The following is a 72,089-nucleotide window of genomic DNA, read 5'->3' on the forward strand; positions in this document are numbered from 1 at the left end:
ACCACCCATGACCACTGCCCCTTGGTACAACACCTAATGTGTTGTTACATTTTTAATTATTCATTTAATTAAAAATCAGAAATTAAATTAAAATGGTTTTAATTTGGTAATTTCTTTAATTGAAATAATAGTGATTGTTTACCCTAATTAAAAATATTTTAATTATTATCTTCCATAACTAGAATTGTTTTAATTAAAATATCTAAAATTAAAATTATCTTGAATTTTAATTTATTAAAATTAAATTGTTTAATTTTATCTTTTGAATTAAATCACCCAAATTCAAATTGGGCCTTAGAAACTTTTGGGTGTTAAAACCCAAAGTTTAATTATTTTAAAAGTTTTTTTTTAAATAATTAAAAAGTTGTATAATTCAAAATGGATATGGAAAAAGGGGTGGCATTGGCTCAAAAGAGTACATCTCAAGGTGGAAGATCAAAGTGCTCTTCATCAAGCCTTAGTTAGTCTAGGTTATATTTTTTCATGTATATTTTTGCAAGCGTTGTAATTTTTTTCTAGAAATACTCAAAAGTTACCATACCCGCTTTTATTTTATTTATTTATCATAAATGTTTGAATGTGATTAAAATGTTTAATATTTTGTCATGCATTATAACATGCCATTCATATACACACACAGTATGCAGCTAGCATGCAATACATTCGAGTATAACACATGCTATTAGGAACGTCCTATATTATTTGTTATATGTTTATATGTGATAATTCATATAATAATAAATTTAGTCTTAATTAGTTAAAATAGTAAATCAAAATTAAAGATTTTTAATTTATTATTTTAATGAAATTTTTTTATTAAAATAAAAATGGAATTCTCTTAATTACAGTAAAATTAGAATTAGAATTAGAATTAAGGACACAATTTTAATTTTTTGCTTAATTGGACTAGTGATTAATAGAATATCATTTGGTAAAAAGAATTAAATTTATTTTTACAACTAAATTAAAAAATATTGATTTTGTGAAAAACACAATTTTCCAAAATAGTGAGTGAGAGAGGGAGTTATGACAATAAGTCTCATGGTCTCCATTATTTGTTGAACACCGAGAGGCATAGGAAGGGCCTCATGTCGCCTCCGTTTGCGGCCTCCCTAAGGAAATGCTTCCAAATATGTTTATTTTATCTCAAAATTGACTTCACTTATGAGAATATAATTAGTGATGTATTTCAAGTTTGATTGACTCTAAGGCACACTCTTGGGTTAAGTCATTGATTGAACATAATGGGTCACACTCCAAAGGTGTATCTAGGCTTTCGAGCACGACTAGTGCTTCTTGACCAAAGTAGCGGTAGTTCATATATAATAGAGATTATATATGACAAGATCAATATGAATTAACTATCTTTGTAAACTTAATATTTTCCATAAACATGTAATTCTTATCATAATAGATGATTATGGGTATATCAGTCTAAATCCTTAGTAGCATGAACTCCTGTTTGTGCTTATTGGATCTTTTGATTCACTGGTTATGGTCTCTTAATATAATGAGCTTGGTGACTTTTTTTTTGGAGATTAAATATCATGAATGGCTGGGAACATGATTTACAATAATTGAATCCATACTTTTCTAACAGATCGAATATTGGTTCCCTTAAGGGTTAATTCTAGAACTGAATAGTTATTGAGCTCAAATCTATAATTTGATTATAGATTAATTATTCGCTAGTGAATTAATGGTACTTAAGGATCAAGATATGATTGGCGATAGGCATCGAAGGTGCCGAAGCGGATGTTGGGATTACAGTCGACCAACAATCCCAAAAAACCCTCCTGCTGCTCTTGCTACTCAATAATTTTATGTATTTATTTTTATTTGTAACTGGGACACACAAACCACGGTTCATGATGTCAAGACAATTTTTGCTGCATAGGGCAGCTTTCTTTTAATTACTAATTACATCCGAGCTGTAACGACCAAGATTTTTAAGACTCGATAATGTGGAAATATAAATTTTTCATTTAACCAAATGTCTCAAAAACCCGTATAAAAAAAATTTAAAAGTCGTATGGACATACTTAACATTTAATACAAACATATTTTATAAAAAGTAGAGTGAGCCTAGTTTAGGAAAATAACACAACACTTCCAAAAATAAAACGGCTTCCCAAAAGGTCAGTCCACATGTACATTCGTAAGGTAGACTCCAGCGCTCAGTGCTCTGCCTTGCTCTTGTTCTTACCTACAACAAGAAACAACTAGGTAAGCGAAAAAGCTTAGTAAGTCCTACTTTAAAACAAAAGCATGCAGAGAATTAGGGTTCCAAATCCATCCAGACCCTACACAATAAATTTCAAGAACGCAAAAGCATCCTGGCAAACTTATGGTCATGCCTGATAACCAATGACAAATTATTTCATATAAACAGATAAATTCCTACACTCATAATATCCCAGAACAAGCAAATATATATTATATCACAACTATTTCTTATCAACAAATAAATCCCCGCACTCAGAAAATCCCAGAGCAAGCATATATAATATATCATAATATAATTCGAGACCAACACTCGACAACTCCCAAAAATTCGGGCATAACACGCCCTCCAGCATAAATTCTAATCTGTAAGAGAGAACTGAGTCTCAACACTAAGATCTAGCCAATAAATATCTCCATCAAGGGTAACTATCGTGTTACCTAGGGAATCGCTACTTATCCAAGAGTAAATCCCTGACAAGGGTAACCATCAAGTTACCTAGGGCATCACTACTTATCCAAGAGTGTAATCGAAGTTACACAGTTTTACAGAGACTTATATGTTAATCAGTGGTGCTGGTGAGCAGTTGTCCCTAGGGTGTTCAGCCTCACTCAAACTTGGAAACCCCTAGTTTCTCTAGGCACTCTCACTGAATGGCCAATATTCACAGCTACTATCCGGGAATAACTTATCAGAGCACTTGCTCGGGTTCTAACCATTCACTGATTAAGTGAGCATGAGGGCCCCTAGGTCCCATTCATTTTGGCGCCCCTAGGTTTAAACCAGCAATCCTCACCTCTTGGCCACTTATCGCGGTAATGAATCAGACATAATAAAAACAAGCAGTATGACAGGGATCAGCTGTCTAGGATATGACGGATATCTACAGTTCATATTTTCTAAATCAGCACTCACTAGACTAACGTCTCTAAGCAACTTTCTACGACAGTGTATATATGTGCATGTGTCCCTATACTAACATACATTACAATAGTCGTGTCATGTTGCAGCCACACAATATAAGTTGACTTACTTGGAGTCCTTTGCCGTCAGCAAGAATTCACCCTCCAATGTATAATCCAGTTATGCTTAGCCAATACTGTAATTATCTATATAGTACACTAGGATTAATTATGGCACTTAATAATTCATTATTAATATTTTGGGTAGTTTGGTCATTTTCAAAATTATTAGTAAGGATTAAATATCCTTACTTGCTTTTAAACCCATTAAGGAAATTCATACAAAAATATTTGAGACTAAACCCTAAGTCTCGGGGAGACCTACGCTATGGTCTCGATACCTAGGCTCGGGTATCACAATAGTATTTTCCTACAATCCGCTAAAAAAAATTTCTTTAAAAGTTCCGCTATTAACCCGTACTTTCAACAGTTGGTAAAATATATAAAAGATTTTAGCCGGTATTATATCCCAAAAATATTAATTAAATTCCTTAATTATTTTTCAAAAAAATAAACTCTTAATTTTCCTTTTATTTTTCTTAAGATTTTAATATCTAAAAACTGTTTTAAGAAAATTGCCTAATTTATCTTAATTAGGAAAACGACTAAAAAATTCCCATCTTGACTAGTTAATTTTTTCAAAGTCAATTTATCAAGTTTACTTACTAGAAAAATAATTCACTTAATTATTTTATCAAAATATATGGTTTTAAACCCTTTTTTAATTTATTAACTTATTAATAAATTAATTCTTTTATTTTTAGAAAGAATAAAAATTCTTTCATAAAAATAATTCTTACTAAACTCAACGTGGTATTTTAGGTCAAAATATGTTTTCAAGACTTACAAAGTTTTTATCTTGCAATAAGCAAAATTTTACTTTTTTACCTTAAGTTCCAAAATCTCATTTTTACACTAAGTATGAAAACCCTATTTTTCACATTTTTAACTACATACTTTGTTAGGTCATAACTTGAAATTTACTTACCCAATTGTTACCAAAATTTCCCAATTCCATATTTGGTATGCCATTTAGGTCAAAATGAGCATTTTTTATTGGTGAAATTATTTTCCAATAATGAGGTAAAAATGACCTTATTCTCAAGTCCTTAATTTTTCCAAACTTTGGCACTTAATAACTTTCAAATCGTTCAGTATTTTGTTACCAAATTTTACAGTGGAATACTAGGTTATGCCAAGAATATGTCCACCAAATTTTAGAAAAAAATGGTTTCATTTTCCCTATACAGTGGCTGTCCAAACTTGGTCCCGAAATTAAGAATACAAAAAAACAGTTTTTTACCTATACTTTGAAATAGCATAACTCACTCATTTTTAAAAAAATTTGAGTGTTTCAAAAGCTCAATTTTATGTACTCAATCTCTAAAACATCACCGTATAATTTAATTTTACAAAATAAATATATAGTGGATGCTTGACCCCTTGGAAGTAATAACTCAAAACTTGTATTTTGTTTTAGGGTTCTCACCAAAACCCTTAGGGATTTTGGTCCCTATTTTCAAAAATCAACACACAAGCATCATAAAAATTATAGAGCAACTACCATAGCCTTATTACATCACCAATAAAAAACTTTAAGCATTAAATATAAAAAATAATGCTTAAAAAATAAAAAGCATACAATAACAACCATAAAAAGTAAACGTTTTACCTCTTGTTGTTCTTGCTTAAGGTTTGGATGTTCCTACTAGCTTTGAGTCATTAAAAACTATTTCAATACCTTAACCAACTCCCCCAACAACATAGATGGTTAGCTATTTAAAAACCTATGGTTAAGAACTTTACAAAGTCAAGTTTTTTGAAACTTTACCTTAGGGAAACCCTTTCTAGACCAAAGCTTAGCTTCCAAGCCTTCTTAGTGGTCTTGAGGTTGATGATGGAGAGAAAACTTTAGAGAGTTTTAAAAAAAATGAGAGTGAAAGTGAGATAGAGTGGGGTCGAATGGGAAGTTGGAAGAGCTTATACAACTCTAATAATATCTTATAACCACTTGAGTGTTTTACTACCCACTTGTCTATTTACCCTAATACTTAAATAAATGGGATTAAACTTAATTAAAATTTTGTCATCCCATTTAATTCCTTCACATGGCCGGCCACCATTTAGTTTATATATGTGTTTATATTTTTCTTTTTTATAAAGGTTAATAAATATTTCCTAAGAAGAAAAAATCCAATTTGACTGCCTATAACCTTTTTTCACTCCTATTAAGTTTTAAAAATAAAACTTAACACATAATAATTAAATAAAATGTATCTCACATTTAATTTAATTAATCACACAATAAATTTTAACAGATTCTATTCATGGAATAAAATTCCCCAATTTGGTAAAATTAAGAATTTAACACAAAATGCCCTAAAATTTCCATTTTCCCTTAGGTTTATTATTTTTTGACCAAACTATAATTTTTATGAATGTATTTTATGCCAAAAATATATTTGCCATAGTTTTTTCATTTTATTTTCTGAGATTTTTACCCGATCAGGGTTTGTGTGTCTGTCCAAGACCGAAAGTCTTATCTTGACTTTTAAACACAAAATTCATAATTTGGCTAGCAATAACTCATGGAAATAAATTCCAAACAAACTATTATATTATTTAAAATAATATTCTTAACTCGTGGAAAAAAATCCCGACCCGAGCATTTCAAGGTACCCGAAACACAGGACGTTACACGAGCAGCAACTGCTCGTGGTGTAAAACATTTCACTCTAATATTATAATATTTGCTATTTATTATAACATCTGCTTGTATGAACGAACTTAGCATAGCACTTCGTTTTCATCTTACAAAATCCAATTTTTTTTAAAATTACTATAAGCGTCGTAGTATGATTTCCCTTATTTTGCTCATGTGTTTACATATGCTTGTTGATATTCTTTGCTTGCTTAGTACCTTATATGCTCCCCAAGTGATTGAGGTCCTCAAAGTCCTTGGTCACTTGCCATGACCAAGACCTGTTTGAACATTACTGCTCGTGCCCTAGTAATTAAAATGATAATATAGCAAAACAACACACGTAATGAGAAAATACATGTAATAAATACAATAATTGGCAAGAATAATTGGTTGCGCACAGTTCCTTTTATGTCTTGTAAAAAATGGACAAAATCGTGTCTGTACGAGTGATCAAAAATTGATCTTACACTTGATGGGACCAGTCATTTAATGAACTAGCCCTTATTCATAAACTTGTAAAAGGTGAAATTAATATAAGCTAGTTCTTTAAAAAGAACTGTTTATTGATAATACTTGTGCAGGTGTTCTCCTGTAGCGTCCCAAATTTGCTAATAAGGCTTAGGGCCTAGATTAGTGTGGTTGGAGGGCAATAAGTGAATTAATATGCTAATGTGTGAATTTAATGAATATGTGATTAGAAATGCATGTTTAGGTGAATTAAATATGCATTTGGGCCCCGTTTGGTTATTAGGGGCATGTTTGTAATTTTAGCCCGTTGAGGGCATTAATGTAATATTTGTGATATATTTAAGATATATCTGTGTTGCATGATCCGAGACGGTCCTAGGGAGACAGTTAGCTAGAAAGTCACAACGGGGTCAAATACCCGGCTCGAGAGGGGCTTAGGGGTATTTTGGGGATATTGTAATGCGTTCGGGAATTATTGAGTAGCGGGTAGTAATTTAGTAATGCTTGGGTTATGTTGGGATTAAACTGAGATTTATAGGAGCACTCGGGGATTTAACGGGATTCGGTAAATGACTAAATTGCCATTGGGGTAACTTAAGAGTTAAGGAAAGGTTTAAGGGGCAAAAGGGTAATTTGTCTTTAAGGATGGATAGACTTGGCTGAGGAAAAGGGATGCACGTTCTCTTCACTTAGGCATATCTTTGTTTTTCTGTTGGAAGGCTAGAGAAAACCAGAAGCTAGGAGAAGGAAGCTGATTTTTTCTTTGGGAGCAAAGGAGGAATTCAAAGCTTGGAACTTAGAGGAGTAATTCACGGATTTAATAAAGCTCAAGGTAAGCTTTTAAACTTGATGAACAGGTTGAAATTATGCTGGTTTGAATGTTAGAACTTAGGCATGCATGAATTCATTTCCATGAATGGATTGAATGTTTGATGGGTGTAGAAATTGGTTTATGAGCTTGTTAGGATGTTTAGGCCATATGGTTATGAATTCTAGACTTAATTCTAATATTGGCTGAAGTTTGGGATGTTAGAAATGGGATTAAACTTAGGGAAAATTTGAAAGAAAGGTTAATATTCTGGGTTTGTAGGTCGAGTCACGACCCTTGATGGAGCATGTCGTGGCCTGTCTGTGGGAGAGGCCTGGGAAGGCCTCAGCTCTTGAGGTACGTCGTGGCCCGTGTCTCCTTCTAGGGAGGCGTTTTGCCTCTGTTTTGAGGCATTTCGTGGCCCTTAAGGGGTTGGTCCACGACCTTGGTTCAAAGTATTGGCTGTTTTGTTGGTTTTTGGCTTATGAACCCAATTATTAAGGCTTGGGATGGATTTTATCACCCAGATTGATAAAATCCAAGGTTTAGGAACTAGAGTTGTGACGGGAGCAGCGTTAAGAACGCAGAGTGCGAGTTGCCAGGGTGAGACCCTATAGGATACCTGGGATGTCCTTACGATGTAGACTGTGAACCCAGGGCCTGGTAAAGCGCCTGGGACGACATGGTCGTATGTGTTTAGCCTGTTGGTGGTTTGTCTATATGTTAATTGATAAATATGCATATGTTATTTGCTTGTGTGGGTTTTCTTGCTGGGCTTCGGCTCATGGGTGCTCTATGGTGCAGGTAAGGGCAAGGGAAAAGTGGATCAGCCACGAGTAAGGAGAGCGTGAAGCGACGCGTACATGTTTGGCCTGCCTGGCTCCCACGGTCAGGGGTATTTTTGGGAGATGCTTGTACTAAACCTAATTTTGTCATTTAATCGACTTTGATTATAATTTTGAGTTGTAAATATTTGTATGAGAGGTTCAGGAAGCAACATCCTCCCACCTTCGAGGGTGGACCGGACCCACTGCGGGCAGAGCAGTGGATGAATATGGTTTCCTCCATCCTGGATTTTATGAGGGTGGTAAGGAACGAGATGGTAGTTTTATGCCAGCTACATGTTCAGAGAAGACGCCCGCATCTGGTAGGATTAAGTGATTCAGAGGAGGAATGTGGCAGTTATGACTTGGGAAGAATTCAGAAACATCTTCAAAGAGAAACATTATAGTGTTGCAGTCCGAGCTGTGAACATTGACGAGCTCATCAATCTGACTCAGAACCGGTTGACAGTTACGGAGTACGCCTTGAGATTTGATCGGTTGGTGAAGCTTGCGCCGGATTTAGTGTCGACTGATGCGGCAAGAAGAGATAGATTCATACAGGGGTTGAATGTTATGATTGCCTGTGATGTGAAGATTACTTTGGATCCAGATACTACTACATACGCTCAGGTGGTGGACAAGGCCCTTATAGCTGAGGGGACTGAGGATTAGATATGGAGAGAGAGCGCTGTCAGGCGCGATACCAGGAGGGCGGTGCCTCCTTTTTCTGGATCCAATCGGGGTAGTGGTCCCATTGAGTAGAAGAGAAAGGCCCCAGATTCTTTTGTTCCTCCTAGCTTGGATAGGAGGGCACGGGGTGCTTTTGGTGGCCGTTAGGGCGGGGCTGACAAGTAGAGGAGCTTTCCAGTGTGTCCTCGGTGCAGGTGACGACATCAAGGAGAGTGCAGGATCAGGGCCTGCTTTATCTGTGGAAGTGCCAATCATCTGAAGAAGGACTGCCCACAAGCAAGGAAAGAGGAGCCGAAGCAGGGCGACAGTCTCGCTACTGCCAGGGTATTCACTTTGACTCAGACTGAGGCGGAGGCTAGCCCCTCAATTGTGACAGGTCAGATTTCTAGTGCTGGTTCTTTGTATACTATATTGATTGATTCGGGAGGTACCCATTCATTTGTGTCTGCTAGAGTGATAGATCAGTTGTGTAGACCTAGTGGAGTGTATGTTAGGGGTTTTCAGACTTTATTTCCAACAGGGGAACTGGTAGTCTCTAGGAGATGGATTAGAGCATTGCCAGTAGAGAAAGATGGTAGGGAGATGTTTGTTGATCTGATTGAGTTATAGATGGATGGCTTCGATATGATTCTAGGCATGGATTGGCTATCGAAGTATGGGGCGATGATTGACTGCAAGCGCAGGATGGTGACTTTTGAACCAAAAGTAGAGGTACCCTTTGTTTTTGTGGGGACAGTTAGTGGACCGCGTGTACCTATGATTTCAACATTGAAGGCTAGAGATCTGATGCAGAAGGGTTGTATAGGATTCCTAGCAAACGTTGTGGATACCTCTAGGGTTGTGACGGTTGGACCGAGTGAGACCAAATTAGTGTGTGAGTTTCCAGACTTATTTCTAGCAGACCTGCCAGGGTTGCAGCCACAGTGTGAGATTGAGTTCATTATAGAGTTGGCGCCAGGGGCGGAGCCAGTATCTAGGACACCTTATAGAATGGCTCCGGTAGAGTTAAAGGAGTTGAAGATTCAGTTGCAGGAGTTATTGGATTTGGGTTTCATCAGACTGAGTTTCTCCCCGTGTGGTGCTCCAGTGTTGTTTGTCAAGAAGAAGGACAGATCTCTTAGGATGTGTATTGACTACAGGGAGCTGAATAAATTGACCATGAAGAACAATTACCCACTACCTGGAATCGATGATCTATTTGAGCAGCTACAGGGAAAGACAGTGTTTTCCAAGATTGATCTTCGGTCATGTTACCATCATTTAAGGATCAAAGAAGAGGACATACCAAAGACAACTTTCCACACAAGATATGGACACTATGAATTCCTGGTTATGTCCTTTGGATTAACCAATGCCTCAGCAAATTTTGTGGACATGATGAATAGGGTTTTCAAGGACTACTTGGACAAGTTTGTGATTGTGTTCATCGATGACATTCTACTGTACTCTCAGTTAGAGACAGAGAATGAGCAACATCTATGTTTGGTATTGCAGCACTTGAGAGAGCATAGGCTATATGCTAAGTTTAGTAAGTACGAATTTTGTCTACCGCAAGTCACATTTTTGGGTCATATCGTTAGTAAGGAGGGGATTCTAGTTGACCCAAGTAAGATTGAGGCGGTGAGAGATTGGCCTAGACCGAGCAGTGTTCCTGAAGTTAGGAGTTTTCTGGGGTTGGCAGGGTATTATCGGCGGTTTGTTGAGGGGTTCTCCAGGATAGTTACGTCGTTGACTGAATTGACAAAGAAGAAGACTAAGTATGTATGGACAGACAGGTCTGAGAACAGTTTCAAGGAACTGAAGTGGCGACTGATCACCGCTCCAGTATTGAGCCTGCCGACAGAGAATGAAAATTTTGTGGTCTACTGTGATGCTTCCAAACAGGGTTTAGGGTGTGTGCTGATGGAAGCTGGAAAGGTGATAGCCAATGCATCGAGACAGTTAAAGGAGTACAAGCAGAGATATCCCATGCATGATCTGGAGTTTGCAGCGGTGGTATTTGCACTTAAGGTTTGGAGGCATTATCTGTATGGTGAGAAGTGCGAGATATACACCGACCATATAAGCTTGAAGTACTTCTTTACTCAGAAGGATCTGAATATGCGCCAGAGACGGTGGCTGGAACTGGTAAAGGATTACGATTGTGATATTCTATACAATCCTGGGAAGGCTAATGTAGTAGCTGATGCATTGAGACGGAAGAGCCCAGGACAGTTGTTCAGTTCGAGGCAGATATCTGATAAGCTATCTAAGGAGATGACAAGAGCAGATATACAGTTGGTGGTTGGTCGGTTAGCCAACATCACTCTTTAGGCTACACTCCTTGAGAGGATCAAGGAGGCTCAGGGGAAGGATTCCTAGTTGAAAGGGCACAGAGAGAACGTCTTAGTTGGAGCGGCTAAGGATTTTTCCATCTCGGAGATGGGATTATTGAAGTACAAGGGTCGGATCTGTGTTCCAATGGATTCTAATATCTGGCAAGAGATTTTGGATGAATTTCATACCCCTGCCTATTCTTTACATCTAGGAACGACGAAGATGTACCAAGATTTGAGAGCCTTGTATTGGTGGTCAGGAATGAAGAGGGATGTGGTGGATTATGTGGCCAAGTGCTTAACTTGTCACCAGGGTTTTTACAGCCTCTAGGGATTCCAGAGAGGAAGTGGGAAGATATCACCATAGACTTCATGGTTAGTTTGTCGAAGACCGTTGGGCGGCATGATTTGGTGTAGGTAATTGTTGATAGGTATACCAAGTCCGCCCACTTTTTACCTATCAGGACAACTTATACTATAACGAACCAAATTTACTAATAAGGCTTAAGGGCCCTGATTAGTGTGACGGGAGGGAATAATTGGATAATATGTGAATTAAGTGATTAAAAGCATGTTATATGATTATTTGAATATCTGGGATGCATGACTATGTGTACTAGTATGCATGTAGGCTCTGATTAGTTTAGAAAGGCATATTCGTAATTTTGGCCCGTTGAGGGCATAACTGTATATATTTGTGATAAATTGTCGAGACCACATTATTATGTGGATATATTTGTAATCTGTGACTCGAGGCGATCTTAGTGAGCGGTTTGGCGAAAAAGTCACAGCGGGGATTTATACCCGGCTCGGGGCGAGCCTGGGGGTATTTCTGGGAATTTAGGGAATATATTGGGGTCTATTTTGATATTGAGGAATATAACTGGTGATTAGTTAGGTTTCGGGAAGTAAGCGGTAAATATTAGAGACATTCAAGGAATTAGCGGGAATTGGGTGTAATGACCAAAATGCCCCTAGGGGGTTTAAAAGCTTAGTTATAAAGGGGAGGGAAAATTGGTCATTTGGCTTATAAGGGATAAGTATTACTAAACTTTATACCTTAGTGTAGTGTGTAGAAGGCAGTAGAGGTCTGAAGAAAAGAAAAGAAAGAAAAGAAAGAGAAAAGAAGGAAGGGAAAAAACAGGGGTTTTCTCTTAATGGTTTAGGCTTCTCATCACCAATTCTTGTGGTTTCTTGGAGATAAAACTCAGAGGGATTTTGGGCAGGAGCTTGAGGCTAGGATCCTTGATTTGTCTTGTGGAATTGGCAGAGGATACTCATCATTTGAGGTAAGGTCTTGAGGTTGTAACTCAGTTTCTAGTTCTTAGTATTGATATGGATTTTGAGCTGAGCTTTGATGGGGAACTCTAGGGAGTTAAGGCTGAAGATTTGAGGAGATGAAGGCTAAGCTACTGTGGAGGATAGCCTAGGTTGAGCTCATCCATCAAAGGTAAGAAACTCTGGTTTAAGTTATGTGATTTTAGTTGGTTTCTGTTGAGTTTTGAGCTCTTGGTTCAGCCATGGTGAATTTTGTGTGTTTAGGGTGCATGTGATTGAATTTGTTGAGGTTGGATCATTTGGGGTGAGTTGGAGATGTTGGTAGGCCTGTTTTTATGTTTAGTTGAAGTTTGGAAGAGTTTTGGTAAGGTTTGGCTTGGGGAAAATCGAAGGAAGAAAATGTAGGGTTTGCTATGCTGTGACTAGCGCTGTAGCGCTAGCCTTTGGGAGCTACAGCGCTAGCCTTTGTGGTTTGGGGAATTTTTGGCTCTGGTTGTAGCGCTGTAGCGCCCACTTTAGGGCGCTGTAGCGCTACCCTATTCCGAGAAAGGGGTTTTTGGGTTATTTCTTAGGGTTTTTTGCCCGGGGGCTCGGGATTTGATTCCACCACCCCGTTTGGTGGGATTAGGGCTTCCCGAGGGCTCGGGATTAGTCCTGAGGGCTCGGGATTAGTCCCGAGGCTAGGTTTTGGATTCGAGGTTTGGTGATGATTTTGATCTATGGTTGTGACTAGGTGTACGCTAGGGCTCGGACGGGATCATGCTTGAGGATGAAAATGAACAAAGCTAGCAAAATCCAAAGGTAAGAAAACTGCACCCAGTTATGTGTTTGTGATGGGACTAAGAGCTCACTATATCTGTATAATGTCATAGATGGTATTATGCCATGGGACATGTGATAAATGGCCTAAGGGTGCCGGAAATAATACTTGCGTATAGGGCGCGGCTTGGCCACTGGTAGCTGAGGACAGCTTAACATTCACTGAGCACAGTTTAAGCGGGCCTGAGTCAGTGGGATAAATAGAGTGTGCGGCCTAAGGGCGTTAACTCTGGTTGTCATATGCGAAATGATTATTGATATGAGATGATATACTTGGTATGCTGAATACTTGAATAACATGAACAATTGGATTGTTGAGTGCATGTTTATATTGTATGAGTTATCCAATTGTTTGCTTGATAGTTATGCTCTGTTATTGTGTTTTCTTGCTGGGCCTTGGCTCACGGGTGCTACATGGTGCAGGTAAAAGCAAAGGCAAGTTGGACAAATCCTGAGATGGAGAGCTGCGGGGCTGAATGTACATAGTCAGTTGATCGGTCGCCACGGCCGAGGAGTGACACAGGACGAGAAAAGATTAATTGTTTGTTTTTTCCTTAGAGTGGCTAATAACTGTATTTTAGTCAAAATTTTTGTATACTGTCTTTTAAAATCTTTTAACCCTAGTTCAACTATAGTTTCAGTGACACACTTCAAATTAAACGACCTGATTAGCAAGTCTTGCACCTTTATAAACAAACAGTGTAATGGTCTTGGCTCTTGAGGGCGTTACAACTTGGTATCAGAGCGTCCTAGGTTTAAGGGTTCCTGAAGACTGGCTGAACATGTACATTCGCCGCGAAAGACAAGCTCGTCTCAGGGTTTGGTAATTTGTGTATTCATGACTATATGTTTAAATGATTTGAATGAAATATGATTGTTGATATCTTCTTGATTAATAGGGAGCATGAGATACTGATAGGGCCTGGCCCTTGACTATTGCATGATGATATTGAGGTGTGCTTATCAACATTACTGTGCATGTGAATGAATATATGGATGAATATTTGGATAAACTGTTATATTTTGATTGTTTGTGAATGTTTGGGGTTTTAATGGTGGATCATGGAAGGATTATTACCCTGTCATCATAGTCTGACTGCTGAATCATTGATTGCAGATTGACTTGGATAATTATGCGTCCAAGAAAATCTATACGACTAGCCGGCAACAGGTTTGAGACTAGAGATGATGACCAATGCAAGACCCCTCCGCCAGTCCCTGAGAACTGGCAGCAACTTATGGCAGACATGCAAGCTCGGCTACAGAGCCAGGATGAACATATCTGAATTCTGTGATAGCAGGCTCCATCAGGGAGTGTTGCCCCCATTGTGCCACCTGCAGTGGTACAAGTTGTACAGCCAGTAGAGGTTGGGAACAAATGGAAGCCGTTGTACGAGGGGTTCAGGAAACAGCAGCCACTGATCTTTGAGGGAGGACCTAATCCACTGAAGGCTGAACAGTGGATGACCATGATTACTACCATTCTGGACTTTATGAGGGTAGAGGGACATGACAGAGTGGCCTATGCCACATATATGCTGAGAGAGGATGTCCGAATCTAGTGGGAAGTAGCATCACAGACTAGAGATGTTACTGCTTTGACATGGGAAGGATTCAAGGACCTATTCAGTCAGAAGTACTATAATCTTGCCATCAAGGCAGTGAAAGGAAATGTGTTTGTGGGGCTGGTTCAGGGCAGCATGACAGTTACAGAATATGTCCTAAAGTTTGACAGACTTGCAAAGTTTGCACTCGACCTTGTGCATACTGATGCAACTAGGTAGGACAGATTCATTAGAGGGCTTAATGCTATGATAGCCCGAGATGTGAGGATTACAACAGTTCCTGGAGGGACAACTTATGCCCAGGTTGTAGAGAAGGCTCTTACCGCTGGGGAAGCGGAAAATAAGATATGGAGGGAGAGTGTAGCAAGGCAGGAGGGTCGCAGGGCGGTGCCTCCATATTTTGGTTCTGGTAGGGGCGGAGGCCCCAGTGATTTGAATAGGAAGACCCCTGACGCTTTGACCACTCCTGGTCTTGATAGGAGAGGTCGGGGTACTCAGGGTGGCCGTCAGGGAGGCAGTGATTCATGGAGGACCTATCCTGAGTGCACGAGGTGCAAAAGACACCATCCGGGCGAGTGTCGGGCTAAGGCCTGTTATGTGTGTGGGGTGGTGGGACACCTCAAGAAAGACTGGCCGACAGTGAAGAAAGGTGATGCGGGGAAGGTGGACAGCTTGACTCTAGCTTGAGTGTTCACCCTGATGTAGGCAGAGGTCGAGGCTAGCCCCTCGGTAGTGACAGGTCAGCTTTCTAGCGCTGGCATTCCTTTTACTGTATTGATTGACTCTGGTGCTACACATTCGTTTATTTCTAGTAAGTTGATTGATAGAATGTGTAGACCTAGTGAGTATTGTACTTCAGGGTTTGGGACTATTTTGCCTACGGGGGAACTGGTAGTATCTAGGAGGTGGATTAGAGCACTGCCAGTGATAGTTGATGGTAGAGAGTTGTCACTATATTTTATTGAGTTGAGTATGGAGGACTTTGATATGATTCTAGGTATGGATTGGTTGGCTTGATATGGAGCTACTATTGACTGCAGGAAGAAGATGGTGACCTTTGAGTCGGAGGGCGAGGATCCCTTTGTTTTTGTGGGAGCGATGCATGGAGCCCGCGTACCCAGGATATCAGCGCTGAGAGCTAGAGATCTGTTACAAGGAGGGGGTATAGGTTTTCTGGCTAGTGTGGTGGATACCACCAGGGTTTCGCCAGCAGGACCCGAAGAGACCAGATTGGTTTGCGAGTTCTTGGATGTGTTTCCTGAGGACTTGCCGGGGTTGCCGCCACGTAGAGAGATTCAGTTTGTTATTGAGTTGGCGCCAGGGACAGAGCCGGTGTCGAGGTCACCATATAGGATGGCACCGGAAGAACTGAAAGAATTGAATATAAAACTACAGGAGCTTCTGGATTTGGGGTTCATCAGGCCTAGTTACTCGCCATGGGGTGCACCAGTTTTGTTTGTGAAGAAGAAGGATGGGACTTTGAGAATGTGTATAGACTACAGGGAATTGAACAAGTTGACTATCAAGAATAAGTACCCCTACCAAGGATTGACGATTTGTTCGATCAGCTGCAGGGTAAGACGGTGTTCTCGAAAATTGATCTTCGATCTGGTTATCACAAGCTGAGGATCAAGGACGAGGACATACCGAAGACGGCCTTCTGAACGAGGTATGGGCACTATGAGTTTCTGGTCATGTCGTTTGGTTTGAACAATGCCCCAGCAGCCTTTATGGACCTAATGAATAGAGTGTTCAAGGATTTTCTAGATCAGTTTGTTATTGTCTTCATCGACGACATCTTAGTGTTCTCAGAGGTAGAGCATGAGTTTCATCTTCGACAGGTTCTGCAGAGATTGAGGGAGCATCAGTTGTACGCCAAGTTTAAGAAATGTGACTTTTGGTTACCAGAAGTTACATTCCTTGGACATATTGTGGGTGCAGATGGGATTAAGGTAGAGGCAGTTAGGGATTGGCCAAGGCCAAGGAATGCCTCGAAGGTGCGGAGTTTTCTTGTTTTAGTGGGATACTACAGACGGTTTGTGGAAGGCTTCTCGAAGATAGCGGCACCGATGAAAAAATTGACATGGAAGAATTTGAAGTTTATCTGGTCAGACAAGTGTGAGGATAGTTTCCAAGAGTTGAAGTGACGGCTTATTTCCGTGCCTGTGCTGAGTCATCCTTTGGGGGAAGGGAAGTTTGTTGTTTACTGCGATGCAACGAGGTTGGGATTAGGCTATGTGTTGATGCAGAATGAAAAGGTCATAGCTTATGCATCACGATAGCTAAAGGAGTATGAGCAACTGTATCCTACCCATGATTTGGAGTTAGCAGCGATGGTATTTGCACTGAAGGTTTGCCGACATTATCTGTATGGGGAGAAGTGCGAGATATACACTAACCACAAGAGTTTGAAGTATTTCTTTACACAGAAAGACCTGAACATGAGACAGAGGCGTTGGCTAGAGTTGGTGCAAGATTATGATTATGATATCCTTTACCATCCGGTAAAAGCCAACGTAGTGGCGGATGCATTGAGCAGGAGAGGCCCAGGTCAGTTATATAGTTCCACCCAGATCTCTCGAGAGTTAGCTGATGAGATGGTCAGAGCGGGGATGGAATTGGTGGTAGGCCGGTTGGCCAATATTACTCTGCAGTCGAACCTGCTAGAGCGGATTAGAGAAGGGAAATTGGTAGACGCTCAGTTACAGGAGGTTAGAGAGAATGTCTTAGCGGGAGTAGCTAAGGACTATTCTATCTCTGAGATTGGTTTGCTTCGGTATCAGGGACGGTTTTGTGTTCCGAATGATGAGGGGATCAAACGAGAGATACTGGATGAGTCTCATACGACATCGTACTCACTTCATCCGGGTACCACAAAGATGTACCAGGATCTATGGATGTTATATTGGTGGCCCGAGATGAAGAAGGATGTGGTGGAGTACGTAGCATGATGTTTAACCTGTCAGCAAGCGAAAGTTGAGCATCGGCGACCAGCAGGGTTGCTTCAGCCTTTGGGTATTCCCGAGTGGAAATGGGAGGTTTACCCAGAACTGTAGGGCTTCATGAGTCGGTGTGGGTGATAGTGGACAGATACACCAAGTCAGCCCATTTTCTTCTAGTGAAGTCAACATATACTGTGGATCAGTATGCTAAGTTGTACGTGAGGAAGATCGTACGTCTCCATGGGGTTCCTAAGTCTATAGTGTCAGACAGGGATCCTATCTTTACCTCCAAGTTTTGGGGTGGTTTGCAGAAGGCTATGGGGACTCAGTTGAAGTTCAGCACAGCCTTTCATCCTCAGACTGATGGACAGTCTGAGAGGATGATTTAGGTATTGGAAGATATGCTCAGAGCGTGTGTGGTTGACTTTGAGGGATCATGGACTAAGTGCTTCTGTTGATTGAATTTTTGTATAACAATAGTTACCAATCAACGATTGGAGTGGATCCCTACGAGATGTTATATGGAAGGAAGTGTAGATCACCCATTCATTGGGATGAGATGGGTTAAAGGAAGTATTTGGGGCCATATATGGTTCAGAAGACAAGTGAAGCTATAGAGAAGATCCGAGCTAGGATGCTCGCCTCTCAGAGCAGACAGAAAAGCTACGTTGATCCCAAGCCTAGGGATGTGAAGTTCCAGGTTGGGGATCACGTGTTTCTTCGGGTTTCACCATTGTGAGGGGTGAAGAGATTTGGAAAGAAGGGCAAGCTAAGCCCTAGGTTCATTGGAACTTTTGAGATCTTGGAAAGGATCGGTCAGGTGGCTTACAGGTTAGCCTTGCCACCATCATTGTCAGGAATTCATGACATGTTCCATGTTTCTATGCTCCAGAACTACGTCTCAGATGCGACTCATGTGTTGAGGTATGAAGACTTGGAGTTACAGACAGATTTGACTTATGAGGAGCAACTGGTTCAGATCTTGGATCGGAAAGATAAAGTACTACGGATTAAGACGATTCCTCTTGTTAAGGTGTTATGGAGGAATAGTAGGGTCGAGGAAGCGACCTGGGAGCTTGAGACAGTGATGCGGGATCAGTATCACGAGTTATTCGGGTAAATTTCAAGGACAAAATTCTCATTAGGAGGGGATAGTTGTAACGACCAAAATTTACTAATAAGGCTTAAGGGCATTGATTAGTGTGCCCTGAGGGCATAATTGGATAATATGTGAATTAAGTGATAAAAAGTATGTTATATGATTATTTCAATATCTGTGATGCATGACTATGTGTACTAGTATGCATGTAGGCCCTGATTAGTTTAGAAAGGCATATTCGTAATTTTGGCCTGTTGAGGGCATAACTGTATATATTTGTGATAAATTGTCGAGACCACATTATTATGTGGATATATTTGTAATCTGTGACTCGAGGCGATCTTAGTGAGCGGTTTGGCGAAAAAGTCACAGCGGGGATTTATACCCGGCTCGGGGCGAGCCTGGGGGTATTTCTGGGAATTTAGGGAATATATTGGGGTCTATTTTGATATTGAGGAATATAACTGGTGATTAGTTAGGTTTCGGGAAGTAAGCGGTAAATATTAGAGACATTCAAGGAATTAGCGGGAATTGGGTGTAATGACCAAAATGCCCCTAGGAGGTTTAAAAGCTTAGTTATAAAGGGGAGGGAAAATTGGTCATCTCGCTAATAAGGGATAAGTATTACTAGACTTTATACCTTAGTGGAGTGTGTAGAGGGCAGTAGAGGTTTGAAGAAAAGAAAAGGAAGAAAAGAAAAAGAAAAGAAGGAAGGGAAAAGCAGGGGTTTTCTCTCAACGGTTTAGGCTTCTCATCACCAATTCTTGTGGTTTCTTGGAGCTAAAACTCAGAGGGAGTTTAGGCAGGAGCTTGAGGCTAGGATCCTTGATTTTTCTTGAGGAATTGGCAGAGGATACTCATCATTTGAGGTAAGGTCTTGAGGTTGTAACTCAGTTTCTAGTTCTTAGTATTGATATGAATTTTGAGCTGAGCTTTGATGGGGAATTCTAGGGAGTTGAGCCTGAAGCATTGAGGAGGTGAAGGCTATGCTAGTGTGTAGGATAGCCTAGGTTGAGCTCATCCATCAAAGGTAAGAAACTCTGGTTTAAGTTTTGTGATTTCAGTTGTTTCTGTTGAGTTTTGAGTTCTAGGTTCAGCCATGGTGAATTTTGTGTGTTTGGGGTGCATTTGATTGAATTTCTTGTGGTTGGATCATTTGGGATGAGTTGGAGATGTTGGTAGGCTTGTTTTTATGTTTAGTTGAAGTTTGGAAGAGTTTTGGTAAGGTTTGGCTCAGGGAAAATCGAAAGGAAGAAAATGCAGGGTTTGCTGTGCGTGACTAGTGCTGTAGCGCTAACCTTTGGGCGCTACAGCGCTAGGCTTTGTGGTCTGGGGCATTTTTTACTCTGGTTGTAGCGCTATAGCGCTACCCTATTCCCATAAAGGGGTTTTTGGGTTATTTCTGAGGGTTTTTTGCCCGGGGTCTCGGGGTTTGATTCCACCACCCCGTTTGGTGGGATTAGGGCTTCCTGAGGGCTCAGGATTGGTCTCGAGGCTAGGTTTTGGATTCGAGGTTTGGTGATGATTTTGATCTATGGCTGTGACTAGGTGTATGCTAGGGCTCGGACAGGATCGTGCTTGAGGATCAAATTGAACAAAGCTAGCGAAATCTAAAGGTAAGAAAATTGCACCCGGTTATGTGTTTGTGATGAGACTAAGAGCTCCCTATATCTGTATAATGTCATAGATGGTATTATGCCATGGGACATTTTATAAATGGCCTAAGGGTGCCATAAATAATACTTGCGCACAGGGCGCGGCTCTGCCACTGGTAGCTGAGGACAGCTTAACATTCATTGAGCTCGGTTTAAGCAGGCCGGAGTCAGTGGGATAAATAGAGGGTGAGACCTAAGGGCGTTAACCCTGGTTGTCATATGTGAAATGATTATTCATATGAGATGATATACTTGGTATGCTGAATACTTGAATAACATTTATAATTGGACTGTTGAGTGCATGTTTATACTGTATGAGTTATCTAGTTGTTTGCTTGATAGTTATGCTCTGTTATTGTGTTTTCTTACTGGGCCTTGGCTCACGGGTGCTACGTGGTGCAGGTAAAAGCAAAGGCAAGTTGGAAAAATCCTGAGATGGAGAGCTGCGGGGCTGAATGTACATAGTCAGCTGATCAGTCGCCACGGCCGAGGAGTGACACAGGACGAGAAAAGCTTAATAGTTTGTTTTGCCTTAGAGTGGCTAATAACTATATTTTAGTCCAAAAATTTTGTAGACTGTCTTTTAAAGTTACTACTTTAGGGATCCCATGTAAAGAGAATATTTGTTTATAAGAAATGAAGCTTTTGAGGCCAAAATCTTTTAACCCTAGTTCAACTGTAGTTTCAGTGACACGTTTCAAATTAAATGACTTGATTAGCAAGTCTTGCACCTTTATAAACACACAGTGTAACGGTCTTGGCTATCCAGGGCGTTACATATACTGTGGAGCATTATGCCGAGTTATATGTGAAGGAAATTGTTCGACTTCATGGGGCTCAGAGGTCGATAGTATCCGACAGGGACCCCTCCTTCACCTCCTTGTTTTGGGAGAGTTTGTAGAAGGCTATAGGCACACAGTTACGGTTTACTACCGCTTATCATCCTCAGATAGATGGATAGTCTGAGAGGACGATTCAAATACTAGAAGACATGTTACGAGCTTGTGTGCTAGATTTTGGGGGATCTTGGAGTAAGTATCTCCCTTTGATTGAGTTCTCGTACAACAACAGTTATCAAGCGACTATCGAAGTTGCTCCGTATGAGATGTTGTATGGGAGGAAGTGTAGATCACCTATCCATTGGGATGAGACGGGTGAGAGGATATATTTGGGTCATGAGATGTTTCAAAGGACCAATGAGGCGATTGAAAAGATTAGTGCTCGAATGCTCACCTCCTAGAGTCACCAGAAGAGTTACTCGGACTTGAGACGCAGAAATGTAGAGTTTCAAGTCGGTGATCATGTGTTCCTTAGGGTTTCACCTTTGAGGGGAGTGAAACGGTTTGGTGTTTGGGGTAAGCTAAGCCCTAGGTTTGTTGGCCCCTTTGAGATTTTGGAACGAGTTGGAGAGGTAGCTTACAAATTGGCGATGCCTCGAGCTCTATCAGGAGTTCATGACGTCTTTCACGTGTCCATGCTTTGAAAGTATGTATCAGATTTGACACATGTATTGAGCTATGAAAACATGGAGCTAGACCAAGATTTATCATATGAGGAGAAGCGAGTTCAGATCCTCGATCGGAAGGATAAAGTTTGCGGAGCAAGACCATCGCCTTGGTGAAAGTGTTGTGGAGGAACAACAAGATTGAAGAGGCGACATGGGAACTTGAATCAAATATTCGGGAGTGGTATCACGAGTTTTTCAGGTAATTTCGAGGAAGAAATTTCTGTAAGGAGGGGATAGTTGTAGCATCCCAAATTTGCTAATAAGGCTTAGGGCCTAGATTAGCGTGACTGGAGGGCAATAAGTGAATTAATATGCTAATGTGTGAATTTAATGAATATGTGATTAGAAATGCATGTTTAGGTGAATTAAATATGCATGTGTGCCCCGTTTGGTTATTAGGGGCATGTTTGTAATTTTAGCCCGTTGTGGGCATTAATTTAATATATTTAAGATATATCTGTGTTGCATGATCTGAGACGGTCCTAGGGAGCTGATTAGCTAGAAAGTCACAACGGGGTCAAATACCCGGCTCGAGAGGGGCTTGCAGGTATTTTGGGGATATTATAATGTGTTCAGGAATTACTGAGTAGCGGGTAGTAATTTAGTAATGCTTGGGTTATGTTGGGATTAAACGGAGATCTATAGGAGCACTCTGGGATTTAACGGGATTTGGTAAATGACTAAATTTCCCTTGGGGTTACTTAAGAATTAAGGATAGGTTTAAGGGGCAAAATGGTAATTTTCCATTAAGGATGGATAGACTTGGTTGAGGAAAAGTGATGCACGTTCTCTTCATTTAGGCATGTCTCTGTTTTTCCGTTGGAAGGCTAGAGAAAACCAGAAGCTGGTAGAAGGAAGTTGGTTTTTTCTTTGGGAGCAAAGGAGGAATTCAAAGCTTAGAACTTAGAGGAGTAATTCACGGATTTAATCAAGCTAAAGGTAAGCTTTCAAACATGACGAACTGGTTGAAATTCTGCTGGTTTGATTGCTAGAACTTAGGCATGCATGAATTGATATCCAAGAATGGATTGAATGTTTGATGGGTGTAGAAATTGGTTTATGAGATTGTTAGGATGTTTAGACCATATGGTTATGAATTTTTGATTGAATTCTAGTATTGGCTGAAGTTTGGGGTGTGAGAACTGGGATTAAAGTCGGGGAAAATTTGAAAGAAAGGTTTGCAGGTCAAGCCACGGCCCTTGATTAAGCATGTCGCGGTCCGTGTGTGGGAGAGGCCTTGGAAGGCCTCAGCTCTTGAGGCGCGTCGTGGCCCGTGTCTCCTTCTAGGGAGGCATTTTGCCTCTGTTTTGACGCTTGTCGCGGCCCTTAAGGGGTTGGGCCACAACCTTGGTTCAAAGTATTGGCTGTTTTGTGGGTTTTTGGCCTAGGTACCCAATTATTAAAGCTCGGGATGGATTTTATCACCCGGATTGATAAAATCCAAGGTTTTCGGAACTATAGTTGTGACCCAAAGTTGTTTAATGGATTAGAACTTGATGGGTGGATGTTGTTGATGCGTTGTGACTAGGTTTTCGGTGAGGCTTGGACTAGTGAACTGTACTCGGGACATCGGTGCTTGGAAAGCTTGGGACACAGCTAAGAAAACTGTTGTACCCATAGAGCAGGACGAGGCCCTATAGCTTGTGTTGCAAGGCACGACCCTATATGATTGTGTTGTAGGGCAAGACCCCATTGATTATGTTTATGCGTGTTTAATTATTTGTTTAATTATGCTATGTCTGCATATATGTGAAAGAACGGCAAGAGCCGGGAACAGCGAAGGCCGAGATCGGTGAGGGCCGAGAACGGCAAGGCCGTGTACGGCATAGGGCCTGGAGCAGCATTAAGCACGCAGAGTGTGAGTTGCTAGTGTTAGATCCTATAGGATACCTGGGTGTCCTTATGGTGTAGACCGCGAACCCAGGGCCTGGTAAAGCGACTGGGACGACATGGTTGTATGTGTTTATCTTGTTGGTGGTTTGTCTCTATGTTAATTGATAAATATGCATATGTTATTTTCTTGTGTGGGTTTTTTTGCTGGGCTTCGGCTAATGGGTGCTCTATGGTGCAGGTAAGGGAAGGGAAAAGTCGACAAGCCATGAGTACGGAGAGCGTGAAGCGACACGTACATGTTTGGCCTGCCTGGCTGCCACGACCAGGGGTATTTTTGGGAGATGCTTGTATTAAACCTAATTTTGTCGTTTAATCGACTTTGATTATATTTTTGAGTTGTAAATATTTCTAAAACAGTATTTTTGGGACCCCAAATGTTAAACGCTTCATAATTTTCAATGAATGGAATTATTTTAAAATTACATGACTTATATTACCGTTTAGCTACACATTTAACCTAAAACCTCGATTAGCAGGTGATTAGCACGTTTTAAACTCACTTAGTAACGGCTCTAAGGTGGTAGGGTGTTACATCTCCATTCCAACAGCGAGAAATGAGATCTCCATTCAAGCGAGCAAGTTTATATGTGTCTGGTTGGAGGACTTCTTCAATCTGATACGGACCCTCCCAGTTAGGTCCAAGCAGGCTGGCAGCTTGATCTCATGTGTTAAGAAAAACTCTTCTAAGTTCTAAGTCTCCTACGTTAAATTTTCTTTCTCGTACTTTAGAGTTAAAATATCGAGCCACCTTTTGCTGATAAGCTGCCACTCGAAGTTGAGCTTGCTCGTGCCTTTCATCAACCAAATCCAAGGACTCCATCAATAACTGATCACTAGTACTCTGATCGTATGGCAAGCTTCTATGTGATGGTTGGTCTAACTCAACAAGCAACATGGCTTCATATCCATAGGCCAGAGAAGATGGAGTATGGCTTGTTGCTATTCGATGGGATGTTCTATACGACCAAAGGACTTTTGGTAGTAGTTCTGGCCATGCCCTCTTTGCTTCCTCAAGCCTTTTCTTCAGGGTGTCCTTAAGGGTCTTGTTGACAGCTTTAACCTGTCTGTTTTCTTGCAGATGAGCTATCGATGAAAAACTCTTGATAATCCCGTGCCTCTCACAAAAATCAGTGAAAAGATCACTGTCAAATCGTGTGCCATTATCAGATACAATTTTCCTTGTCAACCCACATCTACACATGATGTTCTTGACCACAAAGTCTAATACCTTCTTGGTCATTATTGTCGCAAGTGGCTCAGCTTCGGCCCACTTCTTAAAGTAGTCAACAACAACTACTGCATACCTGACATTTCCCTTTCCTATGGGTAAAGACTCGATCAAATCAATCCCCTATATTGCGAATGGCCATGGGCTTTGCATCTGTTTGAGCTCATTGGGGGCTGCCCAAGGTATTTTGGAGAATCTTTCACACCTGTCACATTTTCGAACAAAGTCCATAGAGTCCTCATTCATGGGAGGCCAGAAATACCCTTGCCTTAAGAAAATCTTTGACAAACTTTGCCCCCCAGCGTGATCTCCACAGAAACCTTCATGGACTTCTTGCATTAGTTCCTTGGCCTTTCCCTTAGAAACCCTCAACAGTGGCATCTAGTACACTCTTTTATATAAAATTCCGTCGACCAGAATGAATCGAGTTGACTACCTCTGGAGGGTCCTTGCTTTGTTTCTTTCCGCTGGCAACACTCCTTGCTCAAGGTATCTAATGAAGGGCGTCATCCATGTGTTTGCAGCTTGGATCACTAGTAAAGACTCTTCTGCTTGAATGCTTGTTGCTGACAAATGCTCAACTGGTACTATGTTTAAGGTGTCAGCATCCTTCACACTTGCTAACTTGGCCAATGCATCGGCATTTGAGTTCTGATCGCGAGGCACTTGCTGGAGGGTATACTTTTTGAACTGTGCCAATATGTCGTTTGCTTTGTTCAAATAAGCAACCATCTTGAGACCTTGGGCTTGATATTCTCCTATAATTTGATTAACCACTAGCTAGGGGTCACTATAGATCGCAAGCGACTTTATATCCATATCCTTGGCTAATCTTAGTCCTGCCAGCAGAGCTTCGTATTCGGCTTCGTTATCGGACGCTGTAAAGTCGAACCTGATTACACAATGAAATCAATGTCCTTCAGGCATGACTAAGATCAAACCTGCTCCAACATTGTACTCGTTGGAAGAGCAATCTACGAAAAATTTCCACAAAGGAGTTTGACTTTGGGGTCCAGGTTCCTCCCTTTGTTCAAGATTCTGAATTCCAGTGAATTCTGCTACAAAGTCTGCTAGAGCCTGTCCTTTCACAGCTGCTCGTGGAGAATAAGAAATATCGAACTGCCCAAGTTTGACTGCTGTTGCGAATTTTTACTACTGCGCAAGTATACGCAATCGAATAAACAAGTAATAGTAGTGGAAATATAGTATCGTTCCGTCAGGGAATTGATCTAATAATTACCAATAGCAAACTTTTATTTCTGTTTGACTAATGAAAATTTAGTGACAATTAACAATGAACAATAAACTAGCAAAGCAAGATTTAATTAACGAAATTTAATATAAGCGAAATATTAGAGTATTATAATTTCATCAACCTTCAATTCTATTCAATCAATAATACAACTAATATGTTTCTTTGATCTATGGTTATAGCAAGTTTACTATTGACAATTCTATTCTTTCTCAAGATATAAAATATTCAGTTTACCTGTGAATTCTCTACATGTCTGTGATAAATTCTACACATAAACCGCATTAAGAACAAAACCCTAATTGCTACACAAACCAATTTGATACTTTCGTTCTAAATTGAAATCTATGTCTATTGTCTAAAGCTATTCCAATTCTCACTTTTCAAATATTGAATTAAAACCAATAATCATGCAACAGATGGCCAATCAATTACAAGCATTAAACATAAGAACAATAGATAACCATAAATTCAAAGATTCATAAAAATTGCATTAAAGACGAATAGAATATCCAGTGACTACATTAAAATACTCTAAATAAAAATTTAGTTCATAATATTAAACTTCATCACACAATCTAAAATTCAAAAGCATAAATAAACACAAACAAAATAAACGTGGATTCTTTTCTGTTTCTTTCCCTCTGCCGTCAGAATGCTTCCCCCTTTTCTGTCCCTTTCGATCTTCCTTTTATTCTTTTTACAAAAATCCAAAAACCTACGAATTTCCATAATAATTTCCAAAAATGCCCTTGTGCCGATATATCGCCTAAAGCACTACAATATATCGCCTGTTGAATGTGCTCGATAAAAACGCAAGTTTCTGATGTCGTTTCTGCTAAGCCAAAAATTGAAACTGCTCCTTGTGCCGATATATCGCCCAAAGCAGGCGATATATCGCTTGTACCGAATTTCCCAAATGTTCACCAATTCTGACTACTCAAACAAATATTTATCAACATTCTCGAACAAATCAGAATTATTACTACACACTGCACAAGTTCACCAAACAGATTAAATAGAAACTTTCTCTTGAGAAAAACAACCAAATCAATCTGAAAATGTTATAAATAAGCGTATATTTTGTACGCTTATCACACCCCCAAACTTGACTGGTTGCTTGTCCTCAAGCAAACAAAAGAAAGAACAAAGAAACAATCCAAAACTAAAAAAAAAACTATTGGATGACTTAACTTTTCAGAAAAATTTAAACTTAGACTAGGGGCATAATTTTTCTCAAAAATTCCAATTCTTCTTCAATCACTCAACCAATGCTTCAAATCATGTGACTAGAATTTCAACATATCAATAATTTCTCCAAATACTGTCATTCATGCAAATACATACTTCATTTAACAACTGCCGTACAAAACATAATTTTACAAGTATCAACATTCATTCATACCACAAACCCATCAAAATTCACCATAAGCTTGCTCAATTAACTTGTCTCTACTAATATAAAATCTGTATCAAGTAGATCAAAAGGACTTTGATAGGCTCATAACATTAGGCTTAGGTAAAGGTAGATAAATAGTCATTTAGGCTCGGAATTACCATTAGCATATAAACCAAAAACCAGCCAAATTTCTCTTCACCACACAAAAAAAATCACCCTTTTATACAATTAGAGAGAGAGAGATTACATACTTTCATCATTTTCTTCTTTTCTTTTTATATCACTTTTTTTTCTAGACTTATCACTTTTTTTTTTCAAATCACACTCCCCCAAACTTAATATTTTCTATATATAAATAATCAAGGAGTGTGACAAAGTGATTTGTTTTTTTTTATAATCTCATAAACTTCTCTCTCTCTCTTCTTTTTGTACAATCATACTACATTCAAATCATACCAATACCTCACTATTTTCCATTCTTCTTTCCCACAAATTATATGCTTATGATAACCAAGGAAAAGGAAAAAATAATGAAGTTAGGAAATTTAGGCTCAAATAGTATAATCAAGAACAAAAACCTAAGTTTAAGGCTCAAAAAGGGTAACTAAGGATAAATTTTCATGGGTTAGCTGGAAAGGCTCAAATGTTTACCAAAGAAAATTGCCTAAATCATCTCTACTCAATACTTCATTTAGCATTTCGTCTCAACAAATTAACTGAGCAAGTTCTAGCTTATTTCAGCATCCACCAAACATACCAATTCCCACAATACTTATAAACTTATATAATGTAAAGCATAAATTAAATAAAACACATATAATACACAAATGACAATACTCAGATCAATTATCAACAGATTAAGCACACAGTCTACATATCCAAAGCATCAGTGTAACAACATCAAAGAATTAGCATAATTCATCATTGAAGCCCCACCTGTCTTAGTCAATAATAGTTCCGTACAGTCATCCAACATTAAAAATAGAAATAAAAAATAATCAAAAGAAAAGTAAATAGTCCCCCAAACTTAAAATAAACAGTGCCCTCACTGTTTCACAAAATCCACAGGAACTGAACTAAAAGAAAAAAATAAAAAATAAAAAATAAAAAAAACCTGACAACAGAACAGTTACTCTTCATCATCAGAATCTGGAGGCGGCTGATACGGCTAGCGCAATTCTGGAGGACATTGTGGAAAATCATTAAATCCTGTATAGCGCGCAAATGCCCCACAAAAATCAGCCATGTAATTCGTCATGTGAAACTGACGATCTCTAATATCCGCCTGACCATGCAACAACACCTGTTGTTGTCTCTTCAAATCTTCAATATCTTGTTGCATGGTGCTATACTGCCGAGAACTAGAGCCTTCAGTAGCTCTAGAAGTGGATGGTTTTCGCCCCTTTCTCTTCGGCCGAGTGGACTCAGGTTGTTCATCGGTCGGTGGCAAGGACAGCAGACTCGGGTCGACAGGCTCGTATCCCAAACCAGTGGGTCGAGGAACACCTCCATAATTCTCATCTTGATGCAACACTGACTGATGACTAATTACTGGAGACTGTTCACAGACTTCATTAATGTTCATTGGCACTCCCTGATCCTTACATAAACTGGTAATTAATGAAGCATGTCCATGACCACCAGATGTGGCCCCTCGCGCAATATAACTTATACTCTCTGCGATAAGCCTCCCAACATTGATTGACTTGCCCGAACAAATACAATATAGCAAATAGAGACGTTTAGTAGTCACTTCCATTTGTTGAGTGGAAGGCATAAGAGTACTAATGACGAACCTATTCCACAGCCTCCCATACGGACTCAAACAGGTGGCCCTAATAGATCGCAGAGTAACCATGTCACTCCCCATTTTGTAAGTAGAGCCAGGCTTCGTCATTTCCTTTAAGAGCAAATCATAATCCTTTTCAGCGGCTCCTGCACGATAATTGTCATCCCATGGATCATTGAGGCCGTAGAACCTGTTTATTACTTGCGGAGAATAGCAAACCTTTTTACCCCGAACTAACACTGTGTTGTCATCCCTCTCCACAAAAGCATTGGCATAAAACTCCCTTACCAAACTGATATTGGCTAAAAGTTTTGGCTCACACAATTGCTGGCAATTTCTATTTATAATCATCTGTGGGAGAATGCCATCCAATTCACTTGGTCGAAAGTGAGACTCCACAATCACTGTTTTATTTTTTTACTATCCATTCCTCGAATTTATTTTGAGCGGTGGGGTTAACAAAGGTATGGGGAATAGTTACATTGGCTCGTTGGACTGTGGACATGGTCTTCGCTTTCTTGGGAGCCATGGAGTAGTTGAATCACAAAAACACAATTAAGAATCGCTGAACACACTAACAACCCCAAATCAACTCAGAAACACACAAGAATGTCCAAAATATTCCAAAACCGTTCACTGAGTACTTTTATCGAACACTTAGTGTGCAATCATGAAAAAGTGGCCAACAATACTCAAACAACCCCACAATCTTTCCCAACTGTATAGAATATGCTCCCAAGATGATAAAAACAGTAAACACAAGCCAATCTTGCAATAGATTCCAAAAATTCGTCCAATGCCCAACACAAAATCTAAGTTCTCAAATTCCTCAATATATCTTTAAGCACATAAAAACTCAGCAAAGTACCTTGAAAACTTGAAAATGATGATGAAATTGGTGGTGAATCACAGCAATATTCAGCCCCTTGAGTGCTTGATGATGGTGATGCTTGAGAGAGAGGTTTTGTTGAGAGGAAAAATGGGAGAAAAATTGAATGTTTGATAGAGGGTTTCGGTTCTGTAAAAGGGATCGAATTTGGGGTTTATGTTGGGGAAAAAGAACTGATATGTAGCCAGCATGTGCTCCCCACGTGCTTTTTTTTATTTTCAAAAAGTTCGACCAGGCGATATATCGCCACATGCTGTATAGAAAACGACGTCTCTGACTTGTATGGCGATATTTCGCCACTTGCACCGCCGATATGTCGCCTCCCCTTTTGCTCTAGTCGATATATCGCCATTGGTAGGCGATATATCGCCTGGGACCTGAAAAAAATTCCAAATTTGCAAGAAAAATCCATCCGAATCTGTTGTCCAGGCGATATATCGCCTAAACGCTGTTCAAAATTATCAACTTTTTTTTTCAACAATTTTTTGTTTTTCACATTTTTCACGGTTCTACTATACTAAAAGAAAATAAAAAAATATAATGTCAAACGAAAACAAAAATGAATTGTAAACTAACAACAAATTGTTCATAAATTTTAAAATTGAAAAAAACTGAAAAGTAAAAATAATGAGGTGCCTCTCAAAAGCGTTGTCGTTAAAGTCATTTAGCCGGACGCTGCTTTTCTTGCCTTCAAGAATTCACCAGTGTAATATTGACCTTCGTCTCAATTTCGCCTCCATAGTAATGCTTCACCCGCTGTCCATTAACTTTAAACGGCGAAGAATCACCTTGTTGAATCTCCAAAGCCCCATATGGAAACACTTTTGTAACATTGAAAGGCCCCGACCATCGAGACTTTAATTCTCCCGGAAATAACTTAAGATGGGAATTGAATAGCAGCACCTTATCGCCCACTTGAAAAGTCCGATTGACAATATTATTGTCATCCCATTTCTTTGTCTTCTCTTTGTAGATTCTTGCATTCTCGTACGAATCATGACGCAATTCATCTAGCTCATTCAGTTGAGCTAGCCTTAATGCTTTCGAAGCGACCGGATTGAAATTCAACTTCTTTAACGCCCACTGTGCCCTATGCTCCAGTTCAAATGGCAAGTGACAAGCTTTACCATATACAAGACGGTAGGGAGAAGTACCAATTGGCATTTTAAAAGCTGTCCGATAAGCCCACAACGCATCATCAATCTTATTCGACCAATCCTTTCTATTAACTTGCACTGTCTTCTCTAAAATCAGCTTAATCTCACGATTTGACACTTCCGCTTGCCCATTTGACTGCGGATGATATCCCAATGCCATCTTGTGTTTAATTCCATACTTCTCCATTAAGGAATCAAAAATATTATTGGCAAAATGAGTCCCTTCATCACTTATAATCGCTCGAGGTGTGCCAAAACGAGAGAAAATATTCTTTTTCAGAAACTTGACTACCACCTGAGCATCATTAGTTGAAGTAGCAACTGCCTCAACCCACTTACTTACATAATCCACCGCCAATAAAATATACAAATTACCAAATGACGGTGGATAAGGTCCCATAAAGTCAATACCCCAAACATCAAATAATTCCACCTCTAATATATTAATGAGAGGCATTTCATGACGTCTTGAGATATTACCTACCCTTTGACAACGATCACACTGTTTAACATAGTCATAGCTGTCTTTATACAGAGTAGGCCAATAAAATCCACATTCAAGGACCTTTGCAGCAGTCCTTGCTCCCCCAAAATGTCCACCAGTAGGCGATGCATGGCAATGAAACAAGATGTCCTTCATTTCTCTTTCAGGCACACATCTTCTGATAATCAAATCCGGACATTGTTTAAATAAGAAAGGATCATCCCAGTAGTAGTTCTTCACATCATGATAAAACTTTTTCAATCTCTGCCCTACAAATTCTGATGGCACTACGTTGGCTGCCAAATAATTCACATAATCCGCAAACCATGGCACTAACTCATCTTCCACTGCAAATAATTGTTCATCTGGGAAACTCTCATTAATCTCTCCTGCAGCAAGTTCTGACTTATCCCCCAACTCAAGTCTTGATAAGTGATCCGCTACCAAATTCTCAGTACCCTTCTTATCCCGAACCTCCATATCCAACTCTTGTAAAAGAAGTACCCAACGAATAAGTCTGGGTTTAGCATCTTTCTTAGCAATAAGATGCCTGATTGCTGAGTGATCAGTATACACAATAACTTTGTTCCCCATCAAATACGGCCTAAATTTATCGAATGCATATACAATGGCAAGAAGCTCTTTCTCAGTGGTGGCATAATTCAACTGAGCGCCATTTAGTGTTCTGCTGGCATAATAAATAGTCTGAAATACTTTGTCAACACGCTTCCCCATAACCGCACCCACTGCAAAATCACTCGCATCGCACATCAACTCAAATGGCTGGTCCCAATCTGGTGAAATTACTATAGGTGCCGACACCAATTTCTGCTTTAGTATCGTGAAAGCTTCAAGACACTTCTCATCAAACTCAAATGGCCCCCCATTCATCAACAATGCCGAGAGTGGCTTAGAAATCCTAGATAATTCCTTTATAAATCTTCTGTAAAATCCCGCATGACCAAGGAAACTTCTCACCCCTTTCACTGAAACTGGAGGCGCCAAATTCTCAATAGTAGCAATCTTAGCCCTATCAACCTCAATACCATTCTTAGACACCTTGTGCCCAAGTACTATGCCTTCATTTTCCATGAAATGGCATTTTTCCCAATTCAAGACTAAGTTCGCCTCTTCACATCTTCTCAGCACAGCCTCCAAATTCATTAAACAATTGTCAAAAGAAGACCCCATGACAGAGAAATCATCCATAAAGATATCAATGCTCCGTTCCACCATATCAGAGAAAATAGCCATCATACACCGTTGAAAAGTGGCAGGGGCATTGCACAGACCAAACAACATACGATGGAATGCGAATGTACCATAAGGACAGGTGAAGGTCGTCTTTTCTTGATCCTCAGTCGCAATGGCTATTTGATGGTACCCTGAATAGCCATCCAGAAAACAGTAATACTGGTGTCCAGCCAATCTATCTAACATCTGATCAAGGAAAGGCAGTGGAAAGTGATCTTTTCTGGATGCTTTATTCAGTTTACGATAATCTATACAAATCCTCCAACCAGTTACGGTACGCGTTGGGATAAGTTCATTATTGTCATTCTTCACCACTGTAATCCCTCCTTTCTTAGGGACTACCTGAACTGGACTCACCCAACTACTGTCTGAAATAGGATAGATCACCCCAGCATCTAACCACTTCAAGATCTCCTTCCTTACCACCTCTTTCATTGCTGGATTCAATCGACGTTGTGCTTCAATGGAGGGCTTACTGTCATCTTCCATCAAGATCTTGTGCATTGATACCTCTACAAAATAGAGTTATTTTACCACTTCTTATGTGCTAATTGTTGCTTAATTCTTGAGTTTTTAAGTAATTTATTAAGTTTTTTAGTAATTTTGAATATATTAGTCTTATCATGATTTTATATACTTTTGTGTGTTTTTATAGTTATTTTGTTGTAAAATGTTATAGTTAATTATTTGAATTATTATTGTTAAGTTAGTGGTAAAAAAAATGTTGTATTATTGAACTTAAATGTAAAATATAAATTAAGTTATAATTAATATTTTCAAAGAATTAAATTGATTTATTTTATAGATTGAAAATATTGTATTATGATTTATTTTATATTTATTTTGTAGGGAATTTATGCTCTTGAAAAGCAAGAAAAATGAGAGAAAAGTGGTATTTTTAGAAGGAAATATAGAAAAGTTGGCATTTTTGAAAACTTTCAGCCACAAGGCCCAAGGCCCATCACGTGAAGCCCAAGCTTCCAACCCCACGCAAGCTGCCTCCAGGTCACACTTCACCATTTTCCTCCTGAAGCATCAATGCCCACAGCCATTCACGTGTAGCACACCTTCAGCATATATATCATCACCATGTTGCCTTCCTTCCTTCTAGCACACGGGCCCGAATCCTTCAGCAAAGAAGGCCCAACTCCAAGCAGCTCCAGCTATCTACCGAAACAGCTTCAAGACCTTGCTTCATGCCTGAAGCCCAGCTGACCATTTCCTTAATCTGCCAAGGCCCAAGTCAACCTTGCCAAACAGCCACAAAAAGACCAAAATGCCAAAAATCATATTTTTCCTTCCCAATATTTTTCACTCAAATATCAATTCACTCTTCCCTATTTTTCTTACCTAAATAAACATTCCTAATTTATTTTTACCCTAGCTTTTCACTAATCTTTTACCCAACCAAACATTTCATCTTTCCAATACTCTTACACTTACTCTATTTATCCTACCACTTCCCAACACAATTAAATTAATCAATTTATTTATTTTAATTTGATTAATTTAATCTCCACATTTTGCCTATAAATAGAGTCTTGTAAGACCATTTGGGGAGCTCTTCTTCTTCATCTTTTCAACATCTTCTACACATATTTTTCTCTTTTTTCTCTACCATTTTCATCTTTTGAAGAGCATGTCAAGTATGTTATTTTGTAATTTTTATTTCAATCTAGTTATGAGCTTCTAATCTTTTTCAAAGATTATTAAGATGATGATGAAGCAAAATATAACTAGATAGTATTTTTTTTATTGTATGTGGATTTCCCATTTGTGTAACATTGTTTATGGATTTTTCTATCAAAGATATGCATTTTTCATCTATTATTGAGTGTTAAAGCATATTACACTTAGTTCTTCATTATGAAAAAATATGATATTCTTTGATTAAATGTTTTTCATTAAATTGTTCACATCTAATTCTTAGAGCATAAGTATCATATTTTTCCTAAACATAATCTCTTTGATTTTTTGTAGTTTCATTAGATTGTAACACAACTAATGCTTAGAAATTATATCTTATATAAGTGAAGAAAAATCCTACAATTTTGAAAGAGTAACTTGTGCTTGAATAGAAAATATATTTTGAAAAAATAGTGTGATTTATTTCAACTATATCAAAACTTGGGAATCAATATACTTATAAATACTATTGAACTTGCATTTTGTGGATTCTAAAATCTTAATAATCTTATTTTACATATATCATTTGAAAACCATTTTTCTATTTAATCTTAAATCTTTTTATTACTTGTCTTTTATTTTTCTAAAACAAAATCTCATCAAATATTTGGAACTAGGTTAGAATATTATTGCTTTGTTTGAAATAGTTTCTTTTGATGTTAGTCAACTCCCATGGGTTTGACCTCGTACTTACATGAACATTATATTCTGAAATGATTCATGCACTTGCGAGTTTAATTATTAAAACACCCTCTTTTGGGATCAACATGCATAACTGTGGATGGACTTATTCCCTGAATATCTGCCAACGTCCATCCAATTGCCAACTTATGGGTTCTCAACACCCTTAATAATTTTTCCATCTCCTCATTAGAAAGAGAAGAAGACACAATAACTGGTAAAGTCTCCTTCTCACCCAGGAAAACATAGCGAAGATGTGCAGGCAATGATTTCAATTCCAACTCTGGAGGTTTCTGAACTGATGGTAATGGTCTTTCAGGTCCTTGGCCCAAATCTTCATATTTTCGATTATAAATTGGCCCTTTAGAATTCAACCACTGTACACACTCTTGGACCTCACTGTCTAACTCAGCATCTATATCCCCAATTGTCAAGCTCTTCTGAAGTGAATCCTCTGTGAGATTAATTTCTGCCACCGCTTTCTCTACCATGTCAACTTTGAAACAACTATCATTGACATTTACAAACTTTAAAGCCTTAAACACGTTGAATACCACTTCTTCACCCTGAACTCGAAGTGTCAGTTCACCTGTTTGCACATCAATTAAAGCCTGCCCAGTAGCTAAAAATGGCCTGCCCAGAATGATAGGTACATCCATATCCTCCTCCATATCCAGAACTATGAAATCTGCCTGATAAATGAACTTGTCCACTTTAACAAGGACATCCTCCATGATTCCTCTGGGGTGTTTCACTGAACGATCTGCTAACTGTAATGTGACTGTTGTAGGACTAGCCTCCCCCAAACCAAGTCTTCTAAATACAGACAAAGGCATCAGATTTATACTCACCCCCAAATCACACAAAGCATGCTTACATTCAAACTTCCTAATTGTACACGGTATAGTAAAGCTCCCCGGATCTCTCAACTTTTAGGGCAACTTCCTCTGCAATATTGCACTGCACTCTTCAGTGAGCGCCACCGTCTCATAATCTTCCATCTTCCTTTTCTTTGACAGAATCTCTTTCATAAATTTGACATAACTAGGCATCTGCTCTAATGCCTCAGCAAATGGAATATTGATGTGCAGCTTTTTGAATACCTCTAAAAACTTAGAAAATTGTTTATCCAGTGTAGTTTTTCTAAGCCTCTGAGGATATGGAACTTGAACTGGCTAACTATCAACTACGGGAGAACACTTGTTTGAACCCTGGTGGTCTTCAGTAACCCCATTCTCTTTTGTATCTGATTTCTCACCCAACTCTTCATTCTGAACCACTGACTTTTGTACACTGGGCTGCTCCACTTGCTTACCATTCCTCAACGAAATTGCTTGACAGTTCTCTTTAGGATTTACCACGGTATTGCTAGGCAAATTCCCTTGCGGTCTGTTATTAAGCATGTTGGCCAACTGACCCACTTGTGTCTCAAGGTTTCGAATAGAGGATCTGGTCTCAGTCATGAATTGAGTCTGAGTATTAGTGAGGGTCAACAAGGCTGCTTGCAATTCATTAGGCTTTTCTGGTTGATCTTGCGGTCTAGGCTGGTGTGATGAAGAGGCTTGATTCATAGGCTGTTGTGACATGTTTTGCTGGTATGGCCCTTGAAACTGTGACTGTTGGCCCTGATTGTTTCTCCAAGAGAAATTTGGGTGATTTCTCCACCCAGGATTGTAAGTATTGGAAAAAGGATTCTGATAAGGCCTCTGAAAATTACCAACTGCCTGTACCTGAGCCTGATTAACTGGCATATTACCATACATGTTGGTCGTTGTACACTGTTCATAAAAATGAGGCCCTCCACATAATTCACACCCTGATTGCATCTGTATAGCCTGGACTTGAGCTGAGATCTTGTTTTGTTGCAACTGCTTTGTCAATGAAGCAACCTGAGCAGTTAAAGCAGTGATAGCATCTAATTCATGTACCCCAGCTACTTTTCTCTGTGAAGTGTCTCGTTCGGCAGGCCACTGATAATTGTTCATAGCCATCTCCTCTAACAATTCATATGCCTCATCAGCCCCTTTACTCATGAAAGCACCACCTGCTGCTGCATCTATTATAGTGCGAGTAGTACCGCAAAGCCCATTATAAAAATTGTGGACTAACATCCACTTCTCTATACCGTGATGAGGGCATTTCCTGAGCAGGTCTTTGAATCTTTCCCATGCATCGTACAATGACTCTCCCTCATTCTGATAGAAGTTATTGATTTCTCCCCTCAACTTAGCAGCTTTTGCAGGAGGAAAGAACTTTGAGAGAAACTTCTGAGCTAGTTCCTCCCATGTATTGATTGAGTTGGCCTGTAGAGAAATAAGCCAACTTTTTGCCCTGTCCCTTAGTGAAAAAGGGAACAATCTCAACCTTATTGCATCATCGCTCACCCCATTAAACTTAAACGTTGCACATAGCTCAAGGAAGTTCACTATGTGCAAGTTACGATCCTCATTGGGGAGACCACCAAACTGGACAGAAGTCTGGACCATTTGTATCATCGCCGGCTTAATCTCAAAGTTATTGGCAGTAACAGTTGGCGGCCTAATGCACGAGTGCACTCCTGTGACAGCAGGGAGCACATAATCTCTTAATGCTCGCACATTTTGGTCCTGAGCGATGTGATTTGGACCATCATTATTGTTAACCCCGTCTCTTTGGTTGCCAGCCATTGATACTTCCAACCTCTTTTTCCTTCTGTTTTGTCTGCAGGATCTTTCGATTTCAGGATTAACAGGCACAAGATTTGCAGATCCTTCACGTCGCATACAAAAGATTCACCTATTAAAACAAAATGCGACAACTTGGATTAGTTCAAATAATAAAAACAGCCAAATTAGAATAAAAATTAACTATTTTGATATTAATAGAATATCAATTCCCCGGCAACGGCGCCAAAAACTTGTTGCAAATTTTTACTACTACGCAAGTATACGCAATCGAATAAACAAGTAATAGTAGTGGAAATATAGTATCGTCCCGTCAGGGAATTGATCTAATAATTACCAATAGCAAACTTTTATTTCTATTTCACTAATGAAAATTTAGTGACAATTAACAATGAACAATAAACTAGCAAAGCAAGATTTAATTAACGAAATTTAATATAAGCGAAATATTAGAGTATTCTAAATTCATCAACCTTCAATTCTATTCAATCAATAATACAACTAATATGTTTCTTTGATCTATGGTTATAGCAAGTTTACTATTGACAATTCTATTCTTTCTCAAGATATAAAATATTCAATTTACCTGTGAATTCTCTACATGTCTGTGATAAATTCTACACATAAACCGCATTAAGAACAAAAACCTAATTGCTACACAAACCAATTTGATACTTTCGTTTTAAATTGAAATCTATGTCTATTGTCTAAAGCTATTCCAATTCTCACTTTTCAGATATTGAATTAAAACCAATAATCATGCAACAGATGGCCAATCAATTACAAGCATTAAACATAAGAACAATAGATAACCATAAATTCAAAGATTCATAGAAATTGCATTAAAGACGAATAGAATATCCAGTGACTACATTAAAATACTCTAAATAAAAATTTAGTTCATGATATTAAACTTCATCACACAATCTAAAATTCAAAAGCATAAATAAACACAAACAAAATAAACGTGGATTCTTTTCTGTTTCTTTCCCTCTGCCGTCAGAATGCTTCCCCCTTTTCTGTCCCTTTCGATCTTCTTTTTATTCTTTTTACAAAAATCCAAAAACCTACGAATTTCCATAATAATTTCCAAAAATGCCCTTGTGCCGATATATCGCCTAAAGCACTGTGATATATCGCCTGTTGAATGTGCTCCATAAAAACGCAAGTTTCTGATGTCATTTATGCTAAGCCAAAAATTGAAACTGCTTCTTGTGCCAATATATCGCCCAAAGCAGGCGATATATCGCCTGTACCGAATTTCCAAAATGTTCACCAAATCTGACTACTCAAACAAATATTTATCAACATTCTTGAACAAATCAGAATTATTACGACACACTGCACAAGTTCACCAAACAGATTAAATAGAAACTTTCTCTTGAGAAAAACAACCAAATCAATCTGAAAATGTTATAAATAAGCGTATATTTTTTACGCTTATCAACTGCCTAGTTGTTTTCGCCATTTGATCTTTTTGGAGGTTTTGAATTCAGCTCTCAATGAAAGCTCCAAAATGTTGACCCTTGAATTGGTCAACGACACAGAGTCAAGTAAAATGATAAAAACAAGATGAACTCTAGATAAAAGGATAAATGACAACGAAGATTTATAGTGGTTCGGCCCCAAATAATGGTAATAACCTAAATCCACTTAGTGTTCTTATTAATGTAGAATCCCCAAAGCGGTGATCAATGAACAAGGGCTCACGAGTTTCACCAGCTTGAAGATGAATAAAATTTTGGCAGATAAAAACACTATAATTCTCTCAAAATTTCCTAAAAGAAAAGTCCCATCTCTTGAGCCCATTGAGTCTTATTTATAGGCTCAAGGAGTTCTTCATGGGACGTTGGGCCTTAATTACATTTAATACAAGCGCTTCTAAATGATAATGAAAATTACCCTCATTACATAAATGCGGAATTACATATCTGTAGAGAATATTTGAAATGCTGCGACCAGACTGGTCACCCATAAAATATGCAGTCTGCTGCGTGAATTTTCTTCTGGTCGATGATCGAACAGATCATACTCACTTAAACTGTCACATGCATCCCATGTGCACGTTAATTTTGCCACGTCATCAGATAAATCTTTTTTGGGTAAACATTTTATACATGTGGCATTATTGTACGAACCTTTGGGAAAAATGATTTTAATTTACATGCCATGCACGTTAAAATTGCATAGTTAAATTATTTCAATAATTAGGGTTTTGAAATGAAACCCTAATGTCTATTTTCATTTTTTCTTAATTGTCGTTATGTAATTGGACGTCTAGGAGCTAGCAGTCGTTGAGGTTACACAACAAGTTGTTTGGGACACGTAAACAGACAACAAAGAGTGGACATATGTACACAGGGTGTGCGTTATGTGTACAACCTTGTTTTCTTATTTGTTTAATTTTGTAATTATATTTGTGACCTGAATTGTTGCATTAGATTAGCTAGCATGTGGATAGTTCTAGGGATTTTAGTTAGTAGAAATGCTTAGATGATTAAGTAGGCATGCTACTAGATTCTTGCTGCTTGTGTGGGTATAGCACTTGCAGGAATTATCTTGGGTGTGTATAACTCAGGAAAATAAAATGCCACCACGGAACTGTCGAGTGTGAGTACAGCGTAGGTAGGACAACAATGTCTCGAGGAATGGTCGAGTGTGAGTACAACGCAAGCAAGGCAGATTACATTTCATGTCCGATCAACATGAGTTGTGTTGTACCCTAATTTTAGCCCGAGTTCATTCACTCGGTTCGGGTATAGCTGGCAAATAAATATACGGATAAATAACCAAGGGAGTGATATTTGCTTATTATCCACATGGGCAACTCTTGTTTCATGTGGTCACGCTAGGTGTTCGGCATCCTGGGTTTAACCCAAGCTACGAACACGAATGTTGTGAAGCACGAGCTCAAAATTTAAAACAACTGTTGAAGCACAAGCTTGGAGGGGATATCCAACTCGTGGTAGTTCTAGTATATTGCATATCAGCGGATCCCTAGAGACTCTGGATCTCTTTATACGTGTATTTATGACAAAACTGTCATATTTAATATCCCAGATATTAGGAGTACATTTACCTTGTGATCAGATCATATCCCATTATAAATGGGAATTATTTGTATTAAATGTAATAATTATGTAAATGCGTGATTGACTCACGCGGTTACCCAAATGTGTCCATGGAATTCCCTTAAAAATAAGGGGAATATTGGACAGGAAAGGGGACCATAATTCTGTAATACTGAAACTCTACCAAAATAAAGAGAGAAACAACAATAATATAGACTCGTGGACTATGTGGATTTTAACCACTGAACCACGTAAAAGTTCTGTGTTCTTGAGTGAAATTATTAATTTTTTCATTATGGTTTATTAAGCAATAATCTACCTTATTATTTCTTAATACACTGTTGGCAAAAAACTGCGTCAACAGTTTGGTGCTTTCCTTGAGAGGGAAATTAGTGCTTCATCAAGATCCCACTTGATTCTCGTCATGGTGCTCACTCGCTCAATGCACGATAATGAGACAGAACAGCCTGGTGGGTAGGAGGCCCATCATGCTGCTGTTTCGAACGAACATGGCCCTGAGATTCAGAAACGTTCGAGAAAACAACCGGCGGATCATGGCGACACTAGGAGTTTGGCGTCATTGCCACCAAATCCAAATCTAGACTACCTAACTATCGTTGAATTGGAAAACATGCAATTGAGAAGCCATCTTGCTAAGGAAAACAGGCAGATTGAAGAAGTTTTGGCTCAGTTACCCCTTCTTGCAACCAACGTTAATGTCGGAAAGAGGCAAAATGGGTCTCACAAGTCCCACAGGAATAACCGATCCAAACCAACTCAGTCAGTCAGAACTGCCACCCCAAGTTCTGTGCCAATAGGGCGAGATTGCCAGTGCTCAACCCAGCAGCCCCTATAGGGGTCATCAGCATGTCAGTAGATCGGTTAGAACCGCAACCCCAAGTTCAGTTCCTTCTTCACAGGCACTTAGGAATACCCATGGAAATCCACGAGGAGGGACTGGAACAGGCTCACAGAGACAAAATGTTCCAGAAAACCCTCCTACGTCGCAATCGGATCGACAGGCGCAGAGAGCTAGAAATAATGGAGCAGAATAAAGGCGGGCTAATCTAGTTCACCCTAATGGGACAAGGATTGCCTAAAATATAAGGCATCCCCCGTCACCTATAAGACATCCAATGCCACCTCGTCCTACACGGGACATTCCAGCTTATGGAGACAGTAGGAGAAATCCTCTTCCTTTTGCTAATACCTACGTCCCACGAACACGTGTTGAAAATCTAGATCCTCGGCCCAAACCGTGAGCTGTAAGCTTCGCAAATGGGATTTACTAGACCGAAAGTCTTCGTAATGGTAGCTCTGAGGGTGACCTAAGAAATCAGTTGAGTTCAGCGCAAAGCCCTCGGTATGAGTCGCAACTCGATTTGTGTGATCGCCTGAATTAGCAGAGAAGGAATCTAGCTCGGAATGAAGATGTTAGTTATAATAGACAAGAGGGAGGTCCATCCATAGTACGTAATAATAGGAATGCCCCACCAAACAAAGCTCGAGCTTGGAGGGACAATAACCCACCAAACTCATAAGATAGGATGGGAGTTGTTGAACAGACCCCAGGTAACCTAGGGACTAGAGACCAAACCCTTAAGAGGCTAGCTCTAATGGAAGAGAAAATGAAGAGGCTTTTATCTAGAAAAGATAAAGACGACTGTGACTCAAAGGACAAGCTTGAGCCTTTCGCTCCAAATATTGTGGCAGCCACATATCTGGTAGGCTTCAAAATGCCACACTTGTGAAAATTTGATGGAGATGGAGATCCGTCAGACCACCTCAGAATGTTTAACACAATTTTGGACTCGATCTAAGGTGTATTTTATTCCCTGCAACTCTAGTCAGGCCAGCTAGGTAATGGTTTAAACAGTACAAGAGATATTCCATAAACTCGTGGAAGAAGTTTTCCTCCAAGTTCAAAAAAGCATTCCGAGCTTCACAAGCAGCTCGAGTTAAGGCTGATTCATTGGCCAATGTAAAGCAGCAACATGTCGAAACATTGAAGGCATATCTAAGTCAGTTTGCCAATATTGTTGCACGAGCTAGGGATGCTGATGACAATTCCAAGCTCATGGCACTGAGGACAGGAATCCTCGTCGAGGGCGACCTGTGGAAAGAACTCCAAAGGAAAGGAGTTAAGAGTGTGGACAAATTCTTGGCCCGAGTTCAAGAATGGATTAACCTAAAGGAGGCGCGAGCTTCCGTCGTAGGAACCAGCCAGCTCCCTGTCAATCCCGTTGGAGCAGTAATTGACGTTGCAGCTACAGCTCAAACAGTTACCCAGAATAACCAAGGGGGGAATAACAAAAGGAAGGGAAATGGTGAGGGCGATCAGAGCGGAATGAAGAAAAATAATTCTGGGGAGAAATTCAAACCTGTTTACGCTACTTATACCGACCTAACAGATACTAAGGAGTGCATCTTCTTAGCAAATTCTACTCGCCTTCCATGGAAGAAGCCAGAGTCGTTGAAGAACCAAAGGGCGAAGATAGGTCCTTTGAAGTTCTGTCAACTCCATAATGATATCGGTCATAACACTGATGACTGTCGACAGTTGAAGGATGAGATTGAAACTCTCATTAGAGTGGGACCTTTGGCCCAGTACGCCCGAAATCGGGTGGTCCCTAATCAGCCCGCTAGACCAAACCCTCTGCCAGTCCCCGAAGCTCCAGTAATTCAAATTGGAGCTCAAGTGAATCACGATAACCCTCCTCCGATAATAGGGAAGATATAGACACCATTTCGGGAGGACCTCATCTAGCAGGCACGAGCAGCGAGGCCCATAAGAGGTACATTAATGAACTAAAATCCCATAATGGAGTGGAGTTTATTCCGGAATAGCGATTATCAAAACAACAACGATTGGAAAAACAACCAATCATTTTTACAGAAGAGGATGCTAGCCACATCAAACTCCCACATAACGATCCCTTGGTCATAACTGTCCAGCTCGCCAACCGGAGGGTCCGGAGGACACTAGTAGATAACGGGAGTTCTGTGAATCTACTTTTTATGTCCACCTTGGAAACAATGGGGTTGTCTGTAACAGAATTGAAGGCGACCTCAATGACTCTGTACGGGTTTTCTGGTGAAGGGTCAGCAGCCATCGGGACAATCGAATTAGTGGTAACATTGGGAGAAGTCTCACGAACTGTCTTTAAGTTACTTGGGTTCATGGTAATTGACTGTCCAGCTGCATACAATGCAATTTTGGGCTGACCTGCGTTGATGGCATTTGAAGCCATAACCTCTATCTGCCACCTAGCAATAAAATTCCCCTCAGCTGCTGGAATATGCACCGTCAAAGGTGATCACCTCGGTGCCAGAGAATTCTATAGCATTTCTATGAAGGGAAAATCACAACCTAGGAAGAAAGCTATGGTCATAAATGATGGAGGTGAGGAGACCTAGGAAGCAGAAGTTACTTGTGGGACGGAAGAACCTCAGCAAGCAGAGGATAGTGACGTCACCTCACGTGAAGACATTGACCCACGAATGGGCAAAGACAGGTCAGAACTCCAAGCTATAGAGGAGCTTGAGGAAGTAAACATTTATCCTAAAGAAGCTTTGAGAGTCGTAAAGATTGGGAAGAATGTGGATGATAAAAGAAAGAAGAGTTGGTCAATTTCTTACAAGAGAATCTTGATGTTTTCACCTGGTCACATGAAGATATGGTGGGAATAATCCTGAGTGTAATCATGGACACTTTAAATTTGGAAAGGAACGTGCCTGGAAAATCCCAAAAACGAAGACGCTTAGGAAGAGTCAGAGCTGATGCTCTTGAGGAAGAAGTAGCACGACTACTAAAGTACAGGTTCATCCATGAAGCAAAATACTCGATCTAGGTCGCTAATCCCATGCTGGTCCCAAAGCCAAACGGGAAATGGAGGACCTGCATCGACTTCTCTGACCTAAACAAAGCTTGTCCTAAGGATTTCTTTCCACTACCAAGGATTGTTCAGTTGGTAGATTCCACGGCAGGTCACGAGCTCATGTCCTTCATGGATGTGTATTCTGGATATAACCAGAACGTAATGAATCTTGCGGACCAGGAACATACTAGCTTCATGACCCCAAATAACGTATATTGTTATAAAGTCATGCCCTTCAGGCTAAAGAATGCCTTAGCTACATATCAACGCTTAGTCAACAAAATGTTCGCTAGTCAGATCGGGAGAAATATGGAAGTGTATGTTGATGATATGCTTGTCAAATCAAAGACTGCTGATAATGATTTGAAATCTTAAGGAGGTATAACATGAAGTTGAATCCTCAGATGTGTACGTTCGGAGTGGCATCTAGAAAATTTCTGGGTTTTATAGTCAACACGAGGGGAATAGAGGCAAATCCTGAGAAAATTAGGTCATTGTTAGAAATACCCTCACCAAGGTCACGTAAAGAAGTTCAAAGCCTGATTGGAAAGGTGGCAGCTTTAAATCATTTTATTTCAAAATCTACGGACAAGTGCCTGCCATTCTACAAATTTCTCAGGGGAAACAAAAAATTTGATTGGACTGAGGAGTGCAAACAGGAATTACTCGACCTAAAAATGCACCTGGCCGAGCCCCCAGTGTTATCTAAGCCTATGTCTGGAGAACCTCTGTTCCTTTATTTGGTCATGATAGAAAATGCAGTTAGTGTCGTGTTAGTCCGAGAAGAAGACCGTGCTCAAAAACTAGTATATTATATAAGCAAGAGACTTCTCAAAGCTGAGTCATGATACCCACTGATAGAGAAGCTAGCATTCTGTCTGATATTGGCTTCCAGGAAGCTCCGACCATATTTCCAATCCCATTCAATCAACGTCATGACCGACCAACCTTTAAGGTAGGTATTGCAAAAACCTGAAACGTCGGGACGTCTTATAAAATGGGTTATCAAGTTTAGCCAGTTTGAGATATTGTATGTGCCATGGAACTCAATCAAAAGTCAGGCCCTTGCTTATTTTGTGTCTGAATGCACCGGATTTCAAGAGGAGCTCTTAAAGGAACCGATGCAGGAGTTATGGAAAATATTCGTGTATGGATCATCAAACGATAATGGATCGGGAGTTGGGAACATCTTAATCTCCCCAAAAGGGCATCGATTTCATATAGCTCTGAGATTTGGATTTGAGGCATCCAATGACGAAGCCAAATATGAGGCCTTATTAGCTGGGCTAAAAGTGGCAAGGGAGCTCAAGGCAAAGGGCATCCAATGCTATAGTGATTCTCAACTCGTGATTAATAAGGTGTTAGGAGAATATCAAGCTCGAGGTACCAAGATGGTGGCCTACCTAGCTATGGTTAAGGGAGAACTGTCTGAATTTGAATACATTTCTGTTGGACAGATACCTCGCGAGCAAAATTCAAATGCTGACACCTTGGCACAACTTTCCACCACAAAAGAAGCAGAGACATTGAATGTAGTGCTAGGGGAGTTCTTGGAGAATCCGAGTGTAACAGAAACGATAGAAATCGAAATGAACGACACAAGACCGACCTGGATGACTCCCATAATAGAATACCTCACAACACGAAGGCTACTTGACGAAAAAAAGGATGCAAGAAAAATACTTTATCAAGCTTTGTGGTTTGTGATAGTGGATGGGACATTGTACCAACATGCTCATTCATTGCCTCTCCTATGATGTATTCTGCTAGAGGTGGCTAAAATTATTTTGAAAGAAGTGCACATAGGCTTTTGTGGAGATCATGCTGGGGAGCAAAACCTAGCGTTGAAAATACTGAGGCAGGGCTATTTTTGGCCTACTCTAACAAAAGACTCAATCTCGTATGTTTAGAAGTACAAAAAATACCAGTGTTTCGCTATAGTTTCCTGAGCTACTTGAGTTGAGCTAACAATGATCTCATCCCCATGGCCATTCACGGTATGGGGAATCGACCTAATAGGGTCCCTACCTATGGGAAAGGGAGGAGGTCGTTACGCGATGGTGGCGATCGACTATTTCACGAAGTGGGTAGAAGTCGAACCTCTGGAAATCATCACTTAGTATTATATGTCAATTTGGGCTTCGTAAAAAGATCATGTCAGACATTGGGACACAGTTTGACAGTGATCTCTTCACTGATTTCAGTGAAATATATGACATTATGAAGAGTTTCTCCTCAGTAGCATATCCGTAGGCCAATGGGTGGGTGGAGGCTGTGAACAAAACCCTAAAGGCGAGCTTGAAGATGAGGTTAGATGAAGCCAAAGGATTATGGCCAGAACAGCTCCCGCAAATACTTTGAACCTACCGAACTTCTCATAGAACCTCCACGAGACATACTCCTTTTTCCTTAACTTTTCGAAGTGAGGTTGTCCTTCCAGTCGAAGCCATGGTAGCCACTCACAAGCAAAGGACATTCAACCAAGAGCAAAATAATGGACTACTTAATGATTCCCTCAATTTGATTGAAGAAAAATGAGAAGAGTCACAGTTACATCTCGCCCATTATCAACAAAAAATTACTCGCTATTTTAATTCTAAAGTTAAGACGCGTAGATTTGGATTGGCAATCTGGTTCTCTGAAGTGTATTTCTAGCAAATAAGGATCCCAAGGACGGTGTTTTAGGCCCGAACTGGGAGGGTCCATATCAAGTCGTTGAGGTTTTGCGTGAATGAACTTTCAAGATAGCTCAGCTTAATGGGGAAGTAGTCCCACAGACCTGGAATGCCCTACATTTTAAAAAGTATTATCAGTAGTACCACCCTCAATCCATCAATGTAACGCTTATTTATAAAAGTCAATTGATTAAATAAGAGATGGATTATTAAATAATTTTTCTTTCTTAAGATTATACCAGTTCATGTTCTAATGTTTGTAAAAGCAACCAAGAAAGTTTCTACATTCTGGTTACTTGGGGGGCATATAACCCGAGATTGGAAAAATTAAGCTAGCTTAATAAGATTAACAAACTTAGAGCTTGGAGAAATTGATTATTCAACAACTTTTTAAGAGCTCAAGTTTTCAATAAACCTAGTGCGAACTAAGTTAAAATCATTTAAAATCCTGGATACAACCAGGTCCGAAACTTAGAGCTTCGAAAAATTTATTATTCAATAGCTTTCTAAGAGCTCAAGTTTTCAATAAACCTAGTGTGAACTAAGTTAAATCATTTAAAACCTTGGATGTAACTAGGTCAAAAACTTGGAAAGTTGGAAATTTTTTTTAATATCAAGGGCTTGTTAAACCTCGAGTTATCAATAAACCTAGCACGAAGTAAGTTTAAATTATTAAAATCCTCATATATAATCGAGTTCAAGGCCTGATTCTTAATAGGTATGATACAAATCAACACACAAAACTTGGATAAAACCAAGCTCGATAAATTCTATCCCGATCTAAAAATCGATTCCTAAAATCTTGAATGTACAAGTCTAAGGATTCATAAACATGAGAGATAGTAAAGGAAAGATAAATGGATCAAAAATTTAGATGTATATTGAAATAAAGCAAGCAAATTATCCCAAGGAGAAAAAACCTCGAACTAAGCCCGAAGACAATTGCTTAATAAAAAAAATTGAAACAATTATAGACAAATATAAAAGAGGTATCATTGAGCTCCATCAGCTCGCCCCGAAGATGTTACGTCCTCGCCACTCCCCTTAGCTGCTCCGGAAGCCTCACCAGTCTTTGACGGTTCTTGCAAGAGCTGAGCCTTGAATCTTGCAAGGTACGGATCCCACAGCTTGGCTCTCATGAAAGAGAAGTTCCCATCAGGGTTGACGGCCCAGCAGTGGTACATCATCTCTTCCATGGTCGACGATGAGGCTGCCTTTTCTTCTTTGACTGCGACCTCGGCCTTGAGCCGTTTTGCTTTGGCTTCATCAACCTCACCCTGAGGTTGTGCAGTTTGAGCCTGGAGGGCAGACAATGCAGTCTTTGCAGCCTACTCGCTTTCTTGGGATGAGGCGAGAGCAGCCTTGGCAGCATGCTCATTCTTCTGAGCAGTCACCAAGGCAGCTTTGGCGGCCTGCTCGCCTTCTTGAGCGGCAGTCAAGGCGGTGTTGGCAGTGTTCAAATCAGCTCGGAGCTCATGGTTTCTAGCCCTAGCATGGGCTATGCTGCAATACTGGGCCAGGACAGACTGCAAAACAAGTCAGAGATATACCATTAATCACAATAGAAAGAAATTTTTCACCAAGGAAAGACAACTTACAGTGAGGTTCATCCCCATAGCTGACTCCATGACATTCTCCGGGCTGCGCTCCTCAATGGTCCTCGGATCCCTCGAGCTGGCCTTATAGGTGTGCTCACCATATGGCTCGCAGTCTCATAAATGATACCCCGAAAGGCTTCAGGGATCTTCTCCAAGTCCTGATGATCTACTGGTATTCGGATGGTGGGAGTTGGGACGGTGGGAGTTTGGGGCTCAGCTTGTATCACTTGAGCCTGGGGAGGCACGAATCGAGGTGGAGGAGGAGGATGGGGAACCTTAGCGGCAATAAGAGTCATTGGAACTGGTTGCTGAGCTAAGCTCGTGTCTTTCCCCTTGGCAGGGGATTTTGTAGTGTTTCCCGCTATAGGGGGTCTTCTTTGTAATCCTGGGCCTTTTCACAATGAGGCCCGAGCCGGTCATCCTAGCAAGGAAAGAAATTCCGAGGTCAGGAGCTTCGGGTTGTTCCTTCTCTTTGCCTGAAAAGATCAAAAAGGAATTAGTTCCCAAATAAAGTTGTCAAAAATATATATAAAGAATGAAAATAAACAAAGATCCTACCCTCCGGGCTGGGGGACGAGTCTATTATCATGACCTCCGACCTTAGAACAAATGGAAAAGAGGGGGATTCTACAACTAATATTTCTGGGATCCTAAGCGGTTCAGGTTCAGGTCCTTCCTCGGAGCTGGATTCCTCTACATACTGTCTATATCCAGGGGAAAATGCACCCTGGAGCAGAGTTTAAAGTGGCGGATCTAAAGTTTAAAGTGTTATCTACTACGACTGTGCCCTTAGGATAACTATTGTCATGGCATACCACTAGGTGGTCTACGCACTGCAGCACGGTTATATTTTGATATGGGTTATGGGGATGATGATGGGCGAGCTGGTTTGGATTAAAATGAACTAACCTAAAATCGGCAACAACCCTATCTAAATCCCTAAAGGGATATGGGTTACCCTTGCCTAAGGGGCGGGCTGCTGCCCTTGTCGCAACTCATTCTAGATCGCGTTCTCGAACAGCCTAGGGAGCCCGCATTTTTTGCACTAGAGGCACCTTGTCCTCTTCATCACCCTCATCCTCAATGGCTGGCAAGGCCTCTTGAGAGTATGGGAGCTCGGGCATCACCAGAAGGGTAACCCGAGTCCTCAAGGCCAGTGTTTAGCCTTCGCCGATAAACTTCCAAGCCAGCATCATGACGTCATTCACGACTTGGCGGTAGTCCTTCTCATTGGAAGGAAGCCCGGATAACTTCTCGTACTGACCCCTGAGAGTCACGGACTTTCCCGTCCTCGCAAATATGGCTGGACAAGAAACAAATTCAGTTAAGACATAAAAATATATATATCTTAAATGAAAATTCATGAGCTGAAGTCACAAGGATGGAAGACTTATAAGGTCGGTTGAGGTAACGATGTTCATAATTTTGGAATCCATTCGACATAAAGAACAAGTCATTATAGTTGTTTGGGTGACTGGGAAGCTCGATGATGGAGGTCGAGTTAGGGAATCATGTGAGGTAGTAGAATCTGTCACCGCGTCCATTCTGGTCGGGGCTTGCTTTGAGGCAGAAGAAATAAAGAATTTATGTTGGATTGGGGACCTCCCACTCATGTTTCAGGAACAAATATTTCAGCCCCGCCAAAAGTCTATACATATTTGGGGGGAGCTGAAATGGAGCCAGCTTCACCTAATTTAAAAAATCAGCGAAGTACTGGTCCAGAGGGAGCAAGGCCCCAGCCTTCAGATGTTAATCACTTCAAGCTGCGAAGTCGTCTTGGAGAGGGGAGCAGCTTTATTCCCCTTCGAACGCAGGTGGGACTAAGAGAGTTATAGTTCCAACCTCTATGTTTTGGCTCAACATAATTTTTTTCACCCTCCCTTGAGTCGTGATCTTGGAAATGATACGCTTAGCCTTGAAGTATGCATTCGGGTCGACCATGATCTAACTCTCCACCACTGGACCGAAGTGTGGGATGGCAGATTCTGGGGCGATCTGCTTCCCTTTGTTCTTTTGTTGGGAGGATGAGCTCGAGGCATTCTTCTTTGGAGGAGCCATCAGATCGCCTAACGACAAAATGACCTAGTTAGTAGGAAATGATTTACTTTTGTTACACGAGGTAAGGTTAGCCTCAGCCCCATCGCGTGATGCCACGGGATATTCTAAGCTATGCGCCTCGGTTTCCTAACAGACCACTGATATTTAGGGATCCGTGTGTCAGAATGCCAGACCACTACTTTCCTTGGGAGGCAGCTTAGTGCAAAAACCACTGAAGAAATGTAACCTCTAAGCTACCTGGTTCTAAACCTAAAAACCCTTCATTTCCTTTACCCCCAAAGGGGTATTCTTTAAATTAATGCACCATTAGATTTGCCCAGATTTACCCAAAAATTTCCCATTTTTATGAACGTCTTATTTCTATTACATTGTTGGATTCGCCCGTCGAACATAAGTCAAAACATATTCCCTAAGAATATTTAGAAGTAGCCTAACAGTAACTACAATGAGTGTTGCAGATGAACGTGGTGAAGAATAGAAATTCCATTAAATAAAAAAAACAAGAGAAAAAGGGAAAAACTCTTCAAACCAAAGAATGAGATACTTACAATGTGTTCTTCGATGGTAAGATGTAGACTCGACGACGGGAAGCTCCTGGAAAGCTTCTGAGTAACTGGGTAAGATGAACGATTTTTGGGATTTCTGGGAAAGAAGAGAGGCTTGGAAGTTCAGAAAAGGAAAATTTTTAAATGAAAGGTGGTGAAGCTAGAACTCTGGCCATCCCTTTTATATGTAAATTTTGTAGATTAATTTGGGCCATCCAATTGGGTTAGTTCAAGATCCAAGGGCCAAGGTTAAATAGACCAAATGGCAGAAAAAAGGTGACAAGATAATTATTGTAGTCCTCGAAACCCGAACAGACGCCAATTGTGGTACACCACGTGTCCAGTACTCAAGTAGTGGGCAGGCGTGGTTTTGTGTAGTGGAAGTCTAAAAGGCCCTACTATGTAGGTCAGAAAGTGATGACGTCATACACGAGCAGGAGCTTGGGGGGCAAATGTTGTACCCTAATTTTAGCCCGAGGTCATTCACTCAGCTCGAGTACAGCTGGCAAATAAATATACGGAGAAATAACCAAGGGAATGATATTTGCTTATTATCCACGTGGGCAACTCCAGTTTCCTGTGGTCACGCGTGGTGTTAGGCGTCCTGGGTTTAACCTAAGCTACAGAAACGAATATTGTGAAGCGTGAGCTCAAAATATTAAAACAGCTGTTGAAGCACGAGCTTGGAGGGTCCCGCTTGTAGTAGTTCTAGTATATTGCATATCCGCAGATCCCCAGAGACTCGGGATCTGTTTATATGTGTATTTATGACCAAGCTGTCATATTTAATATCCCAAATATTAGGAGTACATTTACCTTGTGATCAGATCATATCCCAATATAAATGGGAATTATTTGTATTAAATGTAGTAATTATGTAAATGTGTGATTGACTCACGCGATTACTCAAACCTGTCCATGGAATTCCCATATAAATACTGGGAATATTGGACAAGAAAGGGGACCATAATTCTGTAATACCGAAACTCTGCCAAAATAGAGAGAGAAAGAGCAATAATATAGACTCGTGCACTAGGTGGATTTTAACAACTGAACCACGTAACAGTTCTATGTTCTTGAGTGAAATTATTTATTTTTCATTACGGTTTATTAAGCACTAATCTACCTTTATTATTTCTTAATACACTATTGGTGAAAAACTGCGTCAACAACTTGTTAGCATTTATGTGTGTGAGTATAACACACATTATGTTAGTGTGATATTGTGTTTATATATCGCACGATGATTATTATGTTTATGATGTTTATTTATGTTTAGTTGGAAGTTTATGTTATCTGGTTGGCGGCGTTATGTCCTACATAGCTCTTCTTACTGGGCGTTAGCTCACGAGTACTGTGTGTGCAGATAAAGGCAAGACAAAGCAATGAATGGTGTGGGCTTGAGGCATGGATCTTACATGTTAGTGGTGGGCGATGTTTTAGAGTTTTAAACTGGTTTTAGATTGGAACATTTTAGTTTTGGTTTTGGACTTGAAATGCTTAAATAATATCATTGATTTTTAGTTAAGTGTTAAACATTTTATTTTAAATAATGAGATCACGTGCCTAGTTTTATTTCAATAAATAAGTTTTTCCCTCATAAATGTTTATCGATTTAAAATGGACTTTTATAAGTAATTTCTCGAGAAATCAGAGCGTTACAATATGGTATCAGAGAAATACAGTCCTAAAGAGTATGTGGTAAGCCCTAACATGTAAATTTTATCGCCAAGAGACGAGCATGACTCACTGTACTATAAGTGCTAAATTCTTACTTATGTGAATTTTATCTTTTAAGTTTATGCACATAGTAGTACTAGATTGAGAAGCATAAAAGATAGCTAGGTGTGAGCCTCTAGCTAGAAATTAGATAAGGTTAAATCGAAGTTGATTTGAATATTTGGAAAATTTAAGATTAATTTTTTTTTTTACTTCGGTTTATCAAGTTTATTTTTGGAATGGTCAGTTTCATTTTTTAATGCCAAATCATTATTTCTTTGCGCTTTATTGGTATGTGTGGTTTAGGAGTTTGAAAATCCCTCCTAGAAGGTCTATCAGAGCAAGTCATGGTTAAGGTTGAGGGGAAAACAACGGTCTACCACCAGAACCATGGGATGGTAGGAACATTTTCATATGAATGGTAGATACCATCCGAAGGCAAAATAAAGAAAATGAGGTGACAAGTAGTGCCATCAAGATCGGTGGAGCTAGAGAATAGACCACCACCAGCTTTAGTGGTAGTACCTATTGCAGTGGACATAATGGAACCATTATTTAAAAGATTTTGGAAACAACATCCACATGTATTTGAGGCAAGCATCAATCCAGACGAGGCAAAAGAGTGGGTCAGTCGCAGGGAGAACATCCTGACATAATGAGAGTTAAGGGAAGTGACGAGTGGTTTGTACGTCCTATATATGATAAGGAATGATGCTCTTACATGATAGGAAGTGATGCAACAGGCACAGGATGTGAATACTATGGACTGCGATTGGTTTAGACAAGTTTTCAACGACAAGTATTATAACTCTATCATCCTAGCAGTAAAGATGGATGAATTCACCGGATTGTATTTAGGGAGTCTCACTCTTACTGAATACACATAAAAGTTTGATTAGGAAGAAACCCCAAACTTTTATTATTTCAACGATGATGGCTTGAGAGGTGTTGCAACATGGGTGTCTAGGCTACCAAGTGAACATGGTTGATGACGCTAAAGAAGCAGATAAGAGGTCTGAAGAAATGAGAGTAGTTGTTGAATTCCACGACGTCTTCCCAGAAGAGTTGCCAGGGTTACCAACGCATATGGAGATTAAATTTGTGATAGACCTTATGCTAGGGACATCACTAGTATCTCGAGCACCATACAAAATGGTACCAGCGGAATCGAAAGAGCCTAAGACACAGTTGGAAGAATTACTCAGGTTAGGATTTATCAGACCGAGTTACTTGGAGTGCACCTATTTTATTTGCCAAGAAGAATGATGGGTTCCAGGAGGATGTGCATGGATTATCGAGAAATAAACAAGGTGATGATAAAAGAACAAGTATCCATTAGCGAGGATTGATGATCTATTTGACTAGCTCCAGGGGACAAAGGTGTTTTCTAAAATAGATCTTTCATCGAGATACCATCAAGTTAGAATCAAGAATGAAGACATATTGACGACAGCCTTCAGAACACGGTATGGGCATTATAAGTCTCTAGTAATGTCGTTTGGACTCACAAATGCCCAAACATCGTTTATGGACCTCATGATCAGTGTTTACAAGGAGTATCTAGATCGGTTTTATAATGTCCCAAATTACCTAATAAGGCTTAGGGCCTCGATTAGGGGGCCAGGATGTCAAATTATGGAAATTACATGTTTATGAGCTTTATATGAGTGTAATTATGTGATTATGTGAGTTATATTATGGTATGACTTGATATGCATGTTTAGGTGTATTAATTAAACATGTGGGCCCGTTTCTTATTAGAAGGGAAATTTTGTAATTTTTCCCGTTATTGGTATATTTGACATTTATGTTATATATGTGTGGCATCACATTATTATGTGGATATATTTGGGTTACTCAGCACGAAACGATCCGACGGAGCAAGTTAGCAAGAAAGTCACAACGAGATCAACATCTGACTTGGTGTGAGTCAAGAGGTATATTGGGTATTTAGCACATTACCAGGTTATTGGGTAATGGGAATGATTATTTGATGATATATTGGGAGTTAATGAGATTAGGAGGATATTATGGGAATTTTGACTATTTTACCATTCGCGGCGTTTTTAGGACCCCGAGCATTGGGATTTACTTGAGGTTACTTAAGCTGGAAGTAACCTGACAGAAACAGATATACGTTCAAAATAATTTTCCTCACTCTCTCGTTATTCCTTTTTACCGTTCATCGCATTTTCGAAGGAAACTCGAGGTTTAGGACTCGGATTCAAGCAAGGATCGAGTCATAGCAGTTCTAGGAAAGATTAAGAGCTTATTAACTAGAGGATTTAGCGAGAAATGACATAATCAGAGGTAATTAACACTTTGGATTTCTGAGTTTCTGTTTCCTAAAGTTTTTTATGTTTTGAATTTGGATTCTATGTTTTGATGAGTTTTTGAGTTATTTGATGCTTAGGTTGTAATTATTTTGGGCCATTGTGATGATTGGGAACTTTGGTTTTGGGATTTGGATATGTTTGGATAGGTTTATGGAATGTTTTGAAATGGGGAAAACATAATTTTATGGATGGGTTTCAGGTCGAGTTGCGGCCTTGTTCTTCAGCACCGTAGCCCAAGCTTTGATGAAGAGGAGGAACTTTGCTGGAGGAAAATAGGGTCGTGGCGCCTGGTAGGCACGCTGCAGTGCGAGGCGCAGGTAGAAAGGGGCAAGGGCCTCTGTCTGGAGGCAGGCCACGACCTAGGGGCATGGGGCCGCGGCGCTTAAGAGGAAAGTTTGCCTTAGGGAGGTTTTGGGTGTGGGAACTCAAATCTAAGGGTTCAAGGTGGATCTTGCTACCTGGTTTAGTAGAATTTGACGTCACGGAGGATAGGACTCAGTCCAGAAGCCTTTATTTACTCATTATTGATGGGATTCTATACTTGGTTATGACTAGGTTATCGCTAGGGACTCGGGATCAGGTTTGTGCTCAGGGTCATTCTTATTTTACATTATACTCAGACCTGAGGTAAGAAAACTCCACCCATTCTCGTTCAACCCAATGGTCGTGGAAAACTATAGCTCTTGGCTAACTCTATGGCTAGTTACTCAGAGCAGGGCAGAGGGCCCCAGGTTGACTCTATGGTCATCTAGTTAGGGCAGAGGGCCCAGGTTGACTCTATGGTCATCTGATTAAAGTTGCGGGCCCTAGAATGATTCTATAATCGTTTATTTGTACTTGTATGCATGCATGAGTAGGGTATTACTACTGGGCAAGCTAGATATACATCCGAATCTGTATATAATGTTCATGTACTTGTATTAAGTTTTCTTGTTGGGCCTTGGCTCATGGGTGCTATGTGGTGCAGGTAAAGGGAAAGGAAAGCTGGACCAACCATGAGTTTGAGAGCTTACGTGGCAACCTGTACATATGCGACTGCTTGACCACCACGACCAAGGTTTCTCAGAGGAACTAGAGTTAAACCCTATTTTTTCCGCTTAGGTCGGCTGGTTGTAACTTTTGAGTTGTAATGACCATTTTAGAACTGCAAACAACTTTGTGAGCGTCATTATGGGATCCCATGTACAGTTTAATTTTTTTAATGAAACGTCCATTCCTTTTAACCGAAATTTTTAATCCTGGACTAGTAATTAGTTAGATGCACGTTTATGGCCTAATGTCTCGTTTAGCAAGTTAAGCATGATTCAAAACACACAGTGTAACGTTCTTGGCTAACCAGGGCGTTACAACTTGGTATCAGAGCATGCCAAGATTAAGGGTTCTTGTAAACTGGCTAGGCATGTACACTCGTCACTAAAGACAAGCTCGACTCAGGGTTCTGTAACTATTTATGTGGTTATGTGCTTAACTACTTAAATAGCATATAAATGTTTTACCTACATGTCTTATTGGGTAGCATGAGATATACTGATAGGGCCTGGCCCTTGACTTCTGCATGATTTATATAGAAATTGCTTATTAGCAATGATATTGCTTGTGAATGCCAAAGAACCGCTTATTAGTGCTATTGACATGTAAGTCAGGACACACTCATTAGCGATGTCATAGATATCTGTATGCCAGAAAATGCTTATTAGCATTGTTAATTGTTATGAATATAAGGACGTGCTTATTAGCACCAGACATGAATATGAATCGACATGCTTATTAGCATGACGGTTGAATGTGAATGGTTATATGCTTAATCTTAGACCGTCAGGCGGCAAGAGGTTTAGTTATCACTAACTAACTGGAAAAATTGATTATTACAGCAAGATATAAGCTTGGAAGTATGTTCCAAGGCAGATCGAATCATCAGATGGCCAGGAAGATCATTGTCAGAATGACAGACAAGGTCCGACCCCTCAGCCAGCTCCTGAGAACTGGCAGCAGTTGCTTGCTGACTTACAAGCCATGGTATTGAGGTTGGAAGAAGAAATTCGCCTCCTGAGACAGCAACAGGTTCCTGCGGGGAACATCTTCCCAGAGGTACCACTTGTGATGGTGACAACAGTTGAGCAACCGCAAGAGGCTGGGAATAAATGGGAACCTCTTTATGAAAGGTTTAGGAAGCAGCACCCTCCGATGTTTGAGGGTAGTGCAGATTCGGCCAAGGCCGAGCAGTGGATGAGTATGGTTACCACCATCCTAGACTTTATGAGGGTTTCTAGTAATGAGAGGGTGGCCTGTGCCACGTATATATTTTGGGAGGATGCCTGAATTCAATGGGAGGTGATATCCCACACCAGAAATGTTAATTCCCTGGATTGGGAAGAATTTTGGACTTTGTTTAATGATAAGTATTACAATGATGCCATCATGGCGGCGAAGGCTGAAGAGTTTAGCAGGTTACTCCAGGGAAACTCATCGGTGACTAAATATGCCTTGAAATTTGATAGACAAGAAAATTTTGTTGGGGAACTGGTGCCTACTGATGGGACTAGAAGGGAGAGGTTTCTCTAGAGGCTACATCCTATGATAGCCCGAGATGTTCGTATTACAACTGTGCCAGGGGTGACTACCTATGCACAGGTTGTTGAGAAGGCGCTCACAGCTAAGAGCGCAGAGAACAAAATCTGGTGTGATAACGTGGCCACGAGAGACACTAGGAGGGTGTGACCTCCATTTATGAGTTCTGGTAGGGGCGGGGACCCCAGCGATCAGAAAAGGAAGGCTCTTGATGCCTTTCCATCTCCACGCCCTGACAGGAGATCTCTTGGTATTTCAACAGGCCCTCAGGGAGGTGGTGAGGGCTAGAGGACTTTTCTAGAGTGCGCCAGATGCAATAGGTCTCATATAGGGGAGTGTCAGGCAAACACTTATTTTTTATGCGGGGTAGTGGGACACCTAAAGAAAGATTGCCCGAAGGCAAGAAAGGAAGAACCATGAAAGGCGGACAGCTTGACTATAGTTCGAGTGTTCGCGTTGACTCGGGCAGAAGCTTAGGCTTGTCCCTTAGTAGTCACAGTTCAACTTTTTAGTCCTTGAACCCCTTATACTATTTTGATTGATTTTGGTGCTACACATTCTTTTGTTGCTAGTAGATTTATTGATAAATTGTGCATACCATGTGATTATTATGTTGTGGGGTTTGGGACCTTATTACCCACTGGAGAGTTAGTAGTGTCTAGGAGATGGATCAGATCATTGCCAGTGACAGTGGAGGGCAGAGAGTTGTTAGTTGATTTGATAGAGTTGGTTATGACCGACTTTGACATGATTTTGGGTATGGACTGGTTGGTGAAGTATGGGGCAACCATAGATTGCTTAAGGAAAATGGTAACCTTTGATCCTGAAGGTGAGGATCCTTTTGTATTTTTTGGCACTGTGCATGGACCCCGTGTTCGATGATATCTATATTGAGGGCTAGAGATCTATTGCAAGGTGGTTGCATAGGATTCTTAGCCAGTGTGGTAGATACCACTCAGGTTGTGTAAGTGGGACCAAAGGAGACCAGATTAGTCTGTGAGTTTCTGGATGTATTTCCAGAGGATTTACTAGGGTTGCCACCAAATAGAGATATTGAATTTGTGATTGAACTGGCACCAGGGACGAAGCTAGTGTCTTGGGCACCTTATAGAATGGCCCCAGCAGAGTTGAAAGAACTAAAGGTACAGCTGGAAGAGTTGTTATACTTGGGTTTCATTAGACCCAGTGTCTCACCATGGGGTGCACCGGTCTTGTTTGTAAAGAAGAAAGATGGTTCTCTGAGGATGTGTATTGACTATATGGAACTAAACAAGTTAACAATCAAGAACAAGTATCCTCTTCCAAGGATAGATGATCTTTTTGACCAGTTGTAGGATAAGATGGTATTCTCAAAGAAAGATCTTCGATCTGGTTATCACCAACTTAGGATCAAGGAGGGAGATATACCGAAGACTGCCTTTCGTACCAGATATAGGCATTACGAGCTCTTTGTTATGTCCTTTTGGTTGACTAATACCCCAGCTGCTTTTATGGATCTAATGAACAGAGTGTTAAAGGATTACCTAGACTAGTTTGTGATTGTATTCATCGATAATATTCTGGTTTATTCTCAGTCAGAGTCAGAACATGAGCAACATCTAAGGTTTGTTCTACAGAGACTGAGGGAACACAGATTGTTCACAAGGTTCAAGAAGTGTGAGTTTTGGTTACCTCAAGTCACTTTCCTTGGTCATATTGTCAGTAAGGAGGGGATCAAGGTGGAGCCAAGCAAGATTGAGGTGGTCAGATTTTGTCCAAGGCCAAGGAATGCCTCAAAGATTAGGAGATTCCTTGGGTTGGCAGGGTATTACAGGCATTTTGTGGAGGGGTTCTCAAAGATTGCAACTTCATTGACTGAATTGACACGCAAGAATCAAAAGTTTGTATGGTGAGACAAGTGTGAGAACAGCTTCCAGGAATTGAAGCAGAGATTGATCACAGCTCCAATTTTGAGTCTCCCGACAGGTCAGGAGAAGTTTGTGATTTACTATGATGCCTCACATCAGGGTTTGGGTTGTGTTCTTATGCAGTCAGATAGCCTATGCATCACGCCAGTTGAAAGAGTATGAACAAAGATACCCCATTCATGATTTAGAGTTGGCAACAGTGGTTTTGGCATTAAAGGAATGGAGGCATTACCTTTATGGGGAGAAGAGTGAGATATATACTGACCACAAGAGACTGAAGTACTTTTTCACACAGAAGAATCTGAACGTGAGACAGAGGCGTTGCCTAGAGTTGGTGAAGGATTATGATTGTGAAACCCTGTATCACCCAGGGAAGGCCAACGTAGTGGCAGAAGCCTTAAGCTGGAAGGGTCCGAGACAGATATACAGTGTGAGACTGATATCTAGAGAGTTAGCAGAGGATATGACCAGAGTTGGTACAGAGTTGTTGGTGGGCCAGTTGGCCCACATTACACTACAGTCTACGATGTTAGAAAGAATAAATGAAGGTTAGCTGGGTGATCCACAACTGAAAAATATCAGAGAGGACGTTCTAGCTGGAGTGTCTAGAGACTATACGGTGTTAGAGATGGGCTTGTTGAGATACAAAGGTCGAATATGTGTTCTAATGGACCCTGTTATCAGGCGGGAGATTCTGGATGAATCTCATACTACTCCTTACTCTTTGCATCCACACCACAAAGATGTATCAGGATGTGAGATCGTTGTATTGGTGGCCTAGGATGAAGAGGGATGTGACAAAGTATGTGGCTAAGTGCTTAACATGTCAACAGGTCAAGGCTGAGCATCAGAGACTAGTAGGGCTATTACATCTAGACATCCCATAGTGGAAATGGGAGGATATCACGATGGATTTCGTGGTGGGGTTACCCAGGACTGTGGGTCAACATGATTCGGTGTAGGTTATTGTGGATCGATACACCAAATCAGCTCACTTCATACCAGTGAGAACAACTTATACAATTGACTAGTACGCATATATCTATGTTAGAGAGATTGTGCGCCTTCATGGGGAACCGAGATCAATCGTGTCAGAACCGGACCCCACATTCACTTCCAAGTTTTGGGGAAGTTTGTAGAGGGCCATGGGTACACAGTTGAAGCTCAGTACTACTTATCATCCTTAGACAGATGGAAAATCTATGAGGACGATCCAGATATTAGAGGACATGTTGTGAGCATACGTGCTGGACTTTGGTGGGTCCTGGAGTAAGTATTTTCCTTTGATAGAGTTTTCCTACAATAACAGCTATCAGTCAACCATTAGCGTGGCTCCTTATGAGATGGTGTATGGTAGGAAATGCAGGTCTCCCATTCATTGGGATGAGACTGGAGAAATGAGATACTTGGGTCCTGAGACAGTTCAAAGGACCAATGAGGCCATTGAGAAGATCATAGCTTTGATGCTGGCTTCTCAAAGCAGAAAGAAAAGTTATGCTGATCCCAAATGTAGGAACATGGATTTCCAAGTGGGGGACTATGTCTTCCTTAGAGTCTCACCATGAAAAGGGGTGAGGGGATTTGGGAAGAAGGGCAAGTTGAGCCCTATATTTGTTGGACCATTTAAGACCCTGTAAATGATTGGTCAAGTAGTCTATAGGTTAGCTTTACCTCCGACACTGCCGATCCTACACAATGTATTTAACATTTCATCTCTTCCAAAATATGTGCTAGACGTGAATCATGTGTTGAGTTACGAAGATCTGGAGCTTGAGGAAGATCTCTCCTATGAGGAACAGCCAGTCTAGATACTAGACAGGAAGGACAATGTCCTGAGAAATAAAACTATACCTTTTGTTAAGGTGTTATGGAGGAACAGCAAGGTCGTGGAAGCGACTTGGGAGCTGGAGTCAGATATGCAGAGTCAATATCCCGAGTTGTTCAGGTAAAATTTCTAGGACGAAATTTCTATAAGGAGGGGATAGTTGTAACATCCCAAATTACCTAATAAGGCTTAGGCCCTTGATTAGGGGACCATGATGGAAAATTATGGAAATTACATGTTTATGTGTTTTATATGCGTGTAATTATATGATAATGTGAGTTATATTATGATGTGACTTGATATGCATGTTTAGGTGTATTAATTAAACATGTGGGTCTGTTTCTTATTAGAAGGAAAATTTTTGTAATTCGGCCCGTTATGGGTATATTTGGCATACATGTGATATTTGTGTGGGACCACATTATTATATGGATATATTTGGGTTACTCAGCACGAGGCGATCCTAGGGAGAAAGTTAGTGGGAAAGTCCCAATGGGATCAATATTTGACTCGATGTGAGTCAAGGGGTATATTGGTTATTTATCACATTACCAGGTTATTGGGTAATGGGAATGATTATTTGATGATATATTTAAAGTTAGTGAGATCATGAGGAAATTCTGGGAATTTTGACTATTTTACCCTCGAGGTCATTTTTTGGGACCCCGGGCATTGGGATTTACTGGAGGTTACTTAAGCTTGAAGTAACCGGACAGAAATAGATATAAATTCAAAATACTTTTCCTCTCCCTCCTGTTATTCCTTTTTAACGTTCGTCGCATTTTTGAAGAAAACTCGAGTTTTAGGACTCGGATTCAAGCAAGGATCAAGTCATAGCAATTCTAGGAAAGATTAGGAGCTTATTTATTGGAGGATTTAGTGAGAAACGACATAATCAGAGGTAATTTACACTTTGGATTTTTGAGTTTTTGTTTCCTAAAGTTTCTTAGGTTTTGACTTTGGATTCTATGTTTTGATGAGTTTTTGCGTTATTTGAAGCTTGGGTTTTGATGATTTTGGGCCATTTAGATGATTGGGAACTTTGTTTTTGAGATTTGGATATGTTTGGATAGGTTTATGGAAGGTTTTGAAATGGGGAAAACGAAGTTTTATTGCTGGGATTCAAGTCGAGTCGCGGCCCAAGCTTGACGAAGAGGAGGAACTTGGTTGTAGGGCATTAGGATCGCGATGCCTGGTAGGCGCGTTGCGGCACGAGGCGCAGGCAGAAAGGGCAGGGGCCTCTATCTGGAGGTAGACTGTGACTCAGAAGCGTGGGGCCGCGGTGCTTAAGATGAAAGTTGGCCTTATGGAGGTTTTGTGTGTGGGAACTCAAACCTAAGGGCTCGGAGTCGATCCTACTACTCAGTTTTGTAGGATTCAATGTCTCGGAGGCTAGGACTCGATCTAGAATCCTTTATTTACTCATTATTGATGGGATTCTATACTTGGTTGTGACTAGGTTATCGCTAGGGGCTCGGGATCAGGATCATGATCAAGGGTCATTCTTATTTTACATTATACTCAGACTTGAGGTAAGAAAACTTAACCCATTATGTGACAGACATGATTAGAGATTAACCCGAATGTTTATTATAGTTTTGATTGGGCATTGGCCTCTATAAATGCATATGATTATGATTATTATTATGCCTGTGATTATTGATTAAGCATGTTGAGTGCTCTATATATGTATATTGTTATATGATGAATGGTTGTTTCCATTATATATTTGAGAAAAGCATTGACTTATCAGACAAGGACGACAATAGCGCTGGTCGTAAAGTATTGACTTATGAGTCAAGGGCGGAAATAGCGCGTCGAGCGCTGTTCGATATGATTAGATCTAATTAGGAGAGCATTACACGCTCATTCGACCCAATGGTCGTGGAAAACTAAAGTGCTTGGCTAGCTCTATGGCTAGTTACTCAGAACTAGGGCAAGGGGCCCCAGGTTGACTCTATGGTCATCTGTTTAGGGCAGAGGGCCCAGGCTAACTCTGTGGTCATCTGATTAAGGCTGCGACCCCAAAATGATTCTATAATCAGTTATTTGTATTTGTATGCATGCATGAGTAGGTTATTACTGCTGGGCATGCTAGATATACATTTGAATCTATATATAATGTTCATGCACTTGTATTAAATTTTCTTGATGGGCCTTGGCTCTTGGGTGCTATGTGGTGCACGTAAAGGGAAAGGAAAGATGGGCCAAGCATGAGTTGGAGAGCTTAGGTGGCAATGTGTACATATGTGGCCGCTTGACCACCACGGCTAAGGTTTCTCAGAGGAACTAGGGTTAAACCCTATTTTTTCTGCTTAGGTCAGCGAGTTGTAACTTTTGAGTTGTAATGACTATTTTAGAACTATAAACACCTTTGTGAACATTATTATGGAATCCCATGTATCGTTTAATGTTTTTAATGAAACATCCATTTCTTTTAACCAAAATTTTTAACCCTAGACCAGTAATTACATTTAGATGCACATTTATGGCCTAATGTCTCGTTTAGCAAGTTAAGCACGATTTAAAACACACAGTGTAATGTTCTTGGCTAACCAAGGCATTACAGTTTTCTCATCATGTTCAAAGATAATATACTGGTGAATTCTAAGACAGAGGAGGAACATGAGGAGCACCTACAATTGACCCTGCAACGATTGAGAGAAGATCAGTTGTATGCGAAGTATAAGAAGTGTGAGTTTTTTTTTCTGAGGTTACATTTTTGGAACATATGGTCACTAAGTGGGGAATCAATGTGGATCCTAATAAGTTTGACGCATTGAAGGAGTGTACATGATTGAAGAATGCCTCTGAGGTCAAAATTTTTCTGAGATTAGTAGGTTATAACAGGAGATTTGTGGAAGGGTTCTTGAAGATAGCTACACCGTTGATGGAACTAATGAGAAAGAATTTAAAGTTCACCTGGTCAGACAAGTGTGAGCAAAGCTTCCAGGAACTGAAGAGTTGACTCATATCGGCACCAGTACTGAGCTTAACATCAGATGGATGACAATTTGTGGTGTACCGTGATGCATCAAAGCAAGTGTTAGGTTGTGTACTGATGCAGTCTGGTAAAGTGATTGCATATGCTTCAAGGAAATTGAATGATTATGAATATAGGTATCCGACACACGACCTAGAATTAGTTATGGTGGTGATTGCATTGAAGATTTTGCGTCATTACCTCTATGGGGGGAAATGTGAAATCTTTATCGACCACAAGAGCCTAAAGTATTTCTTCACGCTGATGGAGTTGAACATGAGGCAAAGAAGGTGGTTAGAATTAGTCAAATATTATAACTGCGAGATAATGTATTACCTCGGTAAGGCAAACGCAGTAGCTGATGCTAATAGTCACAGAGGTCTGTGAATGGTTTTTGCTTTACAAGGAATATCTAGGAAGATTATATAAAATATGGAACGAGCAGGAATAGAACTAATCACAGGGAAACTTGCTAAGGCTACACTGCAATCTACCTTGTTCAAAAGAATCAAGGAAGGGTAGATGACAGACAAGAGGTTAAGTGAACAAAAGCAAGAAATCCAGAATGGGAATGCCAATGACTACACTATATTAGACACCGAGCTAATAAAATACAAGGGACGTATTTGTGTGTCTGATAACGAGGAACTTAAAAAGGAGCATTTGGTGAAAGCCCATACTACACCATATTCAGTTCACCCCAGGACCACTAAAATGTACATGATTTGAAGGAATTATATTGGTGGTCTGAAATGAAGAAAGATGTAGTGGATTATGTGACGAAATGCCTAACTTGTCAACAGGTCAAGGCAGAACATCAAAGACAGCCAGGATTGCTACAACAATTGAAAATTTCGGAGTGGAAATGGGAAGAGATATCTATGGATTTTGGGACAAGGTTACCTAAGACCACAAAACAACACAATGCAATTTGGGTAATAGTGAATAGGTATACACAATCTTCCCAATTGCAGAACCAATTCGCATGAACCTTTCCACAGACCAATTTGCGGAACTTTATATGAACGAGATAGTACAGTTGCACGGAACACCGTACTTTATTGTATGTGATCAAGATGTTCGGTTTACGTCATCATTTTGGGAATGTTTGCAGAGAGAGATGAGAACTTGGTTGAAGTTTAGTACCTCTTATCATCTAGAGACAGATGGACAGATCGAGAGAACGAATCAGATTTTGGAGGATATGTTGAACATGTTATAGATTTTCAAGGATCATGGAGTAGATACCTGTCACTAATTAAGTTTCCCTATAACAATAATTATCAGTCTACCATTGGGGTAGCACCTTATGATATGTTGTATGGAAAAAAGTGTAGCTCCCTACTTCACTGGGATGAATTGGGAGAGAGAAAATAACTTGGGCCAAATACAGTGCAATACAATAATGAGGCTATTCAAAAAATCAGGGATAGAATGGTCACAACTCATAGCAGACAGAAGTATTATGTGGACCTAAAGCACAGGCATGTTGAGATTGAAGTTGGTGATCATGGATTTCTGCATGTGACTACAAGGAAAGGAATCTCGGTGAAGAGGTTTGGCAAGAAGGGAAAGCTAAGTCCCAAATATGTCGGACCATTTGAGATTTTGGATAGAGTGGGAAATGTGGCTTACAGGGTAGCTTTACCGCCATCATTGTCCAGGGTGCACAACGTATTTCAGGTGTCACAACTTCGAAAATATGTGTCTGACACATCGCATGTGTTGAGCTACGAGACCTTGGTAATTGCATGTAATTATGAAATGACCATAATGTCCCTATTTTGAATTTGGTTGAGGGGCATTTAGAGGACATTAGAATATGATTTAAAATTCAATTAAATGATTAAATTTGAAATTTAAATCAGTTATAATAAGATCACCATTTCTTTTATTTAATTTAAAAATAAATAAAAGAAATTCCTTAACCATAAGCTTAGAATCGGTCAACAAAAACTAAGTGGTTAAGGCTTGTTTCTTTTTGTTTAAACACGATTTAGAGGGCCTCTCAACAGTTCAAAATTGTGGGATGAATGGGAGAGTCGCACTAGTGGTAGAAAGAGACGTTCTTGAATTTTCAAGAGAGAGAAAAAGAAAGATTTCGGGTTTAAGAGATCTAGGGAATTTTTGGGTGGTTTTGAATGGTTGGAATGTCTTTCCTATGATCTAATAAGGGTATTGGATGTAACCAAAATAGTTATAATGTTAATTTTCAAAAAATCACCATTTTACACCATTAAAGTGGGTGTTCTCGAATGATTTCAGATCTAAGGGAACATGAGAGGTTTAGGGGTTGTTTGAAGTGTTAAGAAAGCTTAGAGGGACCCTCATAAGTGTTTTAGATGTGAAATGAATAAAAAATCTATAAAAAAAAAATTTGTATTTTGACAACCATTTTTTGCAGTACACCGACGACGGGGAAGACAACCACGATCTGGCCATCATGGGTCTATTTTATTGAGCTTCAAGAGTTGTTTTATGTGTTGGGATCTTTGGGAACAAATTCCAACCGGGTTGGAGTGTCAAAAACAAGGGAAAAGCTGAGTTAGTATCTCGCCAATGACGGAGAAGAAGAAGATTTCGGCAATATATCCGACGAGCCCGATCTGGGTATTTCTGAAGGTTTTCTTCTCAATATTATTTTGTTTTCGAATCTATTTAATTTTTTATGATGAATGATGAATTTTGGGAATTTTTGGATATTTCCTTTAATTACTATGATTTATTGAAGATTAAATAGAGTTTAATTATGGAAAATATTTTTATTATTCACAAAAATATAAGTTTCTGTTTGAATGATCTTTGTATGATTTAGAATGGTTCTGTATTTTTAGATTTCAGCTTTGATCATGTTTGATAATTTTCTTGAATTATTTGCTATTAAATATGTTATTTAAAGAGATAAAGGTGGAAAAATTATTTAAAGTATTCTAAATATTTTGAGAATTTTTGTATATATTTATGTGGATGCTCAATATTCCATGCTTGTAAGAGGTCCAAGGCACATGCTAAGGTCCCATAAAGGCCTAAATACATGTCTGAGCCGCCGGACACTCGGGACACCGTCATCTTGCAACTGCCTACTCTCGGCGCCTGTGCGTCTCGCGAGACCCTAGCCTTGCACCACCCCTCGGCGCGTACCAGCGAGGCGGCTCGCGAGGCCCCAGCCTTGCACCTGCCGCGCACTGTCTCTAGGCGCATGTGCATCTCGCGAGGCCCATGCCCCCAGCGAGGCCCCTCGCGCGCCACGGCCACGTGCCCCCAGCGAGGCCCCTCACGTGCGCGCCACAGCCACATGCCCCCAGCAAGGCCCCTCGCGTGCCACGGCCACATGCCCCCAGCGAGGCCCCTCGCGCGCCACAGCCGCATACGCCCCAGCGAGGCCCCGCGCGCGCAGGAATATCAGACGCAGGAGCATCTCGCGAGGCCGACACCACGCCCTCGCCTCGCCCGCGCACCCGCCGCGCCAAGGGCTTGCCAAGCCAGCGCCTCGCCCACGCACAAGCTGCATCAGGGGCTCGTGAGAGACACCCCCACCATCTGAAAGGGAAAGACCAAGTATGATTCAGAAAGGTCATGCTAGTATAATCTTGTGCAGGGTACGGCTTTTAAGACCCCGTACGCCTGGCCATAGCACTCATGTTAGACAAGTAGTTGGAGCACTAGGAGAGAGGACATGGCTTGCATGCTCCCAACCAGATGTCAGAGTCGACACCACTACCACCTGCACCACTCCTCTGACATCCGTACCGTCGAGTAGTGGGGACATCCTCATGGTGCCTGGCAATGTACTAGAGCCAGCACCACTACCTCTGAAAACACTCTCCTGACAGTGCACCTGTGTACGAATTGGTCCCCTGGACCACCATGTATCCAGGGCCATTAGAGCCTACTATAAAATGAACCCTGATTCCACATGGCAGGGGGTTGGAAAATTTACTGTAGTAAGTGCACCATAGTGAATACAAACTGATTTCACCATTGTTCTTCTGCAATTGTTCTTGGAGTTTATATTGAGATTTCCAAAGCTTTTCTTTTGATAATCTTTACTTTGCACTTTTTCTAACTTAACTTAGTTGACGAGTTCTCACCGTCAACAGTTTGGCGCCGTCTGTGAGAATCTAAGTACCAAGCTATTGTTCTACCATTACTTCTGGCAAGGAGAAATGCCGAGACGTTCAAAGCGACTCAGGGAACCATGAGAGGTGGAGGTCTACCTTAACGAAGTCTAGGTGAAGGCCTCTGATATCGCCCAATAAACTCCTAAGCGGTCGCAGTAGTGATCAGGCTATGTCGTATCCACAGAGAGGTAAAATACAAAATTAAAAGAAAGATTAGTAAATTAAAAATAATAAACTTTGGAAAAATGTAAATTTGAAAAAGAATATAAACATTAAATGAATAAAATCGAGGAATTAGAATCAGAAAGAAAGTATGGAAGGCATAAGTTTCATTCATGCAAACATATATATATTTTAATAAAATTGATTCATTATACTCAACTATAATTCTACACCATTAATTATAGTTGGAAAATATATATAATAAAGCTCACCTTAAAATATGTTCTTTAATTAAATTATACAAACTTCTAATTTTAAAAATCTATCATATTATATACTTTAGAGCGAAAAAATACCAATGGCAGAATGTAGTAAAAAGCATATAATATAACAAATATTCTAAATTAAATTAAAAACCTAAATTACTTAAAAAGAGCATGACTAGACTTATGTAAAAGATAATAATAAATTTAGAATAAAAATTAGGAGAAAATAAATTTAATTGTAACAAATATATAGAAATGAAGAACAAAATAAAAAATCAATATATTAAAAATATAATATTAAACATGAACTCCACTCTAGCCTTTCCACAAGAAAATTTAGCCTAAAATAGGCATTGTTTTCACTCACGTGTGTCAGGAGCATCAGTCGTGGTCGGGAACGTGGGGAACATAGTAGGCGTGTCAGTAGGCATCAGCTGTGGCAGCGTCAGGTGGCAAACGGAGTCAGTGGCGGCTGGCGGCTGGCTGCTTTGGTTTGGGCTCCATTTTTGGCCTAGTTTTGGGCCATTTTATCTTCAAAAATGCCATTTTCTTCATAATTTATTCAATTTTAATTCTTTTTTTTCTCCTTTCTTTTTCTTTGTGTCAAAAATATATTTTATTTCTTGAAAATTAAACACAAATTAAATTAAAATTAATATTTTCAAATATAAAATATATGACAATAAATCCATGAAAATATTAATTAAAACTTAATTAATTTTACACTTTAAGATTAATAAAATGATATTTTTGAGCACTAATCACAACCCCCAACCAGCTTATTGCTAGTCTCTAGCAATTCAAGCGAAATGATAAATGTCAACATGATATATTTCCGGTCAAAAATTATAAAAATAACTTAAGTATTAACACAAAATGTTAGTAACAAGTCAACAAGAGTTATCAAGATTACTTTGAATAAATCTAGAGTTGTGAGTGTGTGCACCAATCTTGAACCTTCTTACCGCAAACCATAGCACATAAAGCTTTTGAAATTATGCCAAGTAAAAGTCTCAACACCATTAACCTCTCATGTAATTGAAAATATTTAAAGTTTAAGGGTTTCACTCATGGAGTTGGAAAAGAAGTAAGCACTCATCAAATGGGTATATATTTAGGACAAACTCTTAAATAATTATTGAAACGAAGATAGGAAATAAACCATTTGGACAACCACCATAAAGAGTACCACAAAACCAGTTTTTCGGGATTTTAAGTTGAGTAGAAAATCTTTACATTTATTCTAAGAGCCATAAAATAAAACATGAAATTAATAAACACACTTTTTTTTTTGGACACAAGAGACAACATAATTGAAAATGATAGAAATATTGCTCTTGTGTCTATCTCTTTTTTTTTCTTCTTTTTTTTTCATTTTCTTTTTCATGAACAACATAATAAAAGGCTCTCTAATAAGATTTGTCTATAGAAAATATTATCCCTAAAACATCATCCATTCATACCGCAATACCTTGTCCAAATAATTATAACCATTTCTAAGAATCAATAAAAATTTAAAAGTTGTTTTCTCAAGTCTCACTTCTCACACAAAAGAATGAATTACTTAAACATGGAAAATTTCTAAGAAAATATGTGCTAACAACCATCTTACCACAATGTTTGGCATGTGCATTAGGTAACTCTAGAGAAACTCTTAGTAATACAGATAACAAAAATTGACTCAAAAGTAACATTTTGCAAAAAATAAATAAGTAATTTTTGAAAAAATTTGACCGTGAAAATATTAATATGACAAAAATCAACATGAACGTGCATGAATATGCTCACCACCCCCAACCAAAATCTGACAGTGTCCTCAATGTCTCAAAGGATAATAAATGTAAAAGAGTAGGGAAAGAGAACACCTGGATAGCGAGCGTCGAGTGATAGAGCGAATATTGATTCTCTAAAACATGAAAAACTGAAAACACAAAATGATAACAAATAAAATAAAATGACAAAAGCGAAATAAACAGAAAACAAACCTATGTACAAACAATTTGGAACTCTACTCAGACTTGGTAAACCGGTTCCACGAGAGTGACTTCTTCAGGCTGGGTCACCCTCTCTACGTAGTGTTTCAGTCGTTGGGCATTTACTTTGAATTCTCTCCCATCAGTTGGGTCTATGACCTCAACAGCA

The 72,089-nt window shown here is 39.9% G+C and overlaps 1 protein-coding gene and 1 non-coding gene across 2 annotated transcripts; one reads left to right on the forward strand and one right to left on the reverse strand.

Annotated features, from left to right (window-relative positions):
* Window positions 1–36,504: 36,504 nt before the first annotated feature.
* LOC133799761 (uncharacterized) lies at window positions 36,505–38,334 on the reverse strand. Its single transcript, XM_062237760.1, has 3 exons — window positions 37,067–38,334; window positions 36,763–36,961; window positions 36,505–36,663 (listed from the first exon to the last, which is right to left on the reverse strand). The coding sequence occupies exons 1-3, from the start codon at window positions 38,332–38,334 to the stop codon at window positions 36,505–36,507; spliced, it is 1,626 nt and encodes a 541-aa protein (XP_062093744.1).
* Window positions 37,694–37,800, forward strand: LOC133802978 (small nucleolar RNA R71). Its single transcript, XR_009877720.1, has one exon. It is a non-coding gene; the product is annotated as a small nucleolar RNA R71 (small nucleolar RNA).
* Window positions 38,335–72,089: the final 33,755 nt, after the last annotated feature.

The sequence above is a fragment of the Humulus lupulus genome, chromosome 9 (assembly GCF_963169125.1).
Source record: "Humulus lupulus chromosome 9, drHumLupu1.1, whole genome shotgun sequence".
Lineage (NCBI taxonomy): Eukaryota > Viridiplantae > Streptophyta > Magnoliopsida > Rosales > Cannabaceae > Humulus > Humulus lupulus.

What these genes read in the sequence shown, in the direction of transcription:
- LOC133799761 (XM_062237760.1), bottom strand. Translation starts at nt 38,334, where the DNA reads ATGCGACGTGAAGGATCTGCAAATCTTGTGCCTGTTAATCCTGAAATC. An exon ending in AATGAATTGCAAGCAGCCTT is followed by an intron (nt 36,962 to 37,066) that starts GTTGACCCTCAC and finishes GCTTAATAACAG; the next exon opens with ACCGCAAGGGAATTTGCCTA. An exon ending in GTTCAAACAAGTGTTCTCCC is followed by an intron (nt 36,664 to 36,762) that starts GTAGTTGATAGT and finishes GTATTCAAAAAG; the next exon opens with CTGCACATCAATATTCCATT.